The 72,089-nt window shown below is 37.2% G+C and overlaps 2 protein-coding genes across 4 annotated transcripts in view; both read left to right on the top strand.

The window, feature by feature from the left end:
• Positions 1 to 12,407: 12,407 nt before the first annotated feature.
• PURA (purine rich element binding protein A) lies at positions 12,408 to 39,841 on the top strand. Of its 2 annotated transcripts, XM_081324776.1 has the most exons (4): positions 12,408 to 13,696; positions 36,298 to 36,363; positions 37,424 to 37,553; positions 38,761 to 39,841. In XM_081324776.1, exon 1 carries the CDS (start codon positions 12,423 to 12,425, stop codon positions 13,374 to 13,376), a length of 954 nt encoding a protein of 317 aa, XP_081180902.1. In that variant the 5' UTR covers positions 12,408 to 12,422; the 3' UTR covers positions 13,377 to 13,696; positions 36,298 to 36,363; positions 37,424 to 37,553; positions 38,761 to 39,841. The 2 variants fall into 2 exon arrangements, with proteins under 2 accessions (XP_081180902.1, XP_081180901.1); XM_081324775.1 differs by having other exon boundaries at positions 37,424 to 39,841.
• A 31,817-nt stretch (positions 39,842 to 71,658) lies between these two features.
• Positions 71,659 to 72,089, top strand: part of CYSTM1 (cysteine rich transmembrane module containing 1) — a 19,706-nt gene continuing 19,275 nt past the window's right edge. The window contains exon 1 of one of the 2 annotated variants that reach the window (XM_081323695.1): positions 71,659 to 71,891. The gene's annotated coding sequence lies outside the window, so the exon portion shown is untranslated. Of the gene's footprint in view, positions 72,044 to 72,089 lie in introns of both variants that reach the window. The other variant, XM_081323694.1, reaches the window with a different exon arrangement.

Genomic DNA, 72,089 nt, shown 5'->3' with positions numbered 1-72,089 from the left:
CTGACGCAATTGCATTCCTCAAAGAATACTTTTAATGGCTACATAGTATTGGCACGGTCAAAGGTGAAACCAAGACTGAAAGTTCCCTGCCCCCAAGGTTAAAAAGTTTACAAGCTGAACTTCCCACCTCTATAATATGTCATAAATCACAATCCCCAATTATCTACTTTGGCGGGCTTTCTAACAGAAATTCCAGCCCGCCAAAACTTAGGTAGCTTGACCTTGGTTCCCACAAGAAAGTATTTGTTATGACTAAACTAAGGGAACACATCTGCCTCCTCACATTGCTGTGGCAACTGAAAACGAGCCGAAGGTGGATGTGGCCAGGATCGTTTGGAGGTTTGACAAACTGTTACAGGAACTGGATATGTCTAATCCAATGAAAAGAAGGATTAGGGGAGACATGATAGCAGTGTTCCAGTATTTGAGGGGCTCCTGCAAAGACAATGGGATCAAATTATTTTACAAAGCATCAAAGAAGAGAAGCAACCTAGAATTAGGAGAAATTTCCTGACAGTGAGAATAAGCCAATGGAACAATTTGCCTTCAAAAGCTGTGGCTGCTCCATCACTAGAGGCTTTCAAAAAGCGACTGGACAACCATTTATCTGAAATGGTATAGGTCTCTTGCTTGAGCAGGCAGTTGAACTAGAAGACCTCCAAGGTCCCTTCCAAATCTCTTTTTCTATGTTATTGTGTGAAATAGGAGGTGCAGGACCAGTACCTGGATGTCAGGTGAGTGGCTGGCCCTCACAGCAAGCATGCCAGGAAGAAGTAGCAGCGGCAGACCTCCTCCTCTTGTTTGGGATCCATGCAGGGACTACCCAGGCATATTACGACTGCTCCACAGCTTGGCAGATGGAGCACACGTCTTGGCAATGGGCCGCTGGGACTCCATGCTCTGGCTCACCCCAGCCTTGAGGACTTCTAATTTGAGAAGGTTTAAACCTAAAACAAGACAAGCCCCACTGCAATTCACTTGGCCCTCTCTTGAGTTATCCTGCATTGAATTGTCCCATGGAGAGTTGGCCAGGACAAGCTGTCCTGCAGTCAGTTGATCAGGTCAGTCAGAAAACCGCCGGGGACATGTCTGTTGGAACAATTCAGCTGTGGTGAGTTGTCCTAGATCCTGTTCACATCTATCAGAATATTTTTTAAGCTTGACTCTGTCTTTTGGGTCTATTAGCAAGCCTTCCCACATTTGGGTGTGAAAAATTTTGATGACTATCCATTCTATCTCTTTGTCTAATTCTTCCCACATTTGGGTGTGAAAAATTTTGATGACCATCCCTTCTATCTCTTTGTCTAATTCATTTAGGAAAATGTTGAAGAACACTGGTCCTACAACAGAACTCTATGGTACTGTTTTATATTATTTCCCTCCGTGTAAACATAGATCCATTATGAACCACATGTTGAATATGGTTTTACAACTAACTGCAAATCCATCAGACAGTGGAATTATCCATCCCATATTGTTCCATTTTATTTGGAAGAAAGTCTTACTGAAGTCTAAACCCATTACATTCATCACATTCTCTTGCTCTACCAATTTATCAAATAAACACTAAACAGAAGTAGTAGGATTTAAACTATATTTAATAAACCATTCTGGTTTTTAGTAATCAGCTTGTTCCCTTCTAAGTCTTTGGAAACCCTAAATCAGGGGTGTCAAACTCGCAACATCACATGATATGTTGATATATCGTGACTTTTTTACCATTGCCGGCAATGGGGTGGGGGTGGTTTTGCTATGATGCATCCGGCCCATGGGCCAGCAGTTTGACACCCCTGCCCTAAATGCTGGGAAGATCCTAGAAAAGATAATCAAAAAGTAGATCTGCAAAAAACTAGAAGCAAACAATGTCATAACTAGTAGCCAGCATGGGTTTGTAAAAACAGATCATGCCAAACCAATCTCATTTCATTCTTCGATAAAGTGATTAAACTAGTAGACCAGCGAAATGCAACGGACGTAGTATACTTAGATTTCAGTAAGGCATTTGACAAGGTAGACCAGAACCTACTCCTTGGTAAGCTAGGAAAAGGTGAAATAGACAACATCACCACCAGATGCATCTGTAGCTGGCTAACAAACCGTACTCAATGAGTAGTCCTCAATGGCATTATAATCACATGGAGAGAAATAAGCGGTGGGGTACCACAAGGTTCCGTCTTAGACCCAGTACTCTTCAGTATCTTTATAAATGACTTAGATGAGGAAACTGAAAGGGAACTCAACAAATTTGCAGATGACACCAAACTGACAGGAGAACCCAACACCCCAGAAGACAAACTCAGGATCCAAAAAGATCTTGACAAACTTGAACAATGGGCCCTATCCAACAAAATGAGTTTCAATATGGAGAAAAGCAAAGTCTTACATTTAGGCAGGAAAAATCAAAGGTACAAATACAGATTGGACGAGACCTGACTTAAAAACAGTAACTGTGAGAGGGACCTTGGAGTCCTAGTGGATGATCACTTGACTATGAGCCAGCGGTATGCAGCAGCAACCAAAAAAGCTAATACAATCCTGGGTTGTATAAACAGAGGCATAGAATCAAGATCACACGAAGTATTAGTACCCTAGTAAGGACACAAGTGGAATACTGCAGCCAATTTTGGTCACCATATCACAAAAAAGATGTTGAGAATTTGGAAAAAAATTCAGAGAAGAGCTACTAACATGATCAAAGGCCTGGAGACTAAAACATACGAAGAACAGCTATGAGACTTGGGTTTGGCTAGTCCAGGGGTAGGCAACCTCGGCTCCTTTATGACTTGTGGACTTCAACTCCCAGAATTCCTGAGCCAGCCATGCTGGCTCAGGAATTGTGGGAGTTGAAGTCCACGAGTCATGAAACAGCTGAGGTTGCCTACCCCTGGGCTAGTCTAAAGAAAAGAAGAAATAGGGTTGACATGATAGCAGTGTTCCAGTGTCTGAGGGGCTGCCACAAGGCAGAGGGGGCCAGGTTGTTCACCAAAGCACCAGAGGGAAGGACAAGAAACAATGGTTGGAAACTGATCAAAGAGAGAAGCAACCTGGAATTAAGGAGACACTTTCTAACAGTGAAGACAACGACCAGTATAACAGCTTACCCCCAGAAATTGTGGGCGCTCCATCACTGGAGATTTTCAAGAAGAGACTAGACATTCATCTGTCTGAGCAGGGGGCTGGACTAGAAGACCTCCAACGTCCCTTCCAGCTCTATTCTATTCTAATGTGATGCCAGATTGTTTCAAAGTACATTGTCACAAGATACAGACTTTTTTTCAATAAATGGATGTTTCTTCCCTTTTGTTTGCATGTATTTTAATTAATTTAACTGGTAAACAAAGCATTTGTTTTCATGCAGTATTATCTATATTTCAAATACATTCTACAAGCCCAGGGGAATAGAAAGGATGGATCTAGAAAAGGGAGAATGAACAATTGTTATCTCTACCTCCTGAACCTTGATAGGTGAATTGTTGGTCTTATTCAGCAAGATGGTTCTTTTCTTATGCAAACATACAGATAGCTATTAAATTGTATATATTAATACATTTTATGTTAACTGACCCAAAATATGATCAATGATGTTGCATGACCTGGGTTTTTGCATCACAGTTTTAGAATGACCTTTTTTCCTGCTTTTCAAGGCAATTTGCATCAGTGATTGCTGAGGAAAACTGAACAAATATTAACATTATTCTAGCACTGATGGGAAACTTAACATAAACATAGGCAACCTGCGTTTGTAGTTGTTTACAGCATCAGAAATTTAGCAAAAATTTAGCAAAAAGCCCTGTTGCAAAACAGTGATAAGATGCAGCTTTCTCTTTTGCAATGTATAAAATTGTCTCCTTATCCCAATGAAATATTATGCCTCAGCTGTCCCCATCGTAGGCAAAAATAAAATGCCAAAAAGTGTAGTCCCCCCTTGCTAATAAATTGTCCACTGCTGCATTACATGGCTGAAGTTTCCAAGATACAAAGGAGAGCAAGAATACATTTTTGACAGAAATGTGACTGAAACATTAAGCCAAACAGATTGTATTTTAGGTTATTATCATTGAATTATGTTGAAAGCAAAAGGAAATGCTGACAAGATAGAATGACTTCAAAATTTCTCTTTGGCCTTGTTCTCAAATCACATCAAGTCAAATTGTGGTTTATTTTACTTGAACCTAACAGTCATGCCAATTGTAGTTTATCAGTCTGTCAATGTTACAGAAACCAGATATTTTATTTCAAATATCATTTTTAAAAGATTAGATGGTGCAAATATTAATGTGCTAAGTGTGTATGTGTAAATATTTCCTGCTAACAATCATTAAAAAGGTTACAATAAATTTCTCTGCATCTTCCATGAATCTGCAATACACATTTCCCCTGAAATTATAGGACTGATGCCTATTCTGGATGGAATAGCCTTGCATTTGGGCAACTTGTCATATCTTCCTAAAGAAAGGATACCCATTCCAAATGTGTTTCATCAAAAAGGATTCAGTACCAGAACATAAAACCATTTCTCTACTATGAATTTAGTGCAAATTAATAGTAATTAGGCCAAGTATCGCTTCAAAAATGACTGCTATTAAGTCACTATAAGGGAAATAATCTAAAAGAGAACATTAGATCACAAGTCAGTGCATTATGGAACATCAGGAGAGCTATAGCTATGCTATTAGGCTATACAGTATAGTGTCCTCATTTAACTATGGTAATTGAGACTGAAATTTCCATTGCTAATGCAATGCAATGCAATGCCCTATGACCAGTTGCTTCTCTCCCCCCCCCCACACACACAGTTAGGCAAACTCTAGTTATTAAGCATGTCATGTGACATTTGCAACCCTCCTGACAGCTTCCCCATTGACTTAGCTTGTCAAAAGCCAGCCAGCAGTGAAGGTCACAAATGGCCAATACATGACTCCAATCTGGTTGCCAAGTTCCCATACTGAGACCATATGACCACGAATCTGCTGCTGCCACTGTCCTAAGTGTGAGGAGGACTGATCATAAGTAGCGCTCATTCAGTCCTGTTCATATGGGCGCTGAATGAGTGGTTGTTAAACTAGGCCTACCTGTAGTGTACTCTGCCAAGGTCTTGTACTGAGGGGCACCAAAACGAGTGGAGCGTCGACCCTCCAGAAACCGATTACCCCCAAACCTCCATTATCCCTACTATTCCGGTTCAAGTTCAGAGGAGTTGCAATCCAAATAGGGATTAGAAAGCTACACATTACTGTTTTCTCTTTGTAGACACTGAATACTGCACAATAATCTTAAAGGAGAATGAGGGCGTCGTCTCAAGACGCCCGCGATACTAGGTTAACCCCATTCCAAGAGCGAAGTTCTCTTCAAAGCTGCGCTCCCATGATTGCCGAGGCTTCCTCTCAGCAGAGTTGCACAGAACCACCACGAACGCTGCTAATCTGCGCTTGCATTGCAGCTCTTGTCTCAAGAAAAGCCACGGAACGCCTTCTGTTCTATTATCGATTCTGTGCAGCGCGCCGGACGCACGCATTGCACGAAAAGAGCCGCAAGGGCGAAGTGCCTTTGTTTCCCTACCCCCAAATGCCCGCAACCCTTACTGCACACAGCTACCGGTCTCCCTTTACGCCGCTAAGCCTAGAGGCCCTGGACGCGCTCCTCGGCTCAACCCAAACAGACCTCTTTCCCTGTTTCAAGGCCCTCTTCGCTCAGCTAAGCTCGGGATAGGGGCGGGACGGAAGGAGGCGCTCTGACGACAATGTCAAATACCAGGCGCCGGTTACGCGCATAATGACGCTACTCGCCTGCCACGACTTCCCTCTGAGGCGGAGAGGAGAAGCGAGCCGAGCGGGCTGGAAAAATCAGGGCTGCCGAGGCCTGCTCTCCTCCTGCTCCTCCTTGCAGCCGCCACCACAGCAGGGCAGGTGGTAAGCGCTGCACGACTCCCTCGGAGAGCTGCCAAGCGGACCCAGAGCGGGAGGGGCGGGGATCCGCGGAGGAGCCTCCCTTCCCCCCTTCTCTCCCTTTGGAAGGATCGCGTCCGCTGGTGCTTCGGCTTGACGTTTTCCGCGCGGCAGTAGCCGAGCTTGGTTTGGGGTGGGATGGATCGCAATTTGGAAAACTTCAATCCAGAATAAATGTCCTGATATTATATTTGCGACTGACACATTCCACGCCTGCCTTAAAACACAGTAATTAAATACGTTAGAAAATGGTTCGGTAGTTTTTAGCGTTTTGCGCAGTTTTTCTAGGTCTAAGCCTCCCCCACATATCAAGCAGTTTACTTCCGAGTAAGTATGTGGCGGAAAGGTCTGAAGGCTGGCGGGGAGTATTCAAAAGCGTCTTCTTGGCAAGAGCCAAGATTATGGGTGAATTCCACTGATAATTAATAATGCAGAACTATAGTGATCACATTAAAATTGTTATTAACACTAATAATAGCCACCAGAAAAGCAGAAATAATTGCAATAATTTAATACCCATCCCAATTTTCACATCTTAGTATGAAGTTGATTGCATCTGGATAAGTGTGTATTGTACGTGTGCCCTTTTCATTTAACAGGTCAGATGATATGGCTGGAAAGTATATTTTCAGGGTGATCTTTTAGATATATATTTAAGACACACTTGATTCAATAAGATTTAGCTCAAGGACTTTATGTTAATTGATTGAAAGGCAGAAATGTACAGATTAAAAAAAGAAGAAGTCAAGAGTATCCAGAAGCAAATTTTAATTATTTCAATAGATCTCTTTCTAGAGGTGCATAGTATAAATACAATATAAGCTTTAGATTTTGTGTATATACCACACATATTTATCACTTTGGAAACAGGTCTTCACCATCTTTCTGACTGAATCATTTAAAGTAAACATCAGAGACATGCAAAATATGCATATGCAAAGTGTCGCTTAGCTGGGGCAAAATTATTATTTTTTTCCAAATTATTGAAGTATTTTTTTCTCAGTGGTAATATGATTGTGTTATTTTCTCTATAATTAAAATTTACTTGTGATAAATGGTGCCAGCTAAATAATGTTAAATTTTTCAAATTATTGGCATTTTAAAGGTTAGGAAAATGCATTCTTGCCAATTTGTGATATTTTAGGGTAGCTTCTATTCACATATGAAATAATACAATCATATCTCTAAAATACTATTTTATAATTAATTGAACTTTTGCAGATACAGCATGATAAAAAGGAAAATTACCAGGGATAAAAATACTCTGTTTCATGAATGGCATAATCCCAAACGTGATTACTGTTTTCTGCCCATTAAGTGCAGAGAAACCTGTTGCTTTTTCTAAAGTTGTTTTGACCATTACATGTTCCTATTAAAAATATAGGTGCAAAGGAGAGTAGGTTCTTTATTTTTTTTATTTCACTATAAACATGCTTTTGTTCATTGCAAATATTATAGTCAATAATAAATGAGCAATATGATCAGCTATATTACCTCCATCTGTAATTATATAAAAATATTAATAAAAATGTTAAGAGCCAAAAAGAAGCAACATTTTGAGGGTGTGACAAAAATACACCTTTAAAAATAACTTTTACAATGAAATAGTTTAATTCAAAATCAATAAAATGCTTTGTTATACTTCAGAAATTTTAATCCTCTCTAATGATTTCAGATTTCTATTTTTATTAGCTCTCTTTACTTATGGAGTCTAAAATATCCATTTAAATTCATCTATAGAATCAAACTACATTGGGAAATAATTATACACTTCATATTTTTACAATGTACGGTATTAATGCCAGAGATTTCTAAACTTTTTGAAGCCATACATGTTTCATTCATACATTTTAAGGCTTTAGCAATTTAATGTGCCACTTTCTATAGCATTTTAGCAAAGGTTCAATGTCATACAGTCTTCCTGTTTTTAAAACAACGGTTTGATTATTGGTTTATTATTGGTAAAAAAAAGTGAGATTTTATACTTTGTATAGAACTAAGTTACAATTATATATTAAGACTGATTCTCATTTTCACTTTAGCTGTGTGTGTTTTATGAATGCTTTATTTTAATTTCTGCAGAGCCACATAACCTGGACCAAACTTCTCTTAAGGAATCTCAATTTTACTGAAACTTCAAAAGTGTTTGTGAGATCATGCTCTAAGATAATAAGCAATCCCCAAAAAATTGAGTTAGGACATTATAAACTTATGTCTTTATAGTAATACTTTATTTTTATCAATTGAAAAATGTTCTTGGTAATTAAAGTCATATTTAGATACCAATGATACTAGAATATTGTCATTAAGATTATGATAAGATGAAATTTTATTACCCTACATTTTATCTTATTTGTTAAATATATCACTTCCCTTTTGTATATGTGACTTACTATTTACATTCTCTTTTTTAAGAATAAAACTAGAACTTTTGCAATTAAATAACTACTTATTTAACAATAACTGCTTATTTAAGAAAAATCAAAAGAAACTTTCTGCTTGGTTGAAATATTTTTTCATTAATTGTTTTCGTAGAAGAGGTAGAAGTTAGGAAATGTATATCAGAATAAATAAGTAGTTGCTTCTGGTCATATTCAATTCTTTTATAATTTTTTTATAAATTGTTAGTAAAGATAATAACTGTCCATTTTGTACTAAATACAATTAGGATTAGATAAGGCTGAATATCATAATAAAACAATACTTTTGGCACTTTGTTGAACAAATTGAAGAAGCTAAATAATATATACAACCAAATACTTTCTAAACAAATACTATATTTGTATTGTATTTCAAATAGCTTTGTCTATTTTATTTTATGAAGCACATACAGATCTTAAATCTGAAAAGTCTTTATGCTTTAAAAGTAGTGGAAAATAGTTGAAATAGTTCTCTGTTCAGTTTATTTATAAAATTATCTGTTCTTGTGCTCATAATCTGGGGTACAACCTCTTATGAGAAATAAACTTTTTTTTAGGCAAGGCTGTTAAAATAGAATTCCATTTATGTAGACTGGTATTTATTAGAATCAAAATGTCATATAATGTCAAAGTGCCATTATATATTGGGTATCCATTGAAATACATATTTTAGAACAGGTATAATATGAAGCACAAAAACCCTAAATAAATAGCAATAGAATCTTTCTTAAATTTTATAGTATTATTGTTGGGAACTTTAAAACTATAGTTTTTAAAAAATGAACTGCATGTTTCCCAGTTCAGTAATGGTTCTCTCCCAGTTTAGTGGGATTTATTTTTAATCAGTTGCCTCCTTGGTTATCAAAGGGGAGACATTTGTTGCTTATACAGATAGTCTGAGAGCTTAGCATCTAGTATCTTAATATATCTAATCTTAACCGGACCTGTTGTTAAATGCCTTTCCTTGGCTTGCTATTGTAATTGGGGAATACAACCTGCTAGCTAAAACAACAACAACAACAAAAAACGCTAGGTAGCCAGCATATTTCAGCAGATAAATTTTAGGTGATAAAGATAACCAGTCAAACCTGCCCAGCCCACCCTTAACCGACATTCTTGGAGGTACTAAGAAGACGCTCCGGGTTTTCCTTGCGGGGAATGCGAAGCAATATCGGAGGAAGGGGTGGCTGCTTCTTAAAGCAGTATGTGGCCGCCGGGATGGATCTTGGAGCTTCTTCCCGGTTTCCTTGTAAGACAGGTCTCTACCCTCAGCATGATCCTTGTAAGACAGGTCTCTACCCTCAGCATGATCCTCCCGGGTAAGGACAAAAGCCCTTCCTCTCAGATGGGGTCCCGGTCACGCCGCCCAGCGCCAAGAGAGGACGGGCGAGCAGTCTACCGCTGCCCGCGGCTTTCATTGGGTTTTTGGACATTAGGTTGTAGCGCAAGCTCCGGAATCGTTCTTCCACCGCAGCTGGACCCGGGAGCGAACGGCAGGGAAGGGAAGGCATACTGCAACGTCGGAGTGGCGCCCAGCCGCAAGGACGGCCTGAGTCCGAACTAATCGAGGCGCTAAGAGTCAGCGCTTGCCTCTAGCTTTGGACCTAGCAGATGCCGGCTTTCAACCTTCCAGGAGTCGAATGTAACGTGAGAAGTAGCCCGTTGGTTATTGTTACTTAAAACCGCCAAGAAAAACTTTCGGGTACTCGTTTGCTTTGTTTTCAAGTAGTAGTGCAGCTTCCAAATACCCCGTTGTTCTTGATGGAAACAGGTGCTCTCCAGCATGGACGGTTTGGAATCCGCAGTTTGTAGATACCAAACCAAAGGCTGACCTTTGGTTTTGGTTGCCTCTCAAACTTGCTCATGGCAGAGAAAGAAGAAGGAAAGCAAGGCCTGGAAAAGAAGGTGAACGCTGTAGTGGTTTGCAATGGTACTTGCTTTGGTTTCAATGTTGGTTGGGTGTCTTTCGAGATGCACTCAGCACTACTGTGGATATGCACACAGAACTATTATGCATGCGGCATATATTCTCAATAATATATTCTATCATAAAGTGCAAAATAGCAAAGATCATGGCATCTTTCTGCCTCAAGTTAACAGAAATTGCAATTTCCATGATAAAGTTTCTTCGATGCATATGAAACATTCCACTTTAGGGCAGACATTCTGGTTTCAAGTCTTTAATGTTTCTTTATTCCTATCTTGTTTTATAAAGAGGCTGTGTTCGCTTTAGCCCCGAATTTTAGCATAGATGAAGAAGTAAGGTAAGATTACCTATCAAGAAAAGCTAAGTTTCAGAATTTAGCTTGAAGAGAAGAATATTTAATTTAGAAATTTTAAAGCAAGACTTTACTGTAACTGAAGATTGGTCATTTGCAAGGGCAGTAGAGAAAGGGTTAGGCTAGGCTCAACACCCATCTAACTCAACACCCTTTACTGTTCAAATTTGGCAAGGAGAGCACGTAGACCACTTTGAGAAAAGTAGCAGGAGAGAATGGATCTTTGATTTAATCTGGAAAGGCTATTCCGTTCTGTAAACTGCTTGGACCCTCTGCTGGGAGGAGAGCATGATTTGCACACAAAATGACCTTCCTCAAAAAGAAATCCCTCCAAACTCATGCATTCTCTGGAATCAGTCGAGGCAGGCAAAAAGGGTTCACAACAGGGCCATAGTCTGGCAAGAAACCATACGGAAAGATCTCAAGGTAAGCACAGCATCTTTCCCCATTTTGAAAGGTAAGGCACGTAGGGAAGGTTTTAGAGTTTGAGGGGGTCGGCCGCCGTACCAAATCACGGAGGAGGGGAACGTTTCCTAAATTTGTGTATAACAATGTAATCCCGAAGGTAAAGGCTGCTCTATTGTGAAAACCCTGGAAAGCACCCTAGGAGCGGGCCAGTGAAAGCCCTCGAAGTCAGGCGGGGTTTTCAGCTAGGGAGGCTGGTGCGAATTTCAAAACGAAGGTGCTAGCGTATGGTAGGAACGATCCCGACAGATCGGAGGAGAGTGACATTGATTTATGCTTTCAGAGGATTAAGTTGGCCTCAAGGAAGAGATAGTGGGGATCGCAGGTTGTCTCTTGCGGGGGGCGGACTCCTCCCGGCTCTCTCTTGGCTTGAACACTTCGCCTCCCGAAGACAGGCGCGGAAGGCGCGGGTGCAATTCCTCCTTGGGGACGGCGGGCGACGGAAGGCTCCGCTTCACGGGCCAAGAGGCGGGAATGAGGAGGACGGAGGGGGGTGCTTCATTCTCCGTCCTGTCTGCGTCCGCTGACAGACCTGAGGCACACGCCGACTTCTGAAAGGGGAGGAGAGGAAAGAGAGTTATTCTGGCGAGGCGGCCGCGTCTCCGCGTTTGGTCGCAGACGGTCGTCCCCCCCTCCGAGTTTCCCTGAGGGAGAGGCGGCGGCGGCGGCGGCGGCGGCGGCGGCGGCCTCAGTCGGGGTGCGCGTGAGGAGGGAGGGAGGGAGGGAGGGGGGAATCCAAGCGCGCGCGAGCTGGGGCCGGGCGGAGTCTGTGTCCCTGGCGAGGCTGGCCTGGCGCAGCGCGAGGGCGGGTGCAGAGCCTGGCCGACTGCTAACGGGCGACGACGGCGGCGGCGGCGGCAGCCCGAAGGAAAGAAGGCGCGATAGCCGGGCGGAGGACGGGTGGGTGGGGCCTGAGTGCCAAGAAGCGAGCGCCTCCCTGCCCTCGCCCAGTCAAACCCAGCGAGGCGCTGCCGTCTCCGATCCCGCGGGCTCCTCTCCTGGACCTCGCGCTCTCCTCCTCCTCCTCCTCCTCCTCTCCTCCTCCTCCTCCTCTCCCCGTTCCTCTGCCCAGTCGCGCGCTTCCCTCTCTGCCATGTTAGCCGCTCTCTCTCTTTCTGTCTCCTCCACAGATCTCGCGAGAGCGGCCGGCTGCTGCTGCTGCTGCTGGTGGCTGCGGAGGGGGCTGGAGCGGCGGCGGCGGCGGCGGCAGGAGCAGTAGCGGCGACGGGCGGCGGCGGAGGCGGCGGAGGCGGCGGCGGCGGCCGGGGGGGGGCGCAGGCAGGCAGGCGGGCGTCGGGTAGCCCGAAGGCATCATGGCGGATAGAGACAGCGGCAGCGAGCAGGGCGGCGGCGGCGGCGGGGCGCCGGGCTCGGGCCCTGGCGGCGGCGGGCCCGGCAGTGGCGGCGGCGGCGGGGTGGGCCTCCAGCACGAGACGCAGGAGCTGGCCTCCAAGCGGGTGGACATCCAGAACAAGCGCTTCTACTTGGACGTCAAGCAGAACGCCAAGGGCCGCTTCCTGAAGATCGCGGAGGTGGGCGCCGGAGGCAGCAAGAGCCGGCTGACGCTCTCGATGTCGGTGGCGGTGGAGTTCCGCGACTATCTGGGCGACTTCATCGAGCACTACGCGCAGCTGGGGCCCAGCCAACCGCCGGAGCTGGCGCAGGCCGCGGACGAGCCCCGGCGGGCCCTGAAAAGCGAATTCCTGGTGCGCGAGAACCGCAAGTATTACATGGATTTGAAGGAGAACCAGCGCGGGCGGTTCCTGCGCATCCGCCAGACGGTCAACCGCGGTCCAGGCCTCGGCTCCACACAGGGCCAGACCATCGCCTTGCCAGCCCAAGGGCTGATCGAGTTCCGCGACGCCTTGGCCAAGCTCATCGACGACTACGGCGTGGAGGAGGAGCCGGCCGAGCTGCCCGAGGGCACCTCCTTGACGGTGGATAACAAGCGGTTCTTTTTCGACGTGGGCTCCAACAAGTACGGCGTTTTCATGCGGGTGAGCGAGGTCAAGCCCACCTACCGCAACTCCATCACCGTCCCTTACAAGGTGTGGGCCAAATTCGGACACACTTTCTGCAAGTACTCGGACGAGATGAAGAAGATCCAGGAGAAGCAGAGAGATAAGCGGGCCGCCGCCGCCGCCGCATCCTCCTCCTCCTCCGGCGGAACAGAGCAGCAGCCAGAGACCGAAATCAGCAGCAGCCCTGCTATCCCCACTGGCCCGCCCGGAGCCTTGCTGCAGGCGGAGGAGCCAGAGGAGGATTGATCTCCATCTATCTTTCCTCCCTCCTCTCCACATCCCTCCTTCCCACTTGGCTGCCTCCTCCCTGCCCTGCTGCACAGAGACACTGGTAATAATGACAACAACACACAGAGAAAGACTTTATACTGTAAGGGAGAGAAAGAGAGAGAAAACCAACATCCACAAGCCGAAAATAACGCATACCTGTTAAATATACCTGTTATAACTCCATGGGGAGCACCATCTACCTATCCACCACCAGAACTGACAGCCGAGCAAGCAACTTCTTTCTCTCCACCCCATCGCTGGATTGTTCCTTCCACTCTTGCTCATCGTATAAAACAGTAAGCAGCTGCTAAAAACAAACAAACAAAAAAAATTACAAAAAAAGTAATAACATTATATAAGATGAACTGTGTTTCCTACTTGATTAAAAAAATATAAAGAACTGAGTGTTTATTTCCCTAATTAACCAAGAACTTTTGTACACGTTTAAGCTATTATTAAAAAAAAGTGTTTGCAAAAATGGTCAAGATTAAAATATTGCTGAATTATATTAAAAAAAGAGAAAATGTCCTTTTCATGTTGAGCTAACATTTGACTTTAGCACAAAAAAGAGATATTTTAGAACACGTAAAATAATATTTTTAGTTTTTCTTCTCATTTTGTTACCAAATTTCAAAACCTTTCATGGAGGTTATTATAGTATATTTGACACCCTATATACCTGTGATTAGAGATGTGTATATATATATATGAGGGCTAGGCATGCTGTGTGTCTGAGCTTTGTCTAAATGTTATGCAGAAGTCTGTAGAGTTAAAAGGTACGTAGGTTTAATTCATGCAAGGTAACAATAAGTGCTCTCTTTTATACAATATGCATTGCATCTGGACCTTAAGCATATAAAATGGTCAGTGAAACTTCTGTGAACATAAAGAAAAATATTAAAAAGGCATTTAAATGAAATTTGCTAACTTGTGATTTTTATGGTTTGAACCAAAGTTATTCAAATAGTAAAAAGAGAGAGAAATGATCTCCCATATTTTTCTGCACCTGTTTGGTTTACAACTAAGTAGGTATCTTGTCATTGTTGTGTATATGAGATGTAATTGTATTGTTCATAATATATATATTTTTATGAAGTGTACTTAAAGTACTTTAACATGCAGCGATTTTCAGTATGCCTTTTTTTCAACAACAGGTGGTAAGGGTTTTTTTTGTGGCCACTAGCACTATTCTTTTAATTTGTTCAGAGTCTCAGTCAAAACTCCAGCTTATGCTAGTGCTAACTAACTTGTGTAGGCCTGTCGTAGACATCAGTTCAACATGATTATGGTGTAATCCTACTGAGCCATGGATTTGAGTTTCCTTTAAAAGTAAAAGCCAAGTTGGTGTGTTGTAAAGAAATTTTCATGTAGCTGTGGTGCTAGTTATTACTGGCTACATACTTTATTCATGTAGTATTGACTCCTCCCCCAAGTGTGCAAATCTTCAGTTATAATTATGTACTTTGTGTGATATATATTAAAGCTGTAAAGTATAAAAACAGTCTGTGAGAATACTAACCTATCTGGAAGTGTTCTCCAACTTGCAATTATTTGTAGTAATATACTTTTACAAATTTTTTTTCTTTTAAATGTTTGTGCTTTTAGTTGACTAACTACTTGCTGCTGTATAGTAAAATATTAATATATTTTTAACATTAAACTGCTGCATGACTATCATCATTGCAAAGTGAAAACAATAAATGATGCCTTAAAACAGTAGAAAAAATAGTTGGAATTCTGTAGGAATCTTATTGATTGAATCTTATTGATCAAGAATCTTATTGATTCTTGATTTTCTGAGTGTATTCATTTTCTAAACTACTTAGACAAATTTATCAGTGTGGATTTAACTACTTTATGTAGCAGATTCCACCTGTAGGAACAGAACTGTGTTTTGGTTTTCATTGATTGTAAGAGATTGAGTCTAGGTAAGACGATGGTTCAAAAGAAATGTATTTTTGGTTAAAAGTAATCCCCTTCTTTAGAGATATATTATAAGTTATTAAGACAAGTCTGTTTCAGTTGTATCCTCTGTTTCTAGTTAAATACATTTGCTAATGGTGTCCGTATAGCACCAAATGTGCAATAATATAGTGGTTAGGATTTATTTTTAGAATCACTGGAATTTATTACAATTGTTTTCTAAGATGCACTTTTCCATAAGGAAAAAGTAAGCTTCCATGGTGCACAATGTGATACTTTTCGGCCGCATGTAAAACTTTGAGTGTCAGATTTGCTTTGTTTTAATTTGTAGGCGGTTTCATACTGTATTTGAACTGTGATATAGAAAGGACTGCATTTTCCATGCTGTAGGTAGTTGAAAAGCTTAATGTTTTAATTTTTGCTATTTTGTTTGCAAGTTCCACTATTCCCTACAGTGTCATAAGATTTTAATTCTATAGGTTGGCAGAAGCGTTGTTTTTAGCAATAACTTGTTTTATATGGGGAGAGGGACAGTCTTGTTCCATTTGAATTAAATCAAACTTGTATAACAGCAAAATACTCAATTCGGTTTTAGAGTGGACATAGCTAGTAAATTTGTAAAGAGATTTTAAGTGAGTACTTTGCTTCTCAGGGTGTGAATGTACATTTATTTTGCCCCACTGTTGCCTGTGACCAGATTTATATAACATAGCAAATGTGTGTTTATCAAAGGCAAAACTAGAATGAAGGTATATAGTATAGGCAGTTAGTCCTTACCTGCCACCATTGATCCTCTAAACCTGTTGTCTGATTCCAGGCAATGTTGAAGCTATTTTAGTCAACAAATATATGTTTTGTTTATATCTCTTTCGTGAGAGTCAAAGTTCAAAAACTTTTCCTGGCCTGTGTATCTTGAGAATTCAGTTCTTTATATGTTGGAACAAGATGACATGTGAATTGTATAATTCTCCTTTTAGTCCAGTTCCAGCAGAATTTGGTGTCCCCAGTCTAAGATAATCTTTTTCTCCCATAGGCACACTAGATCAGAGGTAGGCAACCTTGGCTCTTTTATGACTCGCGGACTTCAACTCCCAGAATTCGAGCCAGCACAGCTGGCTCAGGAATTCTGGGAGTTGAAGTCCACGAGTCATAAAAGAGCCAAGGTTGCCTACCCCTGCACTAGATACTTTAGGACCTGTTCAATATGATGTTATTTGAACCATAAATTACCTTGATTTGATTTCATGTTTTTCCAGTTGAGGTGCTCAGTACTTGATAAAGGTACAATAACTCACAATTAAAATAAGCAATAGTGGGAGAATTTTGTTTAAAGGCCAGATGAATAAAAATAATGGTATATTTGATCATATTTGGTATTTTTAAAACAGTATGTTCAAATGTGCCAAGCATCCAGCTTTTGGAAAACATGCCTTATTTTTCCTGAATATGTTTTCAGTGTCTTGTAGGAAAGATCCACAGTCATAATGATATTTTATATGAAATGCAAGAAAACTTGAAATCCACTGCAATATAAACTTAAGTCTGTTTTTGTTTTATTTTTAAATGAAAGGGACACTGTCAAGTAACTTTTAAAATATGATCTCCCTTTCAGACTATCACAGCATGGCAATTGTGTTCATTTTAATTCCACTTGTTTTTTTTTAAGTTGCTCTGTCTGAGAAATTAAATAAATGAGTTAAAATTAGACACTGTTGATTCATGCCTCTTTATTATTGTATGCTGTAAAATGCAATTTTCAGCCAGAGGGGGAGCTAAAGTAATTAAGAAATAATATTCACTGTACAGCACAAATTCTCTGAGTGTTAGAAAAAAGTAGCAGAGAAGGGCAAAAATAGGAAATGCAACATTTATTAATCCATCAAGAGTAAAGGGTGAAGGCAACCTTTGCATGTAGATAATGGAAAACTTACAAAAATGTAAACATTTAACCTAAAAATACTTGACAGTGTCACTTTTTAAAGTAGCATTTCAGGGACTGCAACTGATTCTATGTAGCTTTCTTTGAGAAGTACTATGAAGCAGAACCACCCACTCAGTATTTTGTAAAATGTAGATCTGTCTATTGTGCAGACAAGAGCTGTCGTTTCCAGCAATGAAGAAAATTTATGTGTGCCTATAGTAAACCAGAAACATCATTTCAAAAGAACAACATTTTTTACTTTTTATAACATTGTAACACTGCTTTGATCAGCCAGAGCTGTGCACATTACTGCACATGAAGCTGTGCAAATTATTGTATATATTGTAGTCAGCTAATTTGATGGGATTTGTGCACTAACACGTACATACAAACTACCAGTGTGTGACTTTTCATGCTGACCAATAGTAACCAATCAATTTTGAACTGGTAGATAATACTTTTGAAACATATAATCTTCCTGCAAGGGGTGATTATATTTTATAACTATTTTCCAATAAAATAATATTTTATCAATTTTATTAACCTTATAAAATAATTTTTATTTTGTATATATCTTTTTACTTTCTAGTGCCATATTTTTTTTCTAAAAAATTCCTGGATGGGATAATTACGTTAGCAAGGTTAAGGATAAACATTAACTTCACAAGTTAGGTTTTCATATGTCCAGTTTACTTTCACTAATAGGGATGTGATTCAGTCATCTAAATATGGCTTTAAGAATATGGAAATTACAACGTGTCCTGCTTCATCCCTGACAAACCAGTTTTTTCATCACATTCAGGATTTCTTTTAACCAAAAGTTCCTCTATGTTTGGAATCAGTGATGGCTATGTTTTAGTGCCGTACTATGTCTCAGAAATCAGGATTAATTTGATTTGGTGTCTTGGTCAGCTATCTAGAAGTAAACTAAAAAAAGGGAAGTGGTAGTAAAATTATATAAGAATAACTGATGATCCCATAATGCACTACTGTATTAATTGTCAAAAAGTCAGTTACAGTGAATTAGAATAATTATATTGACATTTCAAATGTCTATGGAGATTCTTAATCATCCAGGTCATGGTTGTCCTAAAGGTGTTTTTCCAAAAGACAATTGGACTTTCTTGATTTTCCCCCCCCTTGAAAATACTGATAAAGATAAACCGCCAAGTGGCCTCAACAACTTTCCGAGAACTAACAACAGACTTGCAGAGTGCTAATAACCAGTTGACTGCAGAGAATATAAAAGAATATAAATCCTTCCATTCCCTACCAGTCAGTTAGAACTGAAGAAGCTTCTTGGATGAGGAGCAAAACATTATCAAGGGGGGGGGGGAAATCAAGAAAGTCCACTTGCCTTTTGGAAAAGCACCTTTGGGACATTGACATTTCAAGTTTAAAATATAATCTCAGTCATGTTTGATTTCTGACATTTTTTGTTTTATAAATTTACAGTAGAATCCTACTTCTACCCATCTTCCTTCTGGGCATTGTACTTTCTAGTACCAGTGTTTACACTCTGTATAATAACCTTCTCCAATATGTGTTAGATTTATAGATTTATAAAATCAAAAATTCCCAGAAATTTTGGAAGTTGTAGGAACAACACATCTGGAGACCAATAAGTTAAAGAAAAATGCACATATATAGATAACGCACATATAGGTACTCCTCGACTTACAAGAGTTCATTTAGAGACCATTCAAAGTTACAACATCACTGAAAATTACTTATGACCATTTTAAACACTTATGACCGTTTCAGCATCCCCATGATCAAAATTCAGACAGTTGGCAACTGACTCATATTTATGACGGTTGCAGTGTCTCAAGATCATGTGATCACCTTTTGCGAACTTCTAACAAGCAAAGTCAATGGGAAACCCAGATTCATTGAACAGCTTTACTAACTTAACAACTGCAGTGATCACTTAACATCTGTGGCAAGAAAGATCGTAAAATGGGGTAATACTCACTTAACAAATGTCTTGCTTAGCAACATAAATTTTGGGCTTAATTCTGGTTGTAAGCTGAGGACTATCTGATTAACATAAGCTTTCTATAAAGATGAATCTTCTAGTTAGTTCCCTCATGCTTTCCCGGCAATAAGAATCTCAGGCTTTTCTTTAACTGAGTGGGCAAATTAACACTAAACTTATTGGTGGTATAGTTTCTTAACACTGGGAGATGGAAATTTCAAAAAGAAAAGTAAAGTAAGCCTTCAATACCCATGAAAGAGGAACAAAGAAATGCCAAAATATTTGGTCCCGCCTACAAGTTTAATACAGTTGCTCTGCCCTGTCCTCTGCAGTTCTCAGCCCCACTTTCCATGTATGGTCCCAAGTCATAAAAGGCTGCTCAGCATATTCTATGCATAATACTGCATTATTCTGTGGCGTTCCTGGTGCTTGCTTGCTGTAACATCATGTTACCTAGTTGGGTCATGGCACATCTACAAGCAAACAACCAATCTCAGAGAGCACCAAGAACTTCATAATTCTACCCTGAGCTGCATATTTTCAATTACATTGCTTTCTATTAAAACGCAGAAACATTTTACAATTTCTTAGGTAGATAAATACAGCCAGTTGTATGCGATCTTAGGCAGGACTATATTCACTAAATATTCTTCCTCTGTTATTTTTACTTAGTATTGCATATTTAATAGTAAAAATGCTTGCTTTATTAAGTCACTGAACAATATATTTTTGCAAAATACTAATATTCTTAATAACTGAAGTAACAGTGTTCAAGTTGTTTCAGGTGAGAGAGAGACTGCTAATCTACCAGAACTTCCACCTTATTTCAATGTCTTTCTTTTATAAATGTGCTTCTTCAGTATATTGTTATGAGATATAATTGCTTAGCATGATGTAAGAATTAGGCCACAATCTGAATTGTTTAAATTTTTGAAAGCTGAGCATCAGAATTCTGGCACTGATGCACTTAAAGGCTAGCAAGATCTTCCCCTTTTTTGTTTTTGTTTAGTTCATGCACTCTTACATCTCGAAGAATTCTGCTAGAGATAAAAATATATATATAGCTGTTCTGGTCTTCAGTATGTTCAGTTAGATCACTACCTTTTCCTTCCTTTCAGTGCCAACCCCCAAATTAAAAGCCAAATTAAATTTATTTATGAAACTTAATTCAGTTTGAAAAGAAGCATACTGTGCAGCTTAGAAAGCTCCTGTTTGAGCAATAAAAGTCTTGTGCTCTTAATGGTCATGCATAATCTGAGTCCACACAACTTGTTAAAAGTGCAAATTGTTTAATCATGATGCACTGAAGATACCATAAGACCGAACTCCAATACAATAAGCAGAAATCAAACAAATCACATTGTAACATAGTACAACGCATGAATCATGTCTCTGCCTTACTTGGATCCATGTATTTCCATATTACAAGATTCTTTAAAAGTGCTGCAAACAGTATATTTTTTGCCTCTAAACCAACTTTTCCAATTTTAAGAAGAGCTAGAGAAGTTTTTCAGATAAAGCTAGAGAAGTATTTCAAAATCTGTAAAGACGGAATTTCCATGTCATAGCTCTTTATGTGTTTTAAGTTATAAATAAGGTTAATCCTCTGTGCATATTTTGAGAAATTGAATGAAACTTGCCCTAGTTGTACATAGTCTTGGAGGAAAAATTAAAATAATGTCACCTCTAATTATCTATACAGTATTCTTTAAATAGTGAAAAATCAAAACAAAATTGACAACTAACTTTTTCCCCAGGGAAGAAAGAATATTGGCAATTCAGATGAGACCATGAAGCACCTCAAGGGATTTAAAAAATTAAATTCTAAGATCTTAAAACTTAGAAAAAGTACCCTTCTAGCACTTGTGTTCTAGAAGGCATATATTTTACCTTGTGTGGTTCAGAGCAACCTGTTTCCTAAAAACTGAAAATCACTGCAGAGGGCTCTGCAGAACAACTCATCTGCTGTTTACTAAAATTCGGTCCACTTTTCTGGAATTCCTATCTTAAAATTCTACTTTGTTCTGATAAAAATAAAGAATTTACTGAGTATATTTTATTTTTATATGACCTTATAAAAATGAAGTAATGGGACTGAGTTCTAAGTATATTTCCCTTCTCAATCCTTTTTCTGATCTTCTAAATGAAAACACAGTGGATCATGACTTTTGTAAAAGTGCATCATAACCCTGACCTTGGCAGAAGATTTCTACCTAACATTGCTAGTTTCCATTTGATTGGTCATTTGATACAGTCATATGACCACTCTGGTAGTTTTACCATTGACCGTAGTTCATATATTGGATCTGCCCTTAGATTGAATGGAAGCTACAATCTATGTTAAAAAAAATGATATTTAGCTCTTATTGAATGTTTGGAAAACGAATGCATGTTAATCCCATTCTGAAACAAGTGAATCCTCTGAGATTATTTTAATTCCAAGCTCCATTAAAAATCAAACTACTTATATTTTAAAGTCTTGTTCATTTTGCAAGTCCCATGCTTAATAGAAGGATTAATGAGTTTAAAGTTATAGAATTTTGGTCCAATATAAACTAAATTGTCTACTGCCTGTCAAGAACCTTGTAAATGTCTATATATTTTCATTAAATAAAGCTTGGTTGTTCTGTGAAATTTACTTTTTAAGATAAAAGTACTGTATTACTGGCTGTCAAAAGTATAATACTCTACTTCAAAGTGTTCTTTATTTTCTGGAGGAATTGGTCCTTTGTTAGTTTTCATTTGCCAATCAAGATATATCCTTGTTGCTTAGGAAAAAAAGTTGTGGCTCAGTGGTTTTACTTGGTAGACACAAAACAACAATTACATAAAATCAGATTATATATGCAATATTTAGTAGAAATGAGTAAAGAAAGAGGATAAAAAGCCTCACGGTATCTGAATATTAGGAATTATGTCATCAAAACTTTTATTAAGTAATGCATGTCTCGTTCCATTTTTGTGGTTCCCAGAACAATCAATATTATTTTGGTATGTGACATACATTTTTATCATCTTCTCTCTCTTGTTTTTATAATAGAAATACAACGCGTCCATTTGCTCTTAAAATAGATACTGTTTGGCACATTCAAATAACAAGGTGTAGGATTCTATAAACAAATTATGCAGAATAACAAAGGTTGTTTCTTACCACTTATAGGCCTATCTCACAAATAGTCAAATTTCTATTTCAATGTAGCCATTGTTTGTTTGTTTTTTTGTCAAGTCTGCCATGGTTTTTTTTACCGATCAAGGCCTAGTGCACTGTATTTTAATGCAGTTGCCAGTTTATATTGTTTTATCATACCTTCATTCCTATAGATTTATTTGCTACAGTAAAGGAAAGATGGGACACCTGTCAGTCCTATCCATGGTGAGATATCAAAAATCAAAATGACAGCCATGGCAGTATCATCAAAGCCCCAGCTCTTTTATATAGTACTGTCATAACTTTTGAACTTTTTGACTTTTTAACCCCCTTGCCATAGGTGGAAATGGTAGTTCCCTATGACTTCTCAACAACTGTGATATATCTGTTTGTTGTTAGTTGCAAAGTCATGTCTGACCCATCGCGACCCTATGGACAACGTTCCTCCAGGCCTTCCTGTCCTCTACCATCTTCTGGAGTCCATTTAAGCTCACGCCTACTGCTTCAGTGACTCCATCCAGCCACCTCATTCTCTGTCGTCCCCTTCTTCTAGTGCCCTCAATCTTTCCCAGCATTAGGCTCTTCTCCAGTGAGTCCTTCCTTCTCATTAGGTGGCCAAAGTATTTGAGTTTTAGCTTCAGGATCTGGCCTTCTAAAGAGCAGTCAGGGTTGATCTCCTCTAGGACTGACTGGTTTGATCGCCTTACAGTCCAAGGGACTCGCAGGAGTCTTCTCCAGCACCATAGTTCAAAGGCTTCAATTCTTTGGCGCTCAGCCTTTCTTATGGTCCAACTTTCACTGCCATACATTGCAACTGGAAAGACCATAGCCTTGACTATACGCACTTTTGTTGACAGGGTGATATCTCTGCTTTTTAGTGTGCTGTCTAGATTTGCCATGGCTTTCCTCCCCACGAGCAAGCGTCTTTTAATTTCTTGGCTACAGTCCCCATCTGCAGTGATCTTGGAGCCCAGGAAAATAAAATCTGTCACTACCTCCATTTCTTCCCCATCTATTTGCCAGGAATTGAGAGGGCCAGATGCCATGATCTTGGTTTTCTTAATGTTTAGTTTCAACCCAACTTTTGCACTCTCCTTCTTCACTCGCAACAAGAGGCTCTTTAGTTCCTCTTCACTTTCTGCCACTAGAGTGGTATCATCTGCATATCTTAGGTTGTTGATGTTTCTTCCGGCAATCTTAATTCCAACTTTTGATTCATCTAGCCCTGCCTTTCTCATGATGTGCTCTGCATATAAGTTAAATAGGCAAGGTGACAGTATACAGCCTTGCCGGACTCCTTTCCCAATTTTGAACCAATCAGTGGTTCCGTGTCCAGTTCTCACTGTTGCTTCTTGGCCCGCATATAGGTTTCTCAAGAGACAAATAAGATGGTCTGGTACGCCCATCTCTTTAAGGACTTGCCACAGTTTGTTATGATCCACACAATCAAAGGCTTTAGCATAGTCAATGAAGCAGAAGTAGATGTTTTTCTGGAACTCTCTAGCTTTCTCCATGATCCAGTATGTTAGCAATTTGATCTCTAGTTCCTCTGCCTCTTCGAAATCCTGCCTGTACTTCTGGTAGTTCTCGATCCACATACTGCTGGAGTCTAGCTTGTAGGATTTTAAGCATAACTTTACTAGCGTGAGAAATGAGTGCAATGGTGCGATAGTTTGAACATTCTTTGGCACTGCCTTTCTTTGGAATTGGAATGTAAACTGATCTTTTCCAATCTTGTGGCCACTGTTGAGTTTTCCAAATTTGCTGGCAAATTGAGTGTAGCACTTTTACTGCATCGTCTTTTAAGATTTTGAATAGCTCAGCTGGAATACTGTCACCTCCACTAGCTTTGTTGTTGCTCAACTTTTCTAAGGCCCACTTCACTTCACATTCTTGGATGTCTGGCTCGAGGTCAGTGACCACCTCATTGTGATTATCAGGGATGTTAAGCTCATTCTTGTATAGTTCTTCTGTGTAATTTTGCCACCTCTTCTTAATCTCTTCTGCCTCTGTTAGGTCCCTGCCATTTTGGTCCTTTATCATGCCCATTTTTGCATGAAACGTTCCTTTCATCTGTCCAATTTTCCTGAAAAGATCTCTGGTCCTCCCTATTCTATTGTTTTCTTCTATTTATTTGCATTGTTCATTTAAGAAGGCATTCTTATCTCTTCTAGCTATTCTTTGGAATTATGCATTTAATTGGGCATATCTTTCTTTTTCTCCCTTGCCTTTCGCTTCCCTCCTTTCCTCAGCTATTTGCAAAGCTTCCTCAGACAGCCATTTTGCTTTCTTGCATTTCTTTTTCTTTGGGATGGTTTTGGTTGCTACCTGTTGTACAATGTTGCGAACCTCTGTCCATAGTTCTTCAGGCACTCTGTCTATCAGATCTAATTCCTTAAATCTATTTGTCACCTCTACTGTATATTGAACAGGGATATGATTTAATTCATACCTGACTGGCCTAGCGCTTTTCCCTACTTTTTTTAATTTAAGCCTAAACTTTGCAACAAGAAGCTCATGGTCTGAGCCACAGTCAGCTCCTGGTCTTGTTTTTACTGACTGTATAGAGCTTCTCCATCTTTGGCTGCAGAACATATAGTCAATCTGATTTCTGTGTTGACCGTCTGGTGATGTCCATGTGTAAAGCCATCTCTTGGGTTGTTGGAAAAGAGTGTTTGCTATGACCATCGTATTCTCTTGACAAAATTCTATCAGCCTGTGCCCTGCTTCATTTTGTACTCCAAGGCCAAACTTGCCTGTTATTCCGGTTATCTTTTGGCTTCCTACTTTAGCATTCCAATCCCCCATGATGATAAGAACATCATTTTTTGGTGTTAGTTCTATAAGGTGCTGTAGGGCTTCATAGAACCGGTTAATTTCATCCTCTTCAGCACCGGTGGTTGGGGCATAGACTTGGACTACTGTGATATTGAATGTTTTGCCTTGGATTCGAACTGAGATCATTCTGTCATTTTGAGGATTGTATCCCAGTATTGCTTTTCCTACTCTTTTATTGACTATGAAGGCTACTCCATTTCTTCTGAGGGATTCTTGCCCGCAGTAGTATATACCTGATGGTCATCTGAATTAAATTCACCCATTCCTGTCCATTTTAGTTCGCTGATACCTAAGATGTCGATGTTTAGTCTTGTTATCTCTTGTTTGACCACATCCAGCTTTCCTTGATTCATGGATCTTACATTCCAGGTTCCTATGGAGAAAAAATCTTTACCGCATCGGACTTTCCTTTCACCACCAGACACATCCACAGCTGAGCGTCCTTTCGGCTTTGGTCCAGTCGCTTCATTCTTTCTGGCGCTACTAGTACTAGCCCTCTGCTCTTCCCTAGTAGCATATTGGACGCCTTCCGACCTGAGGGGCTCATCTTCCAGCGTCATATCGTTTTGCCTTTTGGAACTGTCCATAGGGTTTTCATGGCAAAGATACTGGAGTGGTTTGCCATTTCCTTCTCCAGTGGATCACGTTTTGTCAGAACTCTCTGCTACGACCTGTCCGTCTTGGGTGGCCCTGCACGGTATAGCTCATAGCTTCATTGAATTACGCAAGCCCCTTCGCCACGACAAGGCAGTAATCCATGAAGGGGGATATATCTGTATATCTGCATTAATACCTTTGCCTTACGATTTTTGCCTGCATGTTTTTATAGGAAAATGATGTACAATAGTTTGTGTTCTTAACCAGCACTCCCAGTTGTTATAATGGAATGGACTGTTGTTTAGAGAGACCACTTTTTCCCTACAGTGTGACCATCAAATATATTTCTAAATACATAAAAATCACAGTTTGGTTCATAAGGGTACACAAAAGAAAATACTATTCTTAGGAAGTAGATAAGAACAAAAGTTTGTAAATGTTTATTAATTTGCAATTATACTATTTTACCTATGGCATTGTATTGTAATTCATTGAATTTACACTACATTAAGTCAGAATTCTTAGACATGATTTTTTTGAACAAGCTGTAGTGATCTGATCTGCATATAACATATGATGTCTGGCTAGTTGGAATCAAAAAGAAAAAGTCCCTTGACATAGGTGTTGATGCACTCCTTGTATAGCTAGTCCTTGATTTATGATCACAATTGAGCCCAAAATTTATGTTGCTAAGTGAGAAATTTGTTAAGTGAGTTTTGCCCTATGTTACAACGTTTCTTGCCACATTTGTTAAGTGAATCACTGCAGTTGTTAAAATAATAACATGGTTGTTAAGTGAATCTGATTTCTTCATTGACTTTACTTGTCGGAAGTTCACAAAAGACGGTCACATGACCCCGAGACACTGCAACCATCATAAATATGAACTAGTCAAGCATCTGAATGCCAATCACGTGACCATGGGAATGCTGCAGCAGTCATAAGTGTGAAAAATGGTCATAAGTCAATTTTTATTTCTAGTCTGTCTTTTGCAGCTATTTCTTCAGCTTTTCTCACAGTTACTCATGAGTTTTGGCCCATTTTATGACTTTTCTTGCCATGTTTGTTAAGCGAATCACTGCAGTTGTTAAACGAGGAACACGGTTGTTAAGTGGATCTGGCTTTCCCATTGACTTTGCTGATCAGGAGGTTGCAAAAGGTGGTCACATGACCCTGGGACACTACAACTGTCATAAATATGAACCAGCTGTCATGCCTACAAATGTAAATCATGTGACCAGGGGGATGCTGCAATGATCATTAATGTAAAAAAATGGTTATAAATCACTTTTTTCAGTGCCGTTGTAATTTCAAATGGTCACTAAATGAACTGTTGTAAGTTGAGGACTACTTGTGTCTGCTGGTGCCTCCTTAAAGAAGCCAAGGCTTTTCCAAGCTTCAACAGGGGCCATCCAATCTCAGAAGAGTACATGTTTCAGTTAAGGAGGCAGTGCAGGAAAAGGTGTAGCTTTAAGAAAGTGCCAGTAGGCACAGTGTACATGCCTACTTTCCCTCCAAAGCACTTTCCCACTTCATCTGCAAATCTGTACAGGTAGTACTCGACTAATGACCACAATGAGCCCAGAATTTATATTGGTAAGCGAGACATTTGTTAAGTGAGTTTTGTCCCATTTTACGACTTCTCTTGCCACATTTGTTAAGTGAATCGCTGCTCAGTTAGTAACATGGTTGTTAAGTGAACCTGGCATCTCCATTGACTTTGCTTTCAGAGGTTGGCAAAAGATGGTCACATGACCTCGGGACACTGCAACCGTCATAAATATGAACCAGCTGTCAAGCATATGAATGTAAAATCACGTGACCATGACAATGCTGTAATGGTCGTAAGTCTGAAAAATGGTCATCAGTCCCTATTTTCAATGCCGCTGTAACTTTTGAGTGGTCACTATATTAAATATTGTAAGTCGAGGATTACCTGTATATCCTTAAACAAGGCCATATTAAAAGATAATGATTGACAAATGGTATAGAATTATTTGAAATAATATCTTGAAAATGATACTAACATTGGGAAACAGAAACTCAGAATTTCATCAAACCGGGGAAAAGGCAAAACAAAATTCTGAAATTTATCATTGATAATCATTTTCTTAATTTTTGCTCCAGCTTTTCTGTGTTAAATTATATATTGAAAGTACATCAGGAATATCTTAAGAGATTTTTTTTTTTGAAGAGGACCCATTATGACTGTATACTTAATCTGTATCACATGTTTTAGACGTGACTTTTGAGTTATTAACATGCTATTATTTACTATTTTAAGCACTTTTATTGGCATTAGCATCCTGAAGACCACTTTGAAGACACTGGAATATCTGCCACCCTTAATTAAGATACTCTTATCCCATTAAAAAAGTTATTTGTTTCTTGAATTTTCTTGAATATTTGAAACAGAAAGAACACTAGTTTAGTTTCAGGTTAAGTCATATCCCTTAGTTTACTTCTTTCCTTTAATTCAAAGAATACCTGTCATCCATTATTATAAGGACCAGTTAAGTGCTGTATTTGGAAGATTTTTATAATGATAATTTATTTTATTTTATTTTTTTTATTTTTATTACATTTATATCCCGCCCTTCTCCGAAGACTCAGGGCGGCTTAATGATAATAATAATAATAATAATAATAATAATAATAATAATAATAATAATAATAATAATAATAATAATAATAATAATAATAATAATAATAATAATAATTAATAATAATCATCATCATCATCATCTATTTTCAGTTACATATACTGGATATTAATGGTACTGTTACTTTTCTTCTGCACCTCTCCTGTTAATCTATAAATGTGTGTAGATTTCCAGTGCTGTAGGCCATTCTTGATTAAATCTGTTCCTTATCTAAAATGTTGGATTTTTTTTTTTGCTAATTTGTCAGAAAAAGCAAGGAAATCATTATATAATTTATGTATTACAATTTCTGTATTTCCTTCTCTGCTTCCCCATTCAGCTGTCCCAGCTCAAAATAATTTAGGAAAAAGCAATTAAAGAAACAATTTATTCTTAGAAAACAATGAAAAAGCTCATCAAAGGCAAACAGAAAGTACTTAGGTCAATCATTACAGGACAGTGAACAAAGGACAATAAAACCACGCGTTTGTACAGATACAAATGTAACTGAGCTTTCCCATACCTGCATACCTTCAATATTGCTACTCTTTTCTCCTATAAAATGATGGAATTTTAGAATTAAACAAGTACGGTACTGTTGCCTCAGTCTCAAGTGACTGTGTGATGGCCACATTATTTTTAGAATTAAAAAGAAAAAGGTTAACAGCATATTGGGCTAAGAACATTTGTCTATTTCCTCCTTTTTCATGTCAGAATTTGATCTTGAAGAAAACTATTTGAGGCAGTGCTAATTCTGATGTTTATGCTCAATGTATAAAATTGGTATAATGGTAGAATCATCACCATTTATCATAGTCAACTGAGTTGCTGAAATAACCGTATAATTTTTATTCCTGGAAACAACATTATTTATTTCAGTTTGTATGCTGCTGGATACAGAAATCCAACAAAAACATATAATTGGTGCAGACATCCATGGTAAGCATCATCAGAGCCGTGGTGGCGCAATGGTTAGAATGCAGTATTGCAGCTAATTATGCTGACTGCCAGGAGTTTGATTCTGACTGGCTCAAGGTTGACTCAGCCTTCCACGATCGGCAAAATGAGGACCCAGATTGTTGGGGGAAATATGCTGACTCTGTAAACCATTTAGAGAGGGCTGTGAAGCACTATGAAGCGGTATATAAGTCTAAGTGCTATTGCTATTGCCATAGCAATTGTAAATGTTGTTTATTTATGGTCTAAAACCAACCTGTAAACAATATAGAACAATAGAAACAACCAAAATATGAGATAAAAATAAAATTGAGCTGATAAACTAAACTTTAAAAATGATGACAAATAATCACCCTACATGCCTTAGCATGTCCTTTATCTTTGTAGTTTGTAGAACATTAAAAAGGTGCAAGTCTTAAATCCAAAGGAAAGCTCTTCCATAATGCCAGAACAACTGAGAAACAATATGCTCCCTGACCTTCAAGCTCCTTATTACATTTGCAACCTCTATTGCAGACCTCCAAGGTCCCTTCCAACTCTGTTACTCTGTTATGAATATATATATATATATTTAATTCCATTTATATCCCGCCCTTCTCCGAAGACTCAGGGCGGCTTACAAGCTTGTTTTCACATACAGCATTGTATAAACCTAGGAGGATAACTTTGATTTAAACTGAACTTAATTGCACAAATTAATGATTTACAGCACTATAACAAGATTCTACTTAATTCATGTTTAGTAAGAGTATCTGAAAATAAATTTTCATCACTTCTTAAGGGTAAGTGTAGGCTTCATTTTTAGAAACTAAGTACATAGTTTAAAAGTAAGTATAATAAATAGTTTTCAGATTAACTTTCAGCAGCACTGGGATGTTTTGGCTTTTCAATTAAAAGAGGCACATAGTTGCCAAATGAACCAGATCTAGTTCAATTACTTATAGATATGATATATTAGAATTTTGTATTATGTATGTGATATATATATATATATATATATATATATATATATATATATATATAAAACAAATTTACACAAATATGAGCTGTCACTGTTGTGACTACTGCCCTGTCGATGGCCTTCGGTTAGGCTGAAACAGGAAATAAAGATTTGTCCCATATTTGGGGCCTAGCAAGGTAATCTAAATAGTTAACAAGCATTTTATCTATATCTATATCTATATCTATATCTATCTATCTATCTATCTATCTATCTATCTATCTATCTATCTATCTATCTATATCACATATATATATATATATATATAAAATGTTATAATTAATATATAATATAAAATACATGAGGCATTCCAGATATTGCTATACTACTGTTTTCAAATTCTTTAGCTTTGGCTATACAATAGTTTTATCAACATCAGAATGGTATAGGTCAGGGGTAGGCAACCTTGGCTCTTTTATGACATGTGGACTTCAACTCCCAGAATTCCTGAGCAGAGCTGGCTCAGGAATTCTGGGAGTTGAAGTCCATGAATCATAAAAGAGCCAAGGTTGCCTACCCCTGGTATAGGTTGTCTATCTCTGTTCTTATCACTATCTCTAACAACAGGTAATTGGCATTAATAAAACTGTTCATGTTTATTAGCTTATCTTCAATAAACACAACACTATACTATTCCAGTAACTGGCAGCACACAAAATTTAAAACATGAGAGGTGATAATGTTAACATATTCTTCCTCACCCTTTTTCTTGCTCTCCATAATCTGGGAACAAATGAAAGCTTTCCAGCTATTTCAGGGAATAGCTATTTCTGAATGGTGACTGTTTGGTAACCTGCTGTCAGATTAGGGTTTTTTTCTCTACAGATACTCCAAATAATTTCATTTTTTTGCTATTCCTCCCCTCTGCGCAAGTCAGCAGTGATCTTGGGCTAGTCACTCTCTCTCAGCCCAATTCACCTCACAGGGTTGTTGTTGTGAAGAAAATAGGAGTAGGAAGGTGTATTGGATAACTAACTAAATAAGTAAATTTACAGAGACTTCTTCTCCACCTTTCTTTGAGCTACATGTCCCTTCTTTTATATCTATTGTCTTCTTTTTCCTTGCATTCTTAGAAAGGTAAAAGCTTAATTTTCTCTCTTCTCTCTCTCTCTCTCTCTCTCTCTCTCTCTCTCTCTCTCTCTCTCTCTCTCTCTCTCTCTCTCTCTCTCTCTCTCTCTCTCTCTCTCTCTCTCTCTCCTGTAATCTCCAGAAAACGTAGTGAACTGGCAAACTATGTTAAATATGAAAAAAATGATTGCATGGTGATGGGGAAATCATCATGTGAATAATACTGCAACAATGAAGGATGACACATTCTTAAGAAAAGTCATAGGTTACCATTTACTAATTGCATTTAGCAAAGCTATTATGTTGGCAAAAGAAAGCTGAGACAACTTTGTTGGAAAAAAAATGCACACAGTATTTGAAACAGATTTTGAAAATATTACCATATGGTTCCTCTTCTGATCCATTTCCCTTTCCCCCAAATAACTGTATAAAATGTTTAAATTTTTAATATGATTCTATTTTGATCCAGTGTTTCTCATTTTCACATTTCATTTGTGCTTCATGGTCTTCTAGGACCGGAAGATTATATGAACAAATCACATATTTAATATATTTATTTCTTGGTTGAATGGGTATATTCCAAACCTCCTTCAAGGTTTTTTCAGTTGATGCGGAAGATGGAAGAGCTCAAGACAAGTGAAAAGCAAGAGGAATCAGTATATGTGCTGTCCAGTTCTCATGGTACAAGCTTGCAGGTTGTACTCCTGTGCTATTCATGGATATAGTCTATATTTTCCAATATTTGAAAGTGCTTTTCAGAAATCATGTGCTATGTATTGATTGTATACCCATGCACAACTGAAATGCTAACAGGAGCAACATACTCTCTTGAATTCAGTATTTAAAATATGTGCTGCAGTATGATTTGGGTATAATAATATTCTCCACTTTTTTCCTGAATCAGTGTCTGTTTTACAAATGTTTTCAATGTATTTATTTCATCTTGTGGAGGAGCAAAACTGTCTTTAGGGCAAATCCCCACATTTTACAAATCAGATCTGCCCCATTTTTGTCTGTATTTTTCTCATTTTCACCTTTTTGCGTGGACTGTTTTTTTAATACATGTTGTTTTTTGTTATTTTGACAAATAGATTATTAAATATAAGATAAATATATATATAATTATAACATAATTTAATCTGAAGATGGGCTTGGAAGAGGGATGAGTAATTCCAATCTTGTCTCCTTCCTATTTTTTTCCCATTATTTACCAAAGCTGGATCCACCATGGCTTATTCCATTTCTTGGACAATTGTGGAAAGTGTTACCCTTTTTTCTACCATAACTGAATCCACAAGCAACAACTTTTCAATAGTCAATAAACTACACTGTTGCTGTCTCCCCTTCCTCACATCATTGCACAATAAGGGACCTCATTGCTGCCATCATAGAATTATAGCTAAAGGCATTGTACTGTACATTTTATCTTAAGAATAGTTAAATGAATATTTATTACCTGAAGGTCTACCAGGAGTACAAATTCCTAGATTGAAGAAGAAAGTTAAAGGTATGCTTGAAGAGGATTCCACTTTCTGAATAGATAAATATGTTTGCCCAATCTCAATTAAAATGCTGGATTTTAAAAAGAACCCAACAACTTTAAGAACGAACTCAGCCTCATGGTTTGTAAATCTTGATCATTCTTTAGACTTTTGCTACAAAGGAAAAACTAAAGGGGTGTGTCATTGGAAGTGGAATGAAATCCACTTGCATCTCCTAAAGCTAGCTATTAATAATAAAAAATTCTCCCTAAATGGACCATCTATCTTGATTGCACCCAGGTATGAGAAAATGTTAAGAAAAACATTTTTAATCACATTGTGCCACTATACCATAATAGAGCATCTGTCTAAGTTAATATCAATGGGGCAATGAGCAGGTTTTCCTTCTTTACAATAACGTTTCCAAGTCCCAGAAGTCCTGAACGAGCCATGCTGACTCTGGAATTCTGGGAGTTGAAGTCCACGAGTCATAAAAGAGCCAAGGTTTCACTGTGCTAAGAAAAGGCAGGTAAAATAATATACAAAAAGGGTTTTTCAATTGCCAGAAATGTAGGGTTTTTTTTGCAAATCTGCAATGTTTAATTAAAAGATAAATATAAATATGAAATAAGATATGAAAATTGGATCCTTAGTTTTCTATTTCCAATAAAAGTGAAGATAATGGCATAATTCAGGCCGGATTGGACTCCGACTGGGCAGAGTCTGACGACGGGGAATCGAGCGGTCTTTGGAATATTATTTGGAAAGAATTCAATCCTGTGACTCCAGAAGAAGTGGACAGGATCATGGGGAGGCTGAGTTCCACCACTTGTTTACTGGACCCGTGCCCCTCCTGGCTGGTTTATGCAGCGCGGGAGGGGACACAAGGCTGGCTCCAGGCAGTAATAACTGCTTCTTTGAGAGAGGGCAGCTTCCCCGCCACCTTGAAGGAGGCGGTGGTGAGGCCCCTCCTCAAGAAGCCTGCCCTGGACCCGGCTATTTTAAATAACTATCGTCCGGTCTCCAACCTTCACTTTTTAGTGAAGGTTGTTGAGAGTGTGGTGGCTCATCAGCTTCCTCTGTTCCTGGAGGAAGCGGATTATCTGGACCCCTACCAATCGGGCTTTAGGCCCGGGTACAGCACGGAGACGGCATTGGTCACACTGATGAATGATCTCTGGCAGGCTCGGGACAGGGGTTGCTCCTCTGTCCTAGTCCTATTAGACCTCTCAGCGGCTTTTGATACCATCAACCATGGTATCTTACTGCGGCGCCTCAGGGGGTTGGGAGTGGGTGGCATTGTTTTACAGTGGTTCTCCTCCTACCTTCTGGGTCGTTCGCAGTCGGTGTTGACAGGGGGACAGAGGTTGGCCTCGAGGCCTCTCGTTTGTGGAGTCCCTCAGGGGTCGGTCCTCTCGCCTCTCCTGTTCAACATCTATATGAAGCCGCTGGGTGAGATCATTCGTGGTTTTGGGGTGGGGTATCATCAGTACGCTGATGATACCCAGCTTTTTATTTCCACCCCAGATCAACTTAGTGATGCCCTCTCTGTGATGTCCCATTGCCTGGAGGCGGTGAGGGTCTGGATGGGGAGGAACAGGCTTCGTCTAAATCCCGACAAGACTGAGTGGCTGTGCGTACCGGCGTCTCAGGTTGTCCATTCTATTCCATCTTTATCTATAGGGGGTGATGTGTTACCCCCCATAGATAGGGCTTGCAACTTGGGCGTCCTCCTTGATTCACAGCTCAATTTTGAAGATCATATAGGAGCTGTGACCAGGGGGGCTTTTGCCCAGGTTCGCCTGGTGCGCCAGTTGCGGCCCTGTTTGGACCGGGACGCCTTATGCACAGTCACTCATGCGCTCATGACCTCTCGGATAGACTACTGCAACGCTCTCTACATGGGGCTGCCCTTGAATACCACTCGGGGGCTCCAGCTGGTGCAGAATGCAGCCGCATGAGTTGTGATGGGGGTTTTCCGATACTCCCATGTAACACCTCTGCTCCACGAGCTGCATTGGCTTCCAGTTGTCTTCCGAGTGAGATTCAAGGTGCTGGTGATGACCTATAAAGCCCTAAATGGCATGGGTCCGGGTTATTTACGGGAGCACCTCTTACCGGCGTTAACTTCCCATCGCCCTGTGCGCTCCCACAGAGAGGGCCTCCTCAGGGTGCCATCGGTCAAGGAATGTCGACTGGTGGCCCCCAGGGGGAGAGCATTCTCTGTGGGCGCGCCTGCCCTCTGGAATCAGTTTCCGGTTGAGCTCCGGATGGCTCCCGACCTTCCCTCGTTTCGCCGCAACCTGAAGACTTGGTTGTTTGAACAGGCCAGCCTGGACTGAGGGATTGGATTTTAGTGTTTAAATTTTTTAAAAAATTTAAATTTTAGATTGCATTTATTACTTAGGGCTATTGATTTAATCTTATTTTAATTTTTATATAATTAAAATGCTTGTAATCACTTTGCTGTTTCATTCCCTTGGTAGGTAATAAGTCTGTATTACAGTTAAGAATATTAACCTTACATTTTCAAAAACTAATCTGATCTAGAAATCGTATTTGGTTATCTGTTTTTGGAAATGTATTGTGCCATGTGTTAAGTATATTCAGTCTATTTTAAATATTTGAATATTAAGTACTTTTCTTAGGTATTAAAATCATGTCCAATTTAGTAGTGGGGGAATTCCACTGTGGATTAGCTATCTAATCTGAAAATAAAGAACAGTGTATCAAAATAAATAAGAATATATTTCTTAAAAATCATTCTTCATAAATTTCCCTGAATACACAGCCATGCAGTACTCTTATTAAGACTAATCAAATATGGACAAAATGTTGTGTGATAGGAAATCTAATGTCTCAAATAAAAGTTTTGGTCTGACATGATTTTTTTTAAATGAACTAACTTATTTTGTACATTAAGGAAAATCTGTATATCAGCTCTAATATATGGACTTTTTTCTTTCACATGAAATGTATTTTCAGAATTCTAATTTGATCTTTGAATTTAGCATAGAAAGAAAATATTTTAAATATTGCTCACTTGTGAAAATATTTTGGAAAGGAAAGTGTTTATAATATTGAATGAAGTTTGTTTGCTTGCCTTTCAGTAGCATAAGGCTTCTGGTTTGGGACAGTAAGAGACCCAGGCATTATACTTGTTGAGATTCCTCATACACCATATTCTGTCTCTCACACACACAATCTCTCTCAGTTTTAAAAAATGATACACAAAATAGTTAAAATGCAATAGTCTGTAGAAACTGGGGAATACACTGATATTTTTTTCCATATAAACCAATATTTACCAGTAATCTTGTGTTTCTATTTTTGTTTTTTGGCAGACTTTTACCAGTAAATATCGGTTTATTCCTGAAACCAGAAGCCCTAAACATATCTTTGTTTATAAGGTCAGTCTTCATTTCCTGTTTCTGTCCTTCCCCACTTATTTACAAACTCTGTTGTTTTTCAGGTTATGGAGTATTTATGGAGTATCCTTTTTGTTTTCCTGATTGCCACCATTTTTTTTTAAAGTGAACTTTGTTAGACTTGCAGACTGGACTTTTGGGCACTTAGGCTATTTTTTCATCTTAGAAAGTTTTATACACAGGTAATAATTATACTGAAGACCTGAAGAACATTCAATTTAAATGTTTTTTTTTAATTTTAATGTATAAAATTGCAGAGTGAATTAGTCACTCATTTAGCAAAATTCTTAGATGGGCATTGACTATTTATATTTTAAACATTATATAATTCCAAAAAGTGTTAACATGTAATAATGAAGCACTGCATTTAAAATAGAATCGTGCTTTAAGTGAATTTTGAAATAGATTTCTACAGAATCATTTAAATAAAAGTGGGATTGGATTTCAATAAAATGGTTGCCAATTCTACAGTGAGAGTACCCAATACAGAATGACATTGAATTTATTGAATTCAACATATTGAATATATTGCAATATTTTTTGAACATTTGAAATGTTACTGATACATAATTATAGTATTTGACTGAAATTACCTGCCAGAACCCTTCTTTCCATTAACTCTTGTTTTTAAAGAACCATGTATCAGTATCAAGCCATACTTTTTAATTTACAAATCAAGATAGTCTCCATATACGTGGAGTGTTGATAAAATTAACTGTACCCTCATGTGCTTCTTGTCATCTGCTTCTGACATATGAATGCCTGCAGTCCAATGGATGTATTGGGAATCTCACATATTGGCGATTGGGTTTAGGATTCTGTGTTCCTCTGCATTTTTGTGATTTCAAGCATTATACTAAATGGGTGGGACTGTGTGGGCTGTCATGCTGTATGAATGTTGGAATGACCTATGGAGTTGTGTAGCATTTATCATATTTGTTTATATGAACAGTTCTTCGTCTTTTAACAAAATCCTTTTCATTCTTGAATTTTCACAATTTCTTGTCCCAACTGAAAACTAATTTTCCCTCCCCTTTTGCAGCTTTCTTTTTGTGATTATGATTGTGCAATATTATTGGCCACAACTTTAATCTGAGCAATTGACACTGGTCCATCTTCAAATCATTCAGAAGACTTGAAGAGAACTCTTCTTTCTACTCTGGAATTCAAATGTGTATATTTCATCTGAAATAAGTTATTTAAAAGTCAAACATGTCTCCTCCTCAATACATAAATTACAGTACAATTCATAAAGTTCCAAAAATACTATATTATGAGCCTTACCTATATAAATAATTCCTCTCATGGTTTCAAATTGAAAGAAAATAGTTAGATAATTAATTAGGTATATCAGCTCTGTTGTTTTTTTACTGTCACTATTGTCATTTTGTGATTTTGTCAATACTGTATTTAATCAAATTGTTTGCACAGATGCCAATTACATTTTATTCAATGGTACTTCATTTTTCCATGCTATATTTCTGTCAGTATTCAGGTTTCTTAATTAGAAAGATACAGATAATTCTGTGCACAAACTTTTCTCATAATACTAAATATTTCTATAGAGATACAGAGATATATAGATACATACAGATGGAATTCTAAACCCAATATTGTTAAATCTTTGTGGATTTATATCTTTACTAATATAAATCAGTAAAGATTATAAGATAATTTGAAATTGTATATGACACAATGATCAGGTTCACAATGTCAGGCTAAAGTTTCAAATACTGATCTGATAGGCTAGGACAATATACAGTAGCACTCAAGCAAAGCTTTTTCTAGCTAATTTGCTCTTATTACTTTAAAGTGTTAAAACAAGCCAGGATTTACCAAGTGTACATTGTTTTCATTGCAGGTGAACCATAAATCAATCTTAGCCCCTTAAAGATGGCTTCTAATCCTTAGTTGTTAGAAATATTTAATCATAGTCATGGGAATCTATTAATAAATTCCAGTTCCTATTTTTTTTCTCATTCTCACAATCAGAAGGAGGAAGCAAAAGTGATTGTGTTGCATGTACTCAAAAACTGCTGATAGTTAACATGGTTTATTTTGCCATCTGAAAGTTTTTTACTCCTCTATGTGCAAATCTGACCAATGAAACAGCAGGGTTTATAAATATTTTTGAATAGATGCCATCAGAAAGATAGCAAAAGCTGAAAGAAACTTCCAAATTTGACAGAATAAAAATGGAATAATAGTTTAAAAGTAAATCATTTTGAATTAAGTTTTAAAATTATTTGGGCCTGAGATCTTCTCAATTTTCTCCTCTTTTGAATTCTTAACTTAGAATGAACTTGGCCCAAATGTAGGATTTGTCCCACGGCTTTAGCACCTTGTGCACAGTTTAAACATTTCCAAACTGTTTTCTAGGTAAGAAGAATAATGGGAACTACTCTGGAAATCAGTGCTTGTTCTGAAAATCTTTTCTTCTCAAGATGAGTACCTGCACAAATAATCCAGGAAGTTCAGAATGTTACTGTCCCTTGAGAAATAATGACTGATGGATGACTTTTTATTATTAGAATGTAGGGGTACTGTTAAAATTTAAAATAAGAGTGTTTTCCTTTTTCTCACAATGGTGCACATCATTGTATTTGAATGGAAAGATTTGATAGGGCAAAGTAATCCTAAATACCTTTCCTTTCCTTTCTGGATTTGAAGATAAAATCTATAGAATGTTTTGCACATGTCAATTTTCTGTAAAGATCAGAACAATCTTTCTCTTGTCTGCATATTTTTGCTAGTTAATACTTATTAGATGTGCCAAGCTCCATTGGATATATTTTTATGTAATTTCTGAAATTATTAAATAACCATATACTGTACGAGTGCACACATTAGAACACTGGAATGTTGAATTAAGCATTTTTATGTAAATAGTTACTATTCTTCAGTTGCAGAAAAGCCTGGATATCATCTCATAACTGTTGTATTTTGCCCTAATGGGAAATGTTCAGACATTCTGTGATGTATGTACTTGTCCCACTGTTTATGTGTAACTACTAATTATAAATTGTAAACATGCTTGTTTCATTGTTCAAAATAGTATTTCTTTTGTTGAAAATATTTTCAGTTAAATGTGAAAAGGAATTTATTTATTTTTTTAAGATTGTCTTGCAAGGTCTGTTTTCTCTATTTTTTTCCTAAGAAAAATAGTAGGGTAAAGATTGGAATTTTGTCTAGTTTTTCACTTGATAGACCAAAGTTACTATTGACACTGTCTTGCAATGCTGATCAAATGTATATCTTTTTGCACTTTAAATGAATAAGAAATGAGGAAAATCAAACTGTCAATTGTACATACATTCACTGTACAGTGAATGTATACCATTAGTTAATCTGTTTTTAAACAGGATATTTTCCTTTGTGGGAAGGGGAATACTTAAGCAATGTATTTGCTAGTCAATATAAAGTGTTTACATGTAATTACTTAATAAATTATTTGATTTAAGATGGATCTTTCTGGTGATTTTTAAATGACAAACAATGATGATATCTGGTTTTTGTCAGGGTATAGGTATTTAAAAATTGTGTGAAATAATCAGTTACAATATATTCATTTAATTAAAATTCTGAGGAAGGCAAAAGTCTTCCTTGCTTCACTTTGTATTAGAGAACATATAGCCTCAAAAACCAGTCTGTTTTTGTCGGTTTTTCTTCTATACTTGAACAAATCTGCTGGATATCCAAATGTCAAGTTGTGACAGTTGTTCAGTACATCCAACTAACTGGTTCTGTGGCCCATAATGCAGTAACACGTGGGCAGTTTTGTGGTGATCCTGCCTAAGCAATTTATGATATTTTGTTATGATACTATGCTATACCAGAGACAAGATCCCAAATGTTAAAATAGATCTCAACAGTAAAGCTGTTGTTCGCTCCCTTGGTCCTATAAGATTGGGCCTTTGAAGTTTCCTTAAAAGGATTAACAAATATAATTCATCTTTGAATGTACAAAAGCAAAGAGTAGATGTGTGTGTTTTTGGTTTTTGCGTAAGTAAGTTGTATTTGGCAATAAAATGTAGACAAAATTAGAAATACTCTGTAGCCTAACTTTTCACCACATGTATTAACTTTGCTTGGAAGAGCAGTCCTGAGTAGGTGGAAGTAGAAACATTGCATTTCTATACAGTATTTCCCAAGTTCTGATAATTATGCCTTGGTTCAGTATGTAGTTCCAGTTAGGAGCAAGAGGTGGATATCTCATTCAGTGATGAACTAAAAATTATGGATTAATAGATTTTATGAAACTAAAACCAAATCTTATGCTATCTATATGAGCCGTGGTACAGTGATTAGAATGCAGTCTTGCAGGCTGACTCTGCTCACACTGCCAGAAGGAATACGATTCCTTTGATCCTGACCGGCTCAAGGTTGACTCAACCTTCCATCCTTCCAAGGTCTGTAAAATGAGGATCCAGATTGTTGGGGGGGGGGGGAGCAATATGCTGACTTTGTAAACCGCTTAGAGAGGGCTTTTGTAAAGCACCATGAAGTGGTATATCAGTCTAAGTGTTATTGTTATTGCTATTGCTATCTTGAGTGAACATATGAAAACATAATAAATGTCAATTGGCTCTATCCTCATAGCTAATGGTAAGAATTTTGCATTTTCTTTTACCTTACTTTAACACATATATAATATATGAGAACAGAATTCAAATCCATTTTACATTGTATCAGGTGTACTTTAGGTTAACAGATCAACTGATTGATGAGAAAAGGATTCTATACTGTAGAATAAGTTGGTATATAATACATGAAGGTTGTGGACTATATAACGTGGTCTAAATATAAATAGTGAGTTGAGATAAAAATTGAAATATTAAAAGTGTACAATAAGTGGCCAGTACTGCAAAAGTTTAAATGTTGACAAAATAAGAAAAGTGTTATTGATATCAGCTGTAATTGATTAGAGCAAGGGAACACAAAAGTAGCAAATTAACATCCTGTTTTCAGCCCTTAGAGTTCCACATTTTCTTTTTGTTTTGGTGAAATTAAGGGACAAAATGAAGTGCCTTAATGTTTGCAAAGGCTTAATGCGCTACTGAACTGCACTCCTTTAGGACTCTTAAAACCTCAATTTGTTGGCCTATGCCCACTACTTTTGGAAAGCAAGCCTCAGGATATCAGTCAAAAATCTGTTTCATTCCTTCAGTCAAAGAAGTTTTGTATCTTTGAGTTATGATGTTATCAGTTACTTCTTCTCTAAAGGGTCACTGTATTTCTGTGTACACTTAGGCTTCATTTGAAATGTCAGACTGTAATTTTTGAATTACATTTTATCCTCCTATTGTGCTGCATTCAGTTACTGAACAAAATGTATAATTATATTTCATGACATCATAAAATGAACAGGTTTTATATGCATTAGACAATTTCACTTAAACTCTATAGTATACCCAGATATTGATATTACTACATGACTTAGCCTTTATCTAATTTATAATCTTGTGCCATTATAAATTTTTTAATAGTTTAAAGTGCTTAAGACACCCTGCTGGTGTTTCTACAACAAAAGAACATGAATACTTCACTGAAAATGAGTGATAAGAGTCAATCATATGCAGTATGATTATGCTGAAAATTTGTTGTTGTATGTTTGGTCCATTGATTGTTAGTGAAGCAGTCTTTGTTTTTGAAAAGAACAATATTTGTGAAGCAAAACTGAAAAACATCCAAACATGCCATGATAAAACCTATAACCTAGACAGGTTGTAGGCTAGCATAATAAAGATTGCTTGTCGTCTTTACTCTCTTCAACTCTTTAAAGATTTATTGACAATGTATTATTGTTATTGTAATATTATTTCTAGAAGCCAGTGACTATAATGCCTCTCGCTGGAGATGTGACTGTATATTAGATTTCCAGTAACAGTAGTTTGATTTTACCCATATTCCTACTGTTATGGAATACAATTCTTCTGAAATGTATAAAGTATACAATGTGGGCCAAAGAGAGGATTTGGGTGTTCTGTTATCTCAGTTGACATAAGACATCTTCTTCTTAGTATTAGAATTTAACATTAGATGTAGGTATGTAATTACTACAATTCTATTAGCTAATCTCTCATCAGCACAATGGAAACTAATTTAATTTTGTTCATAGAGCATCATAAAATATACAAAAGGAAAATTCATTTCATTAATTTCACTGAAATGTATAACTGATAAAAGATTACTAAAAACTAAATTGCTAATACAATACTATAAAATTAACAGTAAATATATATACATAAAAATTCTTACTATTAATACTAAAATGTAAGATTAATGGAAGCCTCCGAAAGCCACAAAAAGTGATAGAAAAAAAGTTTAGAAAAAATTAAAAAAAATATTCTGTAAGGTTCCCCATGTCTGGTATCCTTAACTATGTGTTTGTGAATTTTAGATGATGCAGGACAAACTCTACATTGTACAGTTCTTTATCTGAAAGAAAATCAAGAAGAAAACTTTCATTACACCTCAACACACACGACTAAAGGGAAAATGAAAATTTCTTGACCACATTGATGATAGGAGGAATGTACAAAGACATGTGTGATGGTCTCATTAATTGTCATAATTTCTAGAACCACATAGCAGATGCTGAATTTTTAAGCAGCTCAGTTGAAGTAATAAATCTGTAGAATTGATCATCACTAAGGCAAGTATAATTTAGTAACATCCTTATTATTTCATGGACGTACTCCTGAAACAGAATTTCTATTTATCTGTAGAAAAACATAGGGCATTAAGGTTCTCACAGGTTACCGGTTGTCATTGCAATACAGGTAGTCCTCAACTTATTCATTTAATGACCAAAGTTGTAACTACTGAAATTTATGACTGTTTTTCACACTTACGACTGTTGCGGCATCCCCATGGTCACATGATCAATTCAGCCGCATGGCAGTTGACTCATGTTTATGACAGTTGCAGTGTTCCAGAGTCATGTGATCATCTTGTGCAAACTCTGACAACCAAAGTTAATGGGGAAGCCAGGTTCACTTAATAATCATGTCACTAACTTAACAACTGCAGTGATTTCACTTAACAACTGTGGCAAGAAAGATCGTAAAATAGGGCAAAACTTATTTCACAAATGTCTCATTTAGCAACAGAAATTTTGTGCTCAATTGTAGTCATACATTGAGGACTTCCTAAATGCAGTCTCTAAGATATGAGACAACAAATCTTAATGCCAATTAGTAAAGAACAATAATTTAAAAAGTTCATTGTGGGCTTATAATTGATTGCTACTTATGAAACAGGATGTTGATTAGATAGGTATACTCTGATCCAAAAAGCTTCTCTTTTTTTTGTATAGATTTTATTAGTTTTTATAGCAAACAGCATAATGTCTGGGTTCATGTATTTAACAAACAATAAGAGATAATAGTTAATTATCATAAACAATATATTAATTAATCACTCAATAGCCTTCTTCTTGCAAAATATATATTCAAAATTACATAATTATCATAAACAATAAATTAATCACTCAATAGCCTTCTTCTTGCTAATATAAATTCAAAATTACATATCACATTCCTTTCTCTCTAACTCGTTTTTCTAGCCACTGATAGAAATTATCCCATGCTTTAAAGTACACTGAGTCTTCTTTCTCTTTTATCTTTAAAGTCAATCTATCCATTTCGGCACACTCTAGAATTTTCTTAATTAGTACTTCTTCAGCTGGTAAGTTTTCATTTTTCCAATGTTGGGCAAATACAATTCTTGCTGCCGTTAGTACGTGTAGTATTAAATAATTTCAATCTTTCTCATAATTAGCTCCTATTATTCATAACAAAAATAATTCTGGTTTAAAGTCTATTTGTTTTTTAGTCATTTTCTCCAACCGTCAAAAAAGGCTTTACCCAGCCTTACAGGAATCGTTTGAAACAAAAAGAGTATTTTTGGTAAGATATTCATTTTCTTTTCTTTTCTTTTTTTTATAAGTTTTTTTTTAACCTCTACATATATATGTTAGTTTTTCAAACAGCGTGCGATCTGGATTCATATAACGCTAATACATAATCAAGTCCTATTCTTTGGTTCTCTCTTCTAACCATTTGTAGAATAAATTCCAGCTTTGGTAATATTCTTTATCTTTCAGCCTCATAGTCTGTCCATCTCTGCGCATTCCAGTATCTTTTTTATTACCTCTTCTTCTGGAGGTATTTGTTCATTTTTCCAACATTGCGCATAGCTTATTCTTGCTGCAGTTACAATATGTAAAACCAAATATAAATTTTGCTTATTAATCTTTTCTGGTACTATACCTAATAAAAAAAATTCAGGATTAAATACTACATGTTCTCCTAATATTTTTTCTAGCCGAGCATGTATTTTTTCCCAATAGGCCTTTACTTTGTGACATGTCCACCAGATATGATAATATGTACCTAAGTTATGTTTACATTTCCAACATTTACCTGATACATTTTTAAACATTTTTGCTAGTCTAGCTGGAGGTAAGTGCCATCTATAAAACATTTTATACAAATTTTCTTTATACACAGTTGACATTGTCAATTTATGATTTCTCTCCCACAATTTTTGCCATTTTTCTAATTCTATATTATAACCAAAGTTTTCCGCCCACCTTATCATTGTCCCTTTAATTTGTTCACTTTCCATCTCTAAAGTTAACAAAAAATTATACATTTTCTTAATTTCTCATCAGTAGTTAATAATATCTTATCAAATACATTTTGTTCTTTATAAAATCCATACAATTTCATACCTTTTTCATATCTATTTTGTATTTGTAAGTGTACCCACCATGACATGTTGATGCCCTGATGTTCCAGCTCTTGTTTCGATTTTAATGTCCCGTCAATATTTAAAATATCTCTATATGTCCAAGTTTTTTCAAAATCTAACAAATTTGTATGTGAAAAAGCTTCAATTGTTGATAACCACCCTGGAATTTTTACATATATTTTCATTTTAATTTTTTCCCATACTGTTATCAAAGCTTTTCTAATACAGTGATTTTGAAAATATCCATGGATTTTGTTTTTCCCATACCACAAGAAAGCGTGCCACCCCAGCTGTAGGTCATGTCCCTCCAAATATAACAACCTTTTATTCCTAAGCATTATCCATTCTTTCACCCATGTTAATACAGATGCTTGATAATACAAAGCCCACTCAGGTAGGCCAAAGCCTCCATTTTCCTTAGTATCTTGCAAGGTTTTCATCTTTATTCTACCTTTCTTTCCTTGCCATACAAACTTCAAAACTAATGAATTCAACTCTTAAAAAAAAACTTCTCCAAGTTTTATCGGAATTGTCTGAAAAAGAAATAAAATCTTAGGCAATATATTCATTTTAACTGTAGCTATTCTTCCTAATAATGACAGTTTTAAGTTCTTCCACTTTTCCAGGTCTAGCTTTATTTGTTTCAATAACCTTGTGTAGTTATCTTCTTTTAATGTTGAGCACTTAGCTGATAAATATATACCCAAATATTTTGCCTTTTTCACTATCTGTACCTCTGTTACTTCTGACATTCAGCTTTTTTGCTTATCCGTAAGACTCTTAACTATTAGTTTTTTCTTTATTAATTTTTAGTCCCCCTATTTCATCATATTGTTCTAGTTTCCCCCACAATTTTGGAATCATCTCCAAGGGATCTTTCAAAATAAATACTAAATCATCAGCAAATGCTTGTAATTTATATGTTTCACCCTTTATCCCCAACCCTCTAATTTCTGTATCTTGTCTTATATTTTGATTTAAAACTTCCAAAGTGAAAATGAATAACAGAGGGGATAGAGGGCATCCTTGCCTTGTGCCTTTCCTTATTTCAAAGCTCTCAGTACAATCTCCATTCACAATCACTTTGGCTGTTTGTTTATTGTATATTGTTTTTACCATATTTATAAAGTTCTGTCCAAAGTCCATTGTTTGTAATTGATGAATCATAAATTGCCATGAAAGATTATCAAATGCCTTTTGAGCATCTAAAAATATTAATGCCATTTGTTTCCCTGGATGTAGCTCATAGTATTCCAATACATCTATTATCACTCTTAAATTATTTTTAATTTGTCTCTTTGGTAAAAAGCCATTTTGATCCAGGTGTATAAATTCAACCAAATATTTTTTCAATCTCTCCGTCATTATTGAAGTAAAAATTTTGTAATCCACATTGAGCAATGAAATCGGTCTATAATTCTTAATCCGGGTCAAATCCGAATCATCTTTTGGTATTAAGGTAATATTTGCTTCAATCCATGTCATCGGCATTTTAGCTTCTAATAAAAGTCCATTACAAACATCTTTCAACGGTTCACTTAATATCTCTTGTAAGTTCTTATATAACTCTGCCAGAAGTCCATCTGGACCAGGAGTTTTCCCATTTTTTTGTCTCTTTATGGCCTCTGTTATTTCCATCATTGTAACTCCTTCATCTAACGTATTTTTAAATGTCTCTGAAATCTTTGGAAGATTACCGTACTTTCTTCCAAGTATTTTACAGTTTTCTCTCTTGAAGTCTCCTCTTTATCATAAAATTCCTTATAAAAATCTTTATCTTTTTTATTTCTTCATTTTTATATTGTAAATAACCTTTCCCATGAAGTAAATTATATATCTTTTTCTTTCTGTTTTTTGAGTTTATAAGCTAACCATATTTCCGGTTTATTGGCATTTAAAAAAAAATTTGCTTCGCTCTTTTTATCTGTTCTGCCACTTTTTCTGAATCTAACAGATTTAATTTATGTTTTATTATATCCATATCTCTTTTTAAAGTCTATTTTGTGGATTTCTTTGCAGTTCTGATTCTAACTTTCCAAATTCTTCTTTTAATAATACATATTGCTGTTTTCTCTGTTTATTTTTCCTTACCATATACGATAAAGCTATACTTCTGAAATACGCTTTAGCTGTATCCCATAGATTTTGTATCGTAGTCTCTTCTTTTTATTTTCTTTGAAGAAGAATTCCATTTCTTTTTTTGTTTATAAATTCTTTTTCCTTTAATATGGAACGATTTAAAGTCCATCTTAGCCTTTTTTGTATTCCTTTCCACATAATTTTCAAGGGATTATGATCTGCCCATATACCTATTTCTATTTCAATGTCCTGAACATTCATTCTCATATCGGCAGTGATCCAGATCATATCAATTCTTGACCAAGATTTCTGGCTATTTGAGTAAAAAGTATATTGCAATTTTTGTGGATTTACTTCCCTCCAAACATCTTGAATTCCAATTTCCTCCACCATATCAAAGAATGTCTTAGGTAATCTTCCTCTAACATTTTCCCCTGTTTTGTTACTTTTATAATCAATTTTTCCATCTGTTATTGCATTGAAATCTCCTAGTAAGCAAACATTTTGATACTCCATTTCTATTATTTTTCTATGTAAGTTTTTGTAAAAATTTTCTTGATGATTATTCGGTGCATAAATTGCCACTAATAATATTTGCTTTTGATGCAGATAAATTTCTACCATTAAAATTTTTCCTTCTTCATCTGAATATACCATTTTTGAATCTATTGTCTCTTTAATATATAAAGCTACTCCTCTTTTTTTCTGTTGTGCTGATGAGTTTTCCAATTTTTGGATATTCCAATAGTTTATGATGCTGTACTTTTATATGTGTTTCTTGCAAACATTATATCCAAATTCAATTTCCGTAATTTCCTAAAATCTTATTTCTTTTAATTGGAGAATTTAGTCCATTTATGTTTACTGAGAAGATTCCATTTTCTTTATCCATTTCCATTTATTTATATTTCGGTCTAGTAGATCTAGTAGTCCTTTGTTCTCCGGCAAGTCCTTCATCCTCACCCTTTTGGTCATCTTCCTCTTTCTGTTCTTTTGTTTGTGCAGTTGCTCCTTGATCCTCTCCTCTGTTTGTTTCTGCTCCTTACTCTCCCCTTGACCTCTTTTTACTCCTTCATCTAAAATTGACCTATTCTTCACTTCAAAATCTTCTGCTTTCCAAATTGAGTCCAGTCTATACCTTGTATTGTTCCAGTTTATTAAGATACCTTCTGGCATCAACCATCTAAAGTTTATGCTATTGGCAATCAATTTCGTAGTCAAAAAATGGTACTGTCTTCGTGAATCTCTAACTCTCTTAGGTATCTGTTTTAAGACCACAATTTCTTTATTTTTATATTGTATTGGTTCATCTCTAACTTTCCGTAGTATTTCATCTCTTGTTGTTTTCTTTGTAAACCGTACATGTATTTCTCTTGGCAGCTTATTTCTTCTTGCATAGCTTGAATTGAAACAAAATGTGTCATCTAATTCGAGTTGAATTTCTCCTCTATCTGCCTTCAGAGTCTCATCCAAGATGTCAATAATCACCTCCTCTATACTTTCCTCTCTATCTTCAGGAATGTTTTGAAATCTTAAATAAAATTCCGCTTTTTCCATCTCTAAAGTCTTAATTGCGTTCTCTAATTTCTCATTTTCTTGTAGTAACATTTCTATCTTTTTTATCATTCTCATCCGTTTTTTCTTCAATTTTGTGTATCTTCTGTTGATTTTTTTTATTATCATTTGATTTTGAGTTTCAAATTTTCCCTTTATATCCAAAATCTCTTCATTTAACTTCTCCAATTTGGTTTGTGAGCTTTTATGATTCTCTTGCATCTCTAAATGATTCCTCTCCAAAGTCTCTTGATTCTTAACATAAGATCTTGAAGAAATTTTAATGAAGTCTGTGTTTAACTTTGAGCAGTATTTATCTTTTCCCTTTGCAACTTTGCTTCAATAGATCCCTGTGTTGTAGGACTAGATTGTCCTACTGAGGGTGCAGAAGAAGTTTTCTTCATAAGTCTAGTAATATTCGATGAAGTCATTTTACAGCTTACAGTCTATAGCCAAAACAACGTCTGTTTAAATTTAGCCAAATTCCATAGAAGTAGCTTTGAATTTCAATCTCACAACAAAGCAGTCTTATCGTCTGCAGATGTTTTCCTTCAAGGTTAACTTCAGTCAACAACAGTATATCAGAAATTTTGTTCTTCTTTCATCACTAGATTTGATTTGATTTGATTTATTATATTTATATGCTGCCCTTCTCCCTAACGACTCAGGGCGGCTCACAACAATAAAAACTAAAAAAGAACATGAAAATGCAAAATTTAAAAAAGAATTAAACAGTAGATATGTTCAATACATAGTAATTTAACCCCATAAAACCAAATTTAAAACCATAGTCAGTCCAGGCCCGATTGTTGAAACATCCATGTCTTCAGGTCACGGCAAAAGGACCGAAGGTCGGGGGCCATCCGCAGCTCCGGAGGAAACTCATTCCAGAGGGTCGGCACGCCCACAGAGATGTCCTCCTTGGCTTATTTATCAATGTCCAATATTTTTAACAAAGAGTCTTTTCCCCCTTTTATATTTCCTCACTGCTCTTAAATCTTCTGGGGGTCTTTACTTTCCAGGGCTCAACATTTATAATCCTCAAAGAGAAGAAAAGAGAAAATCTTGCTCACCCAGCTTCAGCACGCAGTTGAAATTCAGCTGATTTATGCTCCTTCTGCTTCCTGCCGGAGATGGCTATGGCTGAAAGATTTTAACAGCCTTTTCCTTCGCTTTTCCAGAGGGTCCTACAGTTCGCTCTGATCGGGTGCCCCCTAATCTGAGCTCCTGAAGTATCTCTCCTCCTTCATTGCCCCTCCAGGGCAACCTTCCGATCCTTTAAGGGTCGCTAGATGAAGAAAAACCAAGCTGGAAAGCCGAGCACCAGCTTTTCCAACTTGTCCCGATGGCTGCCAAACAGAAAGTCTCTGGTAAGATATTCATTTTCACTGTTGCTATTCTCCCCAACAATGAAAGTTGAAAGATTTTCCACTTTTCCAAATCCAATTTTATTTGTTTTAGCAGTCTTACATAGTTATCTTCTTTTATTGTTACCCATCTTGCTGTTAGATAAATTCCCAAATATTTAACTTTTTTAACTATTTGAAGATTTGGTTTTTTTGTTAGTTGATTTTTTGTTTTTGTTAGATTCTTTGTTAGCACTTCAGTCTTTTCTCTGTTTATTGTCAACCCTGCCACTTCTCCAAATTTTTCTATTTTCTCCAGAAGCTTGGTGCTTGTTTGAAATGGATCTTCCAATATAAAAACCAAATCATCTGCAAATGCTTGTAGTTTATATTTTTCATCTTTTATCTCCAGTCCTTTAATTTCTATATCTTGTCTAATATTTCTATTCAGTACTTCCAATGTTAGTATAAATAGTAATGAAGATAGTGGGCATCCCTGTCTTGTGGCCTTTTTAATATTGACGTTTTCTGTAAGATCTCCATTTACAATTATTTCAGCTGTTTGTTTACAATAAATTGTTTTGATTACATTTATAAAGTTTTTTCCAAAGTCCATTTCTGCAAATTGCTGGAACATAAATTGCCAGTTTACGCTGTCAAATGCTTTCTGTACATCAAGGAATATTAAAGCCATCTTTTTCCCTGAATGAATTTCATAGTACTCTAATACATCAAGAATCATTCCTAAATTATTTTTTATCTGTCTTTTAGGTATAAAACCATTTTGGTCTCTAAGTATAAATTTGATCAAAAATTTCTTTAGTCTTTCTGCCATTATTGAGGCAAAGATTTTGTAATCTACATTTAATAGTGATATTGGTCTATAATTTTTATTGCGTTAAATCAGAATCTTGTTTGGGTATTAAAGTAATATTGGCTTCAGTCCATGTATTTGGTATTTTAGCCTTCAGGATAATTTCATTACACAGTTCTTTCAGGATCAGACTTAATACATCTTGTAGTGATTTATAAAACTCTGCAGATAATCCATCTGGGCCACGAGTCTTATCCTTTTTTTGCCTTTTTATAGCCTCTATAATTTCCATCATTAATATTTTTCCACTTAATATGTTGTGAATATTCTCTGGAATTTTTGGTAAGTCTGCTTTTTTAAGTACTGCTGTATTTTTTGTTTTGGAATTTCCTCTGCCTTGTAAAGTATCTAATAATAATCTTTAATAATTTTTTTAATTGTATCATTTTGAAACTGTAATTCACCTTTTGGATCTTGCAGCTTGTTTATCAATTTTTTCTCTTTTTCTTTTTTCAGTCTGTATGCTAACCATCTCCCCGGCTTGTTGGCATTTTCAAAGAAGTTCTGTTTAGCCCTTTTAATCTGTTGAGCCATTATTTCTATCTTGGCTAAATTTAATTTATGTTTTATTATCTCCATTTGTTTCTTAAATATTTTCTTTTGTGGATTCTTTTGTAATTCTGATTCTAACTTTCTGAATTCTTTCTTCAACTTTAACTCTTGTTGTTTCTTTTCTTTATTCTTTTTAGCGATATAAGTTATAGCCAACCCTCTGAAATATGCTTTAGCCGCATCCCACACATTTTGAAGCAATGTTTCTTCTTTCTTGTTTATTTTGAAGAAAAAAATCAATTTCCTTTGTTGCTAGTTGTATAAATTCTTTTTCTTTCAATATAGATTTATTCAAGGACCATCTTAATTTTTTCTTAGTTCCTCTTTATTGGGTTATGATCTGCCCAAACATTAGTTTCTATCTCAATTTCTTGTATCATTGTATTAAGTTCCAAAGATGTCTATATCATATCAATTCTAGACCATGATTTATGTCTATTTGAGTAAAATGTATATTGTAATTTCTTTGGATTTTTTCTCTCTATATATCTTGGATACAGCATTCTTCTGTCATTTTAAAAAATGCTTTAGGTAATATATTTCCTCCTTTTCTCTCTTGTTTGGCGCTTTTGTAGTCCAAAGTTTCATCTGTTATTGCATTAAAGTGTCCCATTATACAAAGATTTTGATAGTTTAAAATCTAATATTTTTTATATAGTTTTTGGTAAAATTGTTCTTGTTTATCATTTGGTGCATATATTGCTACCATCAGTATCTGTTTTTGATCCATCATTATTTCCACCATTAATATTCTCCCCTCTTCATCCATGTAAATTTGTTTGGGGTTCATTGTTTCTTTAATGTATGAAGCTATTCCTCTTTTCTTTTGAAATGCTAATGCAAAGTGAAGTTTACCAATTTTAGGTTGTTCTAACAACTTACAATGTTGTCTCTTAATGTGTGTTTCTTGAAGACAAATTATATCCATTTTAATTTTTGTAATCGTGTAAAGATTTTTTTCCTTTTTGAAGGAGAATTTAGTCCATTTATATTCATTGACAAAATCCCACTCTCCTCCATCTCTTTCAATTATATCTAGGTCTTAATTTTCTAGTCAATCTTATCTGTCTCTGATCTCTTGGTCTTGCTCCTTCTTCTGCAGATGTATTTTTAATTTCTTCCTCCTGTCTGGTTTGATTGCTCCTTCTACTGCCATTTCTTCCTGTTTCTTTGTTTCTCTCTTTGTAGAGGATTCAGGGTCACCTCTTTCCAAAAATGCTCTATGGTTGCCAAAAAAATTCCTATTCTGGATCAAACTGCTGTATTGTGATTGATCCCTTTGTTAAGACCCCTGTGCTGGTCTATATAAGCAGGTGTTATCACTATTAACAATTCTTTCCAGATAGCAAAACTCATGAAATACCTTGATCATCCAGGAATACCTTTATTTGCATGCAGATGAGATTACAGCAGACAAGGTGTAGACAGATGATGTATGGACGATATTTCAAGGTCAAAAGACAGTAACGACTCAGTGTCTGCACGGGTGTCTGCTGGTCATGGAGGAGCACGTGTGTCTGCCGGTTATGGAGGAGGAGAATCCCCAGGGAGAAGAAGGAGGAAGAAGGAGGAAGTCCATCCCAGAAAGGGGCGTGGTGTAAGGCACATGATCAGGAGAAGGAGGAAATATGTCATAGGGTAGGAGGGGTTTGGCTGACCAAAATTAGCATAATGTATAATTTCCCAAAACAGCCACGTGGTGGCAGCACACTCCCCGTCTGGTATTTCATAATACCACTATAGAAAATCATATGGTAGTTATTCAAATGCAAATACATGTTTGTGAATTGCTTGTTGTCATAAAACACCTGAGAGATATAAGAAATAAACATGCATACATATTGCAATAATAAGAACTGCCATTACAAGACTAAAATATTCTAGATTAAGGTTCAAATCACTTTTCTTCTTGGAGTCAGAATCCAACCAGGTAAGGCGACGAGTTCAGTCTTCAAGGGGCAAAGGCAAGACAAATTCTGTGATGGGTCTGATGAAAGTTTTTGGTGCCTTTCAATTCTTGAGCTTTTTGGTCCTTGAACAGAACAAGGTCTCTAAGTTGGAGATTGGGGTGAAGATGAGACATTTGTGACTGGAGCATGACTTTGTTGCTCCCCGCCATGCTGCTCCCCAGCATAATTTGAAGCAGGGTTCGATGCAGGTGGTTGCTGTGGATTGCCTAGAAGTGGAGTAGGATGCATAGTTGTAACGTGCTTGTCGCTATTGCATTCTGTTTGCAATCTTTAGCAAAATGGTCATATGAAGCACAGCACCTGTAGCATATTCCAAGTTGTCTGATCTCTCACTCCTTGATGCCAAAGAAACTTGTGGGACCCCTTGGGCGTGAAAGTTCTCTGGTGAATAAGGGAGAGGTATGCCAGGATAGGATGATGTTGCAAAAGCATTCAGCTGCGGTGATCTCTCACTCCTTGATGCCAGAGAAACTTGTGGTACCCCTTGGGCGTGAAAGTTCTCTGGTGAATAAGGGAGAGGTATGCCAGGATAGAATGCTGTTGCAAGAGCGTCTAGCTGTGGTGTAGTCCCTTAGGCTTGTGCTGGCTGTCGATTCAACTGTTGTTCATTGCTGGAAGTTATGTTGTCATTGGCAGTAGGTGATGCAGTTTGAAGTGTTGGCGCACCTGTGTTGTGGCGTTGAAGAGGTACAGGCTTTTGCAGGCTTGGGGTCTCTGTGTGGTGAGTCAGGACAGCGTTGTTCATAGGAAGTACAGAAGATGGTGCACTTGTGTTGTGGTGTTGAAGAGGTGCAGGCCTTTGCAGTTCTGGGTTGGTCTTACTGTACGCTTGGATTTTACAGCAGAATCAGCACACTCAGCTCCCTGAATATCTATGTGGTCGGAACCACGCTGCATCTGTGTTGATTCAACGCTAAAAGAGTGTTCTGAGTCTTCTCTAGACATTTTTCAAGTTTTGCAAAAAATAGGTACTGTCTCTTTAAGCAGACAAACTGTATCTTAGATAGGGTTTATAACAAGATTCAATGTACAAACAGTTTTCAGCTTTACGCAGCCACCTGGGTGCTGCTTGCATGAGTGAGTACTTCAGTGAAGTTCACCCCTTGACCTCTAGGGGGCACTCTACACGTGCCTGGGAACAAGCCTTTTATTTGCAGAGCAGCCACCGGGGTGCTGCTTGCGTAAGTGGGTACTTCAATGAAGTTCACCCTTTGACCACTAGAGGTCGCTGTTTGTTAATTTGCGCCTTGTTCCTTTGTTTAGAGCTAGCGGGACTGGGTAGGATTGCTTTGCTTTAGGTTTAGGCCTTCAGTTGCAGGTAACTTAACTGTAGGCTTGCTCAATAATCTCCCTTCTGGAGATTCAAAACATATATTTTAGGACTGTTAGCTTTCATGGCTTGTCATAAGTGTGAATCAATATCTTTCTCTGTCAACACAGGCTTCACATGCAGTTTAAATTTGCAGAAAGTATAAGTGTTTCAGTTTGGCCACCAGAGGTGGCTTTAACATAAATCCAAGCTTGCTGTTTACTTCCTGCATTCCAAGGGTAGGGGCCTCTTTCACTCAGCAGTAAACCAGGGTCTTAGTTACCAAGGTAACTAATTGTTTTATGGCCCTTTTATGGCTGCTCTCAGGGTCTTTTAAACAAAGGGAGTTTAGCAAACTGACAAACCTTTCTCCCCTTTTGAGTAAAATTTAGCTCTGAACACAAATTGGGTTTGCAACACAGGATATCTCTGATCTTCCCAGACAAATTTGGGTGAAAGGCAATTTGGAGAAGACAGGGAAATTTTGATCCTGCATTTGATTTCACAAAAGCTTGGAGATTACAAACAAACAGTCTCTCTTTGCAATTAGGAACATTTGTAAACATTCAAAGTAGATCTGAGCAGAAATTCATTTGCATTTCAAAGTCTCCCCAAATTACTTTAAGACGCTGGCTAGAAATTCGATGGCAAAAAAGGCAGTAAGATTTTAGCAGGCCTTTTGGCTGGTTTCCTCAGGAAGACAGGAAGAGACAACAGTTCACAGAAGCACAAATCCTAGAAGCATGACTCTGTCTCTTGCAGAATCAGCTGGAGAATGGCGAATTAAATCATCTCCTTTTTTATTACAGGCAGGCAAGGAGTTCAAACTGTCTTTTGACTATTCTGGATCAAACTGCTGTATTGTGATTGATCCCTTTGTTAAGACCCCTGTGCTGGTCTATATAAGCAGGTGTTATCACTATTAACAATTCTTTCCAGATAGCAGAACTCATGAAATACCTTGATCATCCAGGAATACCTTTATTTGCATGCAGATGAGATTACAGCAGACAAGGTGTAGACAGATGATGTATGGATGATATTTCAAGGTCAAAAGACAGTAACGACTCAGTGTCTGCACGGATGTCTGCTGGTCATGGAGGAGCACGTGTGTCTGCCGGTTATGGAGGAGGAGAGTCCCCAGGGAGAAGAAGGAGGAAGAAGGAGGAAGTCCATCCCAGAAAGGGGCGGGGTGTAAGGCACATGATCAGAAGGAGGAAATATGTCATAGGGTAGGAGGGGTTTGGCTGACCAAATTAGCATAATGTATAATTTCCTAAAACAGCCATGTGGTGGCAGCACAATTCCATTGCTTTAAGTGGCATGTCCAGTCTATATCTTTTCGTATTCCAATAAATTAAAATCCCTTCTGGAATCAGCCATCTGAAATTCACTCCTTTTTCAATTAATTTCCTAGTTAGAAACTGGTATTCTCTTTGGGATTCTCTTATTCTCCTAGGAATTTGTTTGAGGACTACAATTTCTTTTTCTTTGTATTTCAAAGGTTCATCTCTTACTCTTCTCAAAATCTCATCTCTTGCAGGTCTTTTAAGAAATCTAACAAGTACTTCCCTGGGGACTTTGTTTCTTCTAGCATAGTTTGAGTTGACTCAATAGATCTGGTCTAATTCTCCTTTCATTTGCTGTTTTCCAGCAAATTATGTGTCTGCCAATAATTCGGTTATCAAGCCTAGGAGATCCTCTTCCTTATCTTCCATTATATTTTGAAATCTTAAAAAAGTATGAGGCTCTTTCCATCTCCATCCCAGATATCGAGTCTTCTAGTTCTTTATTTATTTGGATCAAATTCTGATTTTCATCTTTTAAAACTTCTAGTTTCTGGTCAACATCAGTTGATTTATCTTCTATTTTTTGAATTCTTTGTTGATTATCTGTGATCATCTGTTTAAAATTTTCAAATTGAGAATCCATATTGTTAATTTTTTGATTCATTTTATCAAAATCACTTTTCAACTGTGGCCACCATGTGAGTAGCGATTGCCTCTTGAATTGCTTGTAAGGTTGCTTGAGTGTCCTTTTGGAAGGTATTAGCCTTTTTTTGTTGAAGCATTGTATCAATTGATCTCTGATAGACTGGACTTGCAGAAGCCGAAGAGGGAGCAGAAGATCCTTTTTTTCCAACTTTAGATAAGTTAGGAGCACTCATCTTTATCTTTAAATCATATGTTGAAACCCTCCAAGTAAGTCAAAATTTATAATCCAATAGGCTCCTAACAAATAGGAGAGGTAAACAATAAAAATAGTAAATAGTAAAAAAAGAGCAAAAGAGGGAAAAAGAAAAAAAGAAAAGAAAGAAAAGAAAATACCCAAATTTGTAATCCAAAGTATTCTGTTTGGAGGGATTTCTTGTTATTCACTCTTTCAAAACAGCTTGTAAATATTCCAGGTCAAGCTGTATTTGTAATCCAGGGAAGTCCGATGACTTCAAACACAGTTTTTGTTTATAATTGTAATCCATCCTGTAAGACAGGGCTATCCAAAAAGTTTTTCTTTTCTAGCCACAATCTTCAGGACTTTAAATTCCAAGGACACCAAAATGTTTAAACTATAAGCAATGTCTGGGCATACAGCCAGGTTTTACTCCAATCAGAGCAGCTCAGTAAAATAAAGACAAAAAGCAAAAAAGCAAAACTGCATGTAGTTCTCAGTTTTGCCACTAGATGTCATTAGATGTCGATTCTTACCATACTTTGAAAAAGTTTAAGAAGTTAAAAACCCGATGGTTTCCAAACAAGAAATAAACAAAAAAGATTTATAAAACCAAAAGTTTTCCAAGTTATCCTTCTTTTATGCCTCAGTCATCTTCACAGTATTGTTATGTCAGTTTTAATTTCCCCAAAGCTTAAACTGCCGCTTATAGTTCAGGAGGGAAGGGTAAAGAAAAAATCCCTGCTCCCTGGAGCTTGGGGATTTGCTTTTGAATGTTGTTTCCCAGAACCTGTATTTCCACTTGTAGAGAGATAAGGAAAGTAGTCTCACCCAGATCAGCTGTTTTGCCTTCTGCTTTAAAATTCGTTGTCTCCAACGATCAGCTGCTTCTGGCAGATTGCATGAGTGCGGTCAGTCTTTCTTCCTGCCGGTCCTGAGGGTTTCTTTGGATCAAGCGGGCCAGCTACTGCTGGCCCGCGATCTGCAAAGTTTCACCCTTTGGCCAGTCGCCTCTATGGGGCGAATTTCGGTCCTATTGGACTCCCCAGCTGGTAGAAATCAGGCTTGGGGAAAGGAGATTCATTCCCCAGTGCCCATCTTGCAGCGGTCACCGGAACCCCCCCCCAAAAAGCTTCTCTTATTATTATAATCTTCAATGGTTGTTTATTAATATTTAAACTGTTTTTAATGTTCTTGAACTTGTTTGCATCATGGATTAGCACATACATTCCTAAATTAAAATGATTCCCTTTTCTTCTCTTCTTAAGAAAAAAACCAACAATAAATAAATAAATAAATAAATCCAGAGTAGTATATGTTCTTAATATTATCCATTAACACAATTTTGGAGACCTGTGTATTATGTCACTTCTAATTAAAAAAAATATTTTTTTTCTACACTACATTTCTGACATATTGTTAATTGTATTTTTAAGGATAAGGCTTTTGGCTGTTTTTTAAAAAATGTTAGACCTTCTGATTAATGTAATTTATGACATGCTGAAGCCTGTAACTGAAAAGAAATACTTCTGTACTTCTTGCTGGATCATCAGATAGCAACTGAAGGACAATTTATGGTTTTGTAATATAGTTTTAAATTTAACTGAATAGTACATAAAGCAACCTAATTTCAAATATTTTTTAAACACCTGCTTTGATTTTTGATATTACGTAACCCCCTCTGAGTGTTCCTCGGACTTTCTTAGATTCTGAGATTCCTATGCTGAGACCATATACTAAACTTGAGAATATGTTATTGTGAAAGCAGCTGTTAATATTAAGTTAACATATCAATCAAAGATTATCTCTGAATTTTCATTTGGACTTGGATTTTAATCAGAAGTTATCTTTGCATTTTATTTTTAGTGAAGTCTTTGGTACTCTCTGATTTTCAGTGCAGGAGTTCTAGTAAAGCTCATACAAGAGGGCATTATATAATATAGGATCCCTACCTCTTTGGGTTGGGAGCTTAAGAAAAGGAAGGTGGGTTGTATGTATCATTCTGAAAACAGACTCTTTATATTCCTTCCCTCAATGCTACTAAGCTTTGGGCCCTGGGTAGCTCCTAATCCTAATTCACTGCATATACTTATCTAAAGAGCCTTGGTGGAGCAGTGGGCTAATGCCTCCTTAAGTAACACCAGCTGCCTGCAATTAGTGCAGGTTCGAGTCCCACCAGGCTCAAGGTTGACTCAGCCTTCCATCCTTCCGAGGTAGGTAAAATGAGGACCCAGATTGTTGGGGGCAATAAGCTGACTTTGTAATAATGCCGCTTGGGGGGGGGTTGTGTGAAAGCCCTAATAAGCAGGCATATACATAGAATGAAGGCTACTGCTAAGTTTGTAAAGCCGCCCTGAGTCTTCGGAGAAGGGCGGGATATAAATAGAATTAAAATAAATAAAATAAATAAAGTGCAGTGCCCCACAAGTTCAATTCTAGTAGAGGGCTTGAATTCCATAGAAAAATCTATGGCAGTCAGTAAAAGTAAAAACACCAGAAAGGGCATAAACTGTGTAAAAACAGAAAAAAATTCTCCTGGCTCACAAGGGGTGGGTGGTCATCTAAAACTACACAATATGTTATTTCAGATAATAGCTGTATTTAAGAAACAGTGCAAGTAATTGAAATTATACAGTCCTCCAAACGGTCAAACCAGAATATGTGGTTGTTATTGTTATTCTGCTAATTTGGGCTTTAACTCACTTTACTTGACTATACTGTAGAAAAAGGCTCGTTCTTAATAATAAAAGGTGAAAGGAAGGCTAGTTCCCCACCCCAAATAGGAATGTAATGTAGGTTTACTAAGAGTACAATAATGTAGGAAGACAAGTTTTTCCCCTCATTTAAAAGGGTGCATATCTTAAGAAAACGAAACAAAACAAAAATGGGAGAATGTTTACTGTTTTGAGAGGGTCTTTTGTGTCTGGTAGGATTTTGGTATTTGCTAGTTGCTGGCTGGATGGAGTCATTGAAGCAGTAGGCGTGAGCTTAGAAGATGGACTCCAGAAGATGGTAGAGGACAGGAAGGCCTGGAGGAACATTGTCCATAGGGTCGCGATGGGTCGGACACGACTTCGCAACTAACAACAACATTGAATTCCAGCAAGGAATGGCAACAGGAACAGTATGACAGAGTTGGAAGGGACTTTGGAGATCTTCTAGTCCAACCCTCTGCTTGAGCAGGAGACCCTATAACATTCTGGACAAAGCCATTCCACCGTTAATTGTTTTTACCATCAGGAAATTTCTAATTTCTAGTTCTTAGTTGGATGTCTCTTCGATAAGTTTCCAGCTGTTACTTCTTGTCCTGCCCTCAGATGCTTTGGACAATGAGACAACACACTTCTCTCTATGACAACCCTTCAAATATTGGAAGACTGCTATCAAATCACTCCTAGTCCTTCTCTTCTTTAAACTAGACACACCCAATTCCTGCAATCGTTCATCCTGTTTTATCCTCCAGTCCCCTAATCATCTTTGTCGTTCTTCTCTGCACTCTTTCTAGAGTCTCAACATATATTTTTGTATCATGGTAACTCAAACTGGATGCAATATTCCCAGTGTGATCTTAACAGTGTAGTATAAAGTGGTACTTAACACTTCATGTGAGCTTGAGACTATTCCTCTGTTGATGCAGCCTAGTACTGAATTGGCTTTTTACGCAGCTGCAGCACACTGCTGGCTCATACTTAAGTGGTTGTCCACTAGGACTCTTAAATCCCTCTCAGTTACTGCTGTTGAGCTAGGTGTCACCTATTCTATACCTATGCATTTGGGTTTTTTTCTCTTTACATTGAATTGCATTTTGTTTGATAGGGCTTAGTATTCAAATCTGTCAAAATCCTTTTTGATCTTGTGCCTAACTTCTAAAATTATTCCCAGATTGTTGTCATCTCCAAATTTGATGTTCCCTTTCTTATCTCCTAACCTAAATTGTTTATGAAAATGTTGAATAGTATTGGGCCTGATCAGAGGCATGCCAATAAAAGACAGCAATTCTATCTTTCTTTGTAATCTCTTGTAAAGCTGGCATCCAGTGTTGTCCTAAAGGCAGGTGCAAAGGCAAGCAGTACATTGCCATCAACTGTTGATCCCTAGAATACTCAATAAAAGCATACATGAATTTATTTGGCATCATGAAAACCATTAATTTTATTCTGACATTTGCTTATATTTGTGTTTCTTCCATTATGCCACTTCACAATACAGAATATGGGAGATATTATGTTGAAGAGGTTCTCTTATTATTGTATATCTATTCAGTGCCATTTTTGCTATTTTATATTAACAGAATTGAAATTCTGAGTACAGAATTTAATTTATACCATTCAGCTTTAATTCTCAAGTAGATCTTTTGCATTTTAATGAAATTATATATCTGTGTAGAATGACATATTGGACCAGGGACAAGTATATGAAACCTGGTATATGCAGTTGCAATTACTGTATTTTTTTCCTGTTCTGAATGGTTATATTATGACTTGGACCTATATGCTTTGAATTTATTTATAGGCTGCTATTTCAGCAAATGGATGCTAGGAGACAGACAAATCTTTGCAGAACATGTAGATTCTAAATTTTTAATGCCAGATCTGCATGAGATACTGGAGCCCTGAAAATATGCTTTCCTTTAAGTTGTTTTGTTTTTTGAAGCTGCAGTATTACAAAGCAGAAGGATACCCATTTGAGGCAGAAACCTGGATTGATGAAGACTCTGTTTATTATATTTCACTCTATAGAAATGAGCATACTATATTTGCAAATGTAGACTAATTGACTTCTTTGCCAACTGGTCTCTCTTTTCTTTTTGCAGGTATATGTATATTGAGTTCAGTGACCAGGAACTTGTCTAACATATTTGAAATCGTTTTATTCCCCCCCCCCCATATTTCTTCTTTAACATGGACCAGCATTGCCACCAGGATTAGGCATATAAAGTTAATCATTTTTTATGCTTATTTTCTCTCTCTCTCAAAAAATAGTCCTTTTAATTTAGATTATATGCTACTGAAAAAGTCTGTTAGGTCTCTTCAGAAAACTGAGAGAGAATATAAAGGTATAGAACAAAAAAACAAAGTAGAACGTTATTAAGAAAGTGACCAAAATTGGGGGAAAACATAAGGCCATTGTATGTATGTATATGTATATGTATATGTATATGTATATGTATATGTATATGTATATGTATATGTATATTTATATGTATGTGTGTGTGTGTATCTTAGCAAGAATATATGGCAACTTTAAAATTATGAAGAGAAACAATATAATGAAACTTAAAAGCAGCATACAAACTGATAAATATGTACAGTATATATGTAAAACCAAGATTACTCAGTGAAATTCACATATAAGTGAAGTATCCCATGATAGACAATTCTCCCATCTAGCTTTTTGTAATTTCTTCATCTGTTTTCTGGCAGCAAAAGATAATGCAAAAATGTTTTACCTCTCCCCCTTTTGTAGTTTACATCAGGAGTCCCCAACCCCCAGTCTGTGGACCAGTACTGGGCTGCAGCATGCCAGCAAACGGTCCACACAAACAAGCAAAGCCCCATCCACGGGATGCAGGCAGTACACAAAACCACTGGGGACCTCTGGTTTACATGATACATATTGTTACTATTTCATATACAAACAGGAACTTGTTATCATGTGCTTCAACCACAATCACATTTCAAACTGATTTTGGGAATACTACAAATACTACATCTGCTTGGAGCAGCTGGAAAAACATCAGGATATAAATCTAACAAATAATTAAACCCTTGAAAGTTTTTTGAAACTTTATTCTCATGTTGAACCAAATATGTAATGTTATAAAATGAGTGATGATGGACTGGACTCTTTTTACTTTGCTTTTGGACAGTAGGAAAAAGTCTGTTGAAGAGAAAGAAAATGGAAAACTACTTGGACATTCTTAGTCACCCAGGTCATAGTTCTCTCAAAAGTGCTATTAGTACCTATCCTTCCTTCCCTCCTTCCCCTCCCCCTGCCATCACAACTAAGAAAGTTTCTTGATGAGAAATAAAATGTTTTGTTCTTCTTCCTCAAGGAAAAAACAGTCCTCTTGCCTTTCAAAAAAAAAACACTTTTGAGACATACTTGGACATATCCATAAAATCACCCAGAATTAAATCAACTTGAAGAAGACTTTGTTTTTCTCTTCAGATTATGCTTATAATAACAAACAATAATTAAAATATTAGAAGTTCACAATTAATTTAAAATCAAAAGTAAAATTAATCAACATGAAAAAGTCTTGCAAAAATACACAACTTTATAGTTTTTTTCTAAAGACATTGCTGGACACACAAAGCTCCTAAGAAGGTAGGGAAGGAATGACATAGGAGAAGGTTCTGTCCCAAGACTCAGATAAATGAGAGGCTTGATTGTTTCTCTTAGAACCAATTCCTTAAATAGGTCCATCGTTTCTTCAACTTTGCTCACAGTTACTCATGAGTTTTGGCCCAACTGCAGTTGTTAAATTAGTAACATGGTTGTTAAGTGAATCTGGCTTTCCCATTGACTTCGCTTGTCAGGAAGTTGCAGAAGGTTGCAAAAGGTTGCACATGACCTCGGGACACTGCAACCATCATAAATATGAACTAGTTGTCAATCATCTGAATGTAAATCACATAACCATGGGGATGCTGCAGCAGTCATAAGTGTGAAAAATGGTCATACGTCAATTTTTGTTTCTAGTCTGTCTTTTACGGCTATGTTTTTGGTAAGCTGAGCTATAGTTTCTTTTTGTGTGAAGACTGATGCAAAGAATAAGTTAAGCAGTTCTGCTTTCTCTCTATTGTCTGTTACTTCCTTGCCATCTTGTCTCTTTAGTGGATCGACTTTTTACTTATTTTTATATATATATATATATATATATATATATATATATATATATATATATATATATATATATATATATATATATATATATATATATATATATATATATATATATATATATATATATATATATATATATATATATATATATATATATATATATATATATATATATAAAGCTTTTATTATCTTTGGCTTTTGTTGCAAGTTTTTGTTTATTCTGAGCCTCTAGAGCAGGAGTGTCAAAAGCCGTGCCCTCGCCATTGCCGGCAATGACAAAACTGTCCTGATACGTTGCGCGACGTCATGTGATTTCACAAGTTTGAAATGTCTGCTCTAGAGTGTGACCTCTAGAGTCTCTTATAAGTTTCTTATAAAGCATGATTTCTAGTGTGTGTGTGTGTGTGTGTGTGCATGTTAAGTGTTTGTTAAGTATTTTAGAATACCTTGCTAGGCCCCAAACACGGGACAAATCTTATTTAATTCTTTGTTAGCAATCCAAAAAAAAACAATTTACACACGCACACACACACACACACACATTTAATTTAACTCAATTCAATTTAAATGTTAAATTTTATTCTAAACATTAGCCCCTGACATGCCATCCCAGCCATATTAAATATTCAGGTTAAAAAAGGCTGCCTTCCCTCAAAGTAAGTTATGAGGTTCTAGCGGTCATTGGAAGCCCAAGTGTCTTCCATAGTGGATGCCATCTTCTGCCATCTTCTAAGAATCATGCACCAGCCAAGGCTTCCAATAAAATAACTGCAGTTTGGCTATGATTAGTTAGATTGGTAAACTCCACATTGGAGCATAGTAATATCTTGTTGATGCACTGTCTTTGAAGAGTTTTCAAAAGGTTTAATAATCCAGCTGAATAGAACCAGTGGCTGAGAATATATATCATTATATTTCAGGGCAAGAATTTGATCATATTTCATTTCCACAGTTAAAGGACTGCTGCCAGTGATATGGAAACGAGTGGCTATATCAATTTAAATTTAATAAAATTAGACTTAGTTTGATAAACAAATACATAAAAATATTATCATTCAGTTAATTACTGATCACTTGAATAAACCTGAAATTTAATATGACAATAAGGGAAGAGGGCATATTTGTCTGCTTTCTCTCCATCACTCAATATTTTGTAAGCTTATCACGCCTTCAAATCATCCCTTTTTCTGAATTAAAAGCTTTCACTCTGTTTTCTCCATATTCGTTTCCATGCTCTCTTTTTGAAAAACAGAGTTTAGAATGACCAGCCCCACAAAGGCATCTGTTGTGAGCCTGCCACTGCTCTCAGACAAACACTGGGCACTTCCATTGAGAGAAAGCTGCTGGCAATTGCATGAAAGACTTCCCCATTGTGGCATTCCGTATAGGCCACAGTGCCCACTTGGAATAATAATAATAATAATAATAATAATAATAATAATAATAATAATAATAATAATAATAAAAGTTGGAAGGGACCTTGGAGGTCATATAGTCCAACCCCCTGCTCAGGCAGGAAACCCTATACCATTTCAGGCAAATGGCTGTCCAGTCTCTTCTTAAAAACCTCCAGTGTTGGAGCATTCACAGCTTCTGGAGGCAGGTTGTTCCACTGGTTAATTGTTCTGTCAGGAAGTTTCTCCTTAGTTCTAGGTTGCTTCTCTCCTTGACTAGTTTCCAACCGTTGCTTCTTGTCCTGCTTTCAGGTGCTTTGGAGAATAGCTTGACTCCCTCTTCTTTGTGGTAGCCCCTGAGATATTGGAAGACTGCTATCATGTCACCCCTTCTTCTAATCATCTTCCCATGAGATTATTTTCATACTGCTGTTTTATGCATTTTAGTTTTTACTGTTTTAACGTTTGTTGCAATCTTTTCAACCACTTTAACGTGAACTATCCTAAAAAATACTTCAGATGGAAAATTGCATACATGTATGTGTCTATGCTTGAATAAGGAGGGAAAACATTACTTTAACACCTGCACAGAAAGATCAGTTCAAGTTACATACAACAATATCATGAGCTAATAAGCAGATATTGGCATCCTAAAATCAAACCTTGTTACAGTAGGGGATTTGGTAGCCCAGGTGACCTCAAGAGGAAGCCTGCAAGATGGAGTATCTGAGAACAGTCTCTTGTTCAGAAGAAATTTCACCTTGGGGTTCTTATATACACCCATATTCACTTGGCAGTTAGTAAGATGCCTCTGAAATGGCTTGACCTATTATGAAAATAAAACTAGAAACTAAACAATCTGAGTTTCTGTTTAAGAAAACAAATGTAATACCAACCAGAATGCTCCTTGAACTCCCTACTGATGGCCCAAAAGTGAAGGTGATACATTGTTCTGTTTCCTAAAATTCAAGAATAAAGACAAATAGTGGGCTGGAGCAGTAAAGAAGATGCCAATTATTGGGATGAAAGCAGAACAATGTTAGCCAAATCTGGAAGGAAAAGGATATTTTAATGACAACAAATATCAGAATAGTTGATCATAATAGATCATAATTGTGTTTGTACAATAAGCTGAAAGGTAGACATTAGAAAGAGAAAGAAGATAAAACACTGACATTTAGGAAGGAGAAAAACAATATCTTCAAATTATACATCTAACAATGGTTATTAAGTACTGTGACTGCAAAAGAAGCAATCCATCAACATATTGTGAAACAAATAAATATTGACTGCTTTCTTTAGGTGATTATCACCAGATTTTTGGGTATGTGATGTGAACGGATTATTCACTAGAAAAAAATATTGTGTTTGACAAGAATGAGGGAGGTAGATGGAAGGATAAGGTGGATGGATTAAAACTGCATCACACTATTGGTTCGTGTTCAGCTTATGATCCATCAAGACACACATATTGTTTTCACTGCTGCTGCTGTCTAATACGATATCCCCTATCCTATACTTATACCTTTGATTTTTATATCAACCAGCTGAATGTAGTTTGGTGTTCTGCAATTGCCAAGAAAATTCTCAGCAACATCCCCGAATGCTTTCCAGGTGATCTCCTCTGGCCTCACTAACAGATCTTTGAACACTTTGTCATTGAAGATGTATCTGATCAGTGGACCAACAAAAATGTCTCCTTTACTTATGGCATCAGTTATTCTTCGAAACATTGGTCTCAAGTAACAAAATCATTCACCTTCCTTGTTTATCACTTTCATTTTTTTTTTCATTTTTATGTGAAGTGGAAGCACAAATATCTTTGTTGGGTCAACAAATGGTTCATGCATCATGTTTTCTGTCCTGGAACCAAATTCTTTCAGAGTGGCCATTTCTTTTTAATGTAATGCGACTCTCTTGCACATCTGTCCCATTCGCATTTGTAACAACGGTACTTGCTATATCTGAGCTACATGCCAAGCAGCAGAGCCACTACTTTTAGATCTTCATAGATATTCCAGTTGTACTTGCTATAGCTAGATTTGCTTCAATAACACTTCCATGTTTCCATATGTTTCTTTCACAGCCAAGAGGTACTGAAGAGTGTACACTGCAAAAAAAGGAAGATTTCTATACAATGGTACATGATGGATTAAGTTACAGGTTATTTTCATGATTAGCAGCCAAAAATCTGTAAGATATACCCAAAAGCATTCAGGAAACAAAATCTTTGTTGTCCTGGAGCCTTTCTTCAATCCTCATGCTCTATATCAATCCTCTATGATTTAGCAAAGATACAGAAAGGGGCTTTGAGCTAATGTCCACAGGTTTCTTCAGGACACTCAGATACAAATGGCCTGATCTGGAGATTTAATGTCTTACTTGGGGTGCCATTCCATCTTTGTGCTTATATGACATGGGAGAAAGCTAAAGCACAGTAGAAAATTTTTGCTTTCTCCCATCATCTGTCATTACTATCCTAGCTTAACTTTTCTGCTATACTTCTTTGGTAATTAAACAAATTTCCAATACATGTCCGCCTAACTATTCAGCTCTCAATGTATCCATATGGTCCGTAGACAGATTTGTTGGGTGGCTGCTTGATATCCTCTGCTCAGCAAAACATTCTTTTAAATTTATTTTAATTTCAACTGTAACATTTCAGAATACTTTGTATCTTAGGTTCCTCTACAATTCAGGTTGACATTGTTAAGACAAACCTCAGTACTTCTCTGTGTGAAGTAAATATATTGGCAGATGTGGAAGATGCCACATTTGCCACAAGAGATAAATCAAACTCAAGAATTAATTTTCTGCCTATGCAGATTATTAGAGTATCAGAAACATCAACAAAACATCAACAATGTTTTCATTTATGTACCTCTCAACTTCCTTCCACCAAAGAATTGAGGCCTTTGAACTATGGTGCTGGAGAAGACTCCTGCAAGTCCCTTGGACCGCAAGGTGATCAAACCGGTCAGTCCTAGAGGAGATCAACCCTGACTGCTCTTTAGAAGGCCAGATCCTGAAGTTGAAACTCAAATACTTTGGCCACCTGATGAGAAGGAAGGACTCACTGGAGAAGAGCCTAATGCTGGGAAAGATTGAGGGCAAGAGAAGAAGGGGACGACAGAGAATGAGGTGGCTGGATGGAGTCACTGAAGCAGTAGGCGTGAGCTTAAGTGGACTCCAGAAGATGGTAGAGGAAAAGGAAGGCCTGGAGGAACGTTGTCCATGGGGTCGTGATGGGTCGGACACGACTTCGCAACTAACAACAACTTCCTTCTCAACTATGGCAGCAATCCCAAACCTACTGCCTGGATAGGTTTGACTAAAACTCTAGGCATCCCCAGAAATGTTCCATTGCTAATGGAAATGCTGGAAGTTGTCCAATACACTAGGAGTTAAAAAGTGAGAGAACTCAATGCAGTATGGCCATTTTGGGGTGGAGGGGGGAGAATTTTAAAATAATAGTTTAAATTTTGCAAGTGAATTCCCATTTACACAGTTTCCCTATATTCAGTAGTGCCAAGAAAGAGTCAAGCTTGAGAATTTGGGGACCATTTTTCTGGAACTTGCATAGGTAGAAACTTTATTCCACAGCATGGTCAAAAGTGCCCTCTATTGGCACATAATAGTACCATAGGAATTCTCCAATATCTAATTGTTTCAAGATATTTAACACTCATAAAATACTTCTGGCCATTGTAATCTTTGATATCTTAAGTGTATTCAGGTAAACATCAAATAGTAGCACAATTGGTATGTCATCGTAATGTTCTTCAAAGAAATGCCTAGAAGAAACAAAAAGGAATACTTGGAATTTATTTTATTCCTTGGTTTTTTAGCAGCATTTTCTCCTCTTTCTTCCCCAGTTAATCTTCTCATACAGGGGCAACAATGTATTAGAAAATATTAAAAGGGTGTTTTAAAAACAAAATTAATATTTTATTTGGCAATTTTAAATTGTACTGTAACAGCCATATTTTTTCAGTTTTATGTAAGCAATTTCTTAAACTGGAATTTGTTAATATTGCAAGAAAAATATCATGTATAATATTAAGAAAAATAACAGCAGAGCTAAATTTTTGGCTTAAAACTGCCATACTACTAGATTTCTAATGAAGCATGCAGATGAAAAATTTGTCAACTGAATTGATCAAACAATCATGCAGCTCTATTTTTTATAAGAATAGTAAGTTTTTAGGACAAAAGACAACAATTTCTTTTAAATCCAAAAGCCAACACAAGTCTATATTTCATACCAGTATTTTACTTAGCAGTTCAGCCTTTTATTCAGCTACAGTTATAAAACTTAGCTGTTATATCTTGGTCCTTTCCTCATTACTGAAGATTTTATAAAGGCACAATAATGGGGAAGGCTGAGAAATAATATGTTGCTTTCAGTCTTAGGAACAGAGCCTCAGCTTTGTTGTATTATTGTGCAGTTTTGCAGGTTAAAATACTATATATTGCATTGTTTACATAATTGCAAATGGCCCTATATACTGAAAAATTGATAATATATGTGAATTTTCTCAATGCATAAGGACTGCATGTGTAACCCTCAGTGAAAATTGGCATTCTCTGTCAACAGCTGTCAATTAAAAACCATATGAAACAACTAGAGATTGTTTCCAAAATGATGGATATTAGGACTAAGAGAATCAGAGAGCAAAGAAAATATTAAATTGATAATAGTCATCACCACAGGCAAACTGCTTACATGTTGGTGCATCCAACAAGGCAATCGTTCCTATTAAGCCAGCTGCTTTCCCCAAAAATTTAGTGATATTTTAAAAAAATGTTTTGAGAATTTAATCCACCACTGAATATGAACATTAACTCTGTGGCAGCTTTTCTTGGCCAGATTCTAATCAAGCATTCCCACGTTTTTATGTTCTGTGGACATTATCTTCTAAAGCTTCTGCACCGGAGCCAAATTCCTTGTGTGTTTAATCACACTTGGCCAATAAAGTAACCTATTCTTGTTCTATTCCAACTCCCAATTCCATTCCATTCTTTCGAAAGACCTCTGCCAGGACTGCTAACAGGGCTTCGGACACCACTGGGCCCAAATCCTTTATCTTCACGAACCACCAGGGGTCACTGGACCACTACTGTGGAATTACGAGACAAGCTGACATCTTGTGGCTAATAATAATAATAAAACAACAACAACGATGATGATGGTGATGATGATGATGAGTTGAAAGGGACCTTGGAGATCTTCTAGTCCAACCCTCTGCTCAGGCAGGAAACCCTATACATTTCAGACAAACGGTTGTCCAGTCTCTGCCCTTTCCTCAGCTGAAACCAGTAAAAAAAAACAGTGCAAAATTCAATATTTTTATAGCATTCACTGCACCTCACGTACTGCTCCTTATCAAGGGTTTGACAGAAAGTCTGTCATCTAGTTAATGGTAATAACCTTTCAGTTCATAGCGCGGCAATTTTCCTTCCTGCGCTGGGTTTTTGAGCCTACGTTTAGGAAATGGATGCGGGTATATATAGTATTTTATTACCCTTCCAAAACAAAAAAAAAATTCCCAGATCCCTAACTGCCATCTTAGTCATAGATCAAAGCGGTTTTGGAGTTCGACGGCAAACTAGCCAGCACTGTTATTGGTACGTCACCCCAATTCTAACCGCCTTCCGAAAGCTACTGAAAAAGATTTTTCCCCGGAGGAAGTTTGTGGGTTGATGCCAGACTCTCCCTGGGTTAGTTAGATATTTTTTTTAAAAAAAAAATATTTGCTCTTTTATCATTTAGCGAACAGCCGAGATTCTTCCCAGGTAGGTAAAATGAGGACCCAGATTGTTGGGGGCAATTAAGCTGACTTTGTAATAACGCCGCTTGGGGGTGTGTGTGTGTGTGTGAAAGCCCTAATAAGCAGGCATATACATAGAACGAAGGCTACTGCTAAGCTTGTAAGCCGCCCTGAGTCTTCGGAGAAGGGCGGGATATAAATGGAATAAAAATAAAAATAAAATAAATAAATAAATTCCGCTTGTGAACGCAGCAGGCTATAAATGCGATCAGTACAAGAAAGAAGCGCGTTGCAGAGAACGCAGCCAGACAGCTAAAACAGCGTTTCCCAACCTTAGGAACTTGAAGATGCGTGGACTTCAACTCCCAGAATTCCCCAGCCAGCTATGCTGGCTGGGGAATTCTGGGAGTTGAAGTCCACGCATCTTCAAGTTCCTAAGGTTGGGAAACGCTGAGCTAAAAGAACTGGGAGAGAGGGGCGGGGGGGGGGCGATGCCTGCATGCGTGAGCTGCCTACCCCCACTCCCGTCCCTTCTTTCGCCGCGGGACCCAAAAGATGGGAGATTAGGCGTAGAAAGATGGAGGGCCCTTCCATAAAGGGACCTTAACATCCACCCCCCCCAACCGGAAACGCGGATGGAAAGAAGGCGAGAGCCGTAACGCACGTCCCGGGTGCAGCCGCGGGTCCGCGCATGCTTGCAGGGCTGGTTGCGGTGGCCCAGCGGCAGCGCCCACCCTCGCTGGCCGCCCGGTGACTGGAGCTCCTGGAGTGACGTCACGGCCGTGCGCACTTTGCGGTTGTGCTGTTGAAACCGGGTGGGAAGGAAGGAGGCGAGCCGAGAGATCGCGGGAAGGGTGGACGGCAAAGGCGAGCCGGAGTGAAGCAGGTAGGCGCGGCTGATCCTGATCCTGATCCCGATCCCGATCCTGCTGCTGCTGGTGCTGCTGCTGCTGCTGCTGCTGGGGACGACGCGAGGGTTTTGGACGGAGCTTCGGCATCGCCGCTGGAGAAGACCCCTGGCAAGCTCAGGGTTTGTGGGTACGTGCCCGTCGAGCCTAGTCGGCATTTTAGACGCCGGGGATCG

Source organism: Vipera berus (assembly GCF_964194415.1).
Source record: "Vipera berus genome assembly, chromosome: 3".
Taxonomy (NCBI): Eukaryota; Metazoa; Chordata; class Lepidosauria; order Squamata; family Viperidae; genus Vipera; species Vipera berus.
Note: the sequence above shows the minus strand (reverse complement) of the source record. Positions and strands in the feature narration are given on the sequence as shown.

Coding starts and splice junctions, on each gene's coding strand:
- PURA (XM_081324776.1), top strand. CDS start 12,423: ATGGCGGATAGAGACAGCGGCAGCGAGCAGGGCGGCGGCGGCGGCGGG.